Below are 72089 nucleotides of genomic sequence, written 5' to 3' on the forward strand. Positions count from 1 at the left end.
TGTATGGTGAGGATGTGTGACTCCCTTCCCTGCACAGCAGAGTAACCAACTTCCCTGCATGCTAAGAGAAATGTACTTGGTGATCTGTCATCTATTCTAATGTATGCCCAGAATCCCTGCTTGCTTTCACAGTATCTATCCTGCTGCTGCTTTTCCCTGGATGTCATAGACTCACACTAGTCACTAGTAATCCCTCCGTGCCTGCGCCTCTCCCTGGTGTCAGCTATCAGACATCCATGATCTGCCCTTTTGTCCACTGGTGGTGTGAGTGAAGTCGTGGGGGAGAAACACTCACAGACACCGCTGATTTCTGACTACAGCATCAGACATTCCTCCAGCCTCCTGCTTCTCCTCCTCCTCTCTTCAAATCTTCCTTCCTAGTTCCTAAAAGCTTTTCAAACACCCGCGCTGTCAGCTGAAACTGTATCCCTCCGCCTTGCAGCTGCAAAATCCTGTATCCTTACGCCTTTGAGTCAGACAGCTAGTGTAAATATGCAGCAATCGGGACTATTTTGTACAGTAGAAATGCCCGTTCGGGGCACAATGGGGCTGATACCGGCACGTGCTAGAAATAAATTGAGCTAACAACGACACTGATGAGGACAGAACATTTAAGCAGCAGCAGCATGAGGGAAAGGTTTTGTTTTTTTTAAGTCCACTCAGCTCTGGGGGGGCTTTGGGGGAGGCTTACAGTTTGTCAGCTGGGGCTTCAGCCCCGGCAAGCCCCAGTGTAGCACCGCCCCTGTTTGCACCTTGAGTGCATACAGGTGGTGAACAGGGATGCTTTCGGTGGATAAAAGTTCATTTATTTATGGATAAAAGCAGTACAGGCAATTCAGGGACAAGAGCAGGCAGCAAAGAAACAGAATCGTGTAGTGAGGTCTGAGTACCACATTGAGTGGGAAGCGCAACAAGCCAGGGAGGGTCCTAAGTGGATTGGGACCCTCTAGAAGCAAGTGCCCACCCTGAATTGCCTGTACTGCTTTTATCCAGAAATAAACAAACTTTTATTATCCACTGAAAGCATGCCTGTGCATTCCATGTGCACCTTGAGTGCATACAGGTGGTGAAGTGGAGAGATACACCATTAAGAAGAGTATACCTGCGCTGTAAAATGTGGATTTGATTGACAAGCAGCGCTCACGCAGGCGCAGTAAGGACGATCTTGGTCATCCTCTGCACTGGCAGGGTCCCCCGGGCAAGTGGAGATGCTGCATGGGACATGTCAGCTGCAAGGGGCTGGAGGAAGCCCTGGGTAAGTATATCATGGGGCAGCCAATTTTGATTGATTATTCCTTTTAGAGCAGAGGACATTGAGTTCAGGTCTTCTTTAAAGATAAACAGCATAATAACCTTCAAACAAAAACATTTTTGTTACAGCTGACAAATCCTAAAGGGTCTTATTTAAAAGTTTAGAGTAGAGTATATGTTATTTATATTGGAGTAGTTTGTGTGCACTTCCCATGACGCAGAGGATTTGCTGGCTACATACTAAGGGCTCTTTCATACAGGCAGCTGAAGGAATTCACGACTTGAGTGGAGTGACTAATCTTTAGAGATCAGAGAATTCTGATCTTAGTAGAAGCTGGTTTCATGAAAGTATCATCTATTTCTATTCCAGATGGGCACAAGCACTGTTTGGCACATAGTGGGTGCTGCAGTTACCTATGCCCTTAGCAGCCTGTACAACGTTGGACAGGCAATTTGTCTCTACTGGACAACATTTTGCACTAGAGACTGGGCCTTAGGCCTGGGATCCACTACAGGCGCTTTTGAAGATAAAGAAAACAAAAAAAAACAAAAACCTAAAGCGGCCAGAATTAGCCAGATCATGGAAGCGTCACCATGACTCCCTGAGCAATTGTGATGTGGGCCTTCATTCTAGCAATGCTATTGTGCCAAAAATGCTGCAGTCCAACCACCCTCAGAGTTCCACTGAAGTAGCACTTTCCTGATCACTGGCAAAAACGCAATGGTCTTTAAATTACCCCCAGTGGGTCCCAGGCTGTATGGTCATTACTGGTGTGAATCTCATCTGTAAGTAGAATGTCTGCTATACAACAGCCCACAGAGTCCGCTTCTAGCTCATAGCAATACAAGCAACAGAGGGAAGAGTATTGCTTCTTTTTGGAGGGGGGGGGGGGGGGGGGGGGGAGATGATTGGCAACTGTTCTCGTTTTAATTAGGATAGGATACAGACCCTACTCCATTCTGTTTGCTATTAAAGGGGCTCCGAGCAGTGCAGGAACTATGGAAAGATGCATATCATTTTAAAGCTCTTTCTCCTCTTTCCAATGATGTATAAACCGCCACCCTACGCCTTTTAGCTTTCGCTATTTTCGCAATTGAAATTGCCACGGCCGTGATTTCGATCGCGAAAATAGAAAAAACTAAAAGGCGTAGGGCAGCGATTTAGGTGTCGTCAGAAAGAGGAGAAAGCTTTAAAATGATATCCATCTTTCCATAGTTACATTGTATTGCACAGGGCGACTTTTTCTCAAAGTCAGCAGCTGCATTCAGCAGAATGGAGCTGCTGACGTTAGGAAAAAGTCGCCCTGTGTAATACAATATAACTATGGAAAGATGGATCTCATTTCAAAGCTCTCTTTCTCCTCTTTCTGAGGACACCTAAATAGTCACCCTACGCCTTTTATTTTTCTCTATTTTCACGATCTAAATCGCGGCTGCTGCAATTTCAATCGCAAAAATAGCGAAAACTAAGGCGTAGGGTGGCGGTTTATATATCATTGGGAAGAGGAGAAAGAGCTTTAAAATGATATGCATCTTTCCATTGTTTCTGCACTGCTCGGAGTCCCTTTAAGGCATGCAAGCAAGTGAAAAAAATATAACCTTGTTAAACCTTACTGCTAAACAAATAGGCTAAAATGGGTAACACCACAATATAGGCTTCAGTCTAGGGTGACTAAGGACAGCCAATGCAAAAATAAAAAACACAGCCACGCATGTGAGGGGAGAGTCGCAGCTGTGCATGCAGCCACGCATGCTCAGTGTAAATCACACAGTGCCGTCCAGATGGAATATGCAAGTTCCGATTTTGGCTCACAGCTGATTCCATTGAGGACGTTTAAGTACAAATTAATTCCCTATACTGCACACTCTGGTGCCACCTGGAGGCATAAGTTAATTTAAGTCACAGGTGTCGAACTCCAGGTCTGGAGGGCCAGATCCATGCCAGTGTTAAGGATGGACTGGGAAAGAGGAATGTGTTGTACCTGATGGACCACACCTTTCCTGATTCTGACCGATCAATTTGAGCTGTGTCAAAAATGTGCAAGGACCTAGTCCCTCAAAGGACTGGTTTGAAATCCCTGCTTTTTTGCCCCCCCCCCCCCCCAGGCTACTTTTATGGTTCACTTTTTATACAGAGTGGAACATGCAGTCGACCAAATATGTGCACCCAATTTGAAGTTTAAAGAGGGACTGAAAAACAAATACTGCATTGTAAAAATAAGCAATTTTGTAAGTTTGCCCATTGTAAAATCTCTTTCCCCGATTTACACTGAAATTTATCACTGGTGTCATCTCTGGTCCTGCCAGTATGGAACGTTCATTTGAGAGTTCTATGAACAGTGGGAGAGGCTTGTTAGTCAGAAAAAGCCATTATTTTCCACAATGCAACTAGGTCCACAGACACCAAACAGTCAGGGTAATGACATCACCCTGTGGGAGGGGTTTCACCATAAGCCATACAAACAAGGCAAATAAGACAATACAAATCGTTATATCGAGCTTTTCTCCTGGCAGACTCAAAGGGCCACTAGGGCGTGCTCTATAGGCAGTAGCAGTGTTAGGGAGACTTGCCAAAGGTCTCGGACTGAATAGGTGCTGGCTTACTGAACAGGCAGAGCTGAGATTCGAACCCTGGTCTCCTGTGTCAGAGGCAGAGCCCTTAACCATTACACCATCCAGCCACCACCCCGAGCAAGTCAGTTAGAGCGCAGGAGATTTGGGCGTCACCATAGGGCATAAAAGGAATTACGACTAATGGCGCACAGCGAGTAACTTCGGCGCTTTCAGAAGATGGAGCTGAAGCTACTTTTAACACTAATTTGGCCGCCAGCAATAGCTGGAAGCCTAATCACATTCCCTACCATCCACATGGACCTGGAAGGGGGAGTAGTAATGAATGCCGCTGGGACTTGTGCAGGAGCAGAGTAAGCCGCATGTCGGCTGCATCCTGCGCCCAAGTCCCCTACTGCGCCCAAGTCCCCTCCCCCCGATCTTTTCAAGAAGGAAAAATAAAAATAAAAAATAGATTTCTCATGTGAAAAGGTGGTATTAGTTACTGATTGGGATGAAGTTCAATCCTTAAAGTTCCTCTAAGTCTGATTATTATTCCTATGCTGAAAGTCAAGACGATCATCTTTTAGGAATTGTGAAAAGAGCTTTATTTAGATTCTGCACACAGCTCCTGGGTCACTATTTACAAGTGTCAGGGAGGATGCCTTCCATGCAGTGATTGCTACAACTGCAAAGGCAAGAACATACAAAAAACACAAACATACAAAAATAAACACAAATAGACAGTAAAAAGACAGCAGTGGTGGTTCATAGAAATTGAGAACCCAAGATGGGCTCCAAGAGCTTAGTTCTTAATCTGATTGGCTGGAAGATTTGACTTATCCAGATCATCAAAATACGGATGGAGCAGGGCTTTCCTGGCAGATATCCTTTTGGCTGGATCGTAGATGAGCATTTTCTAGGAAAGAAGAAACCCTTGTTAAAATATGGTCATGCAGTGTATCTAAACCTAAGTATTACACTGAAGCCAAATAAAGTGTTCCAGCTTGGAGAGAATCAGAAACAAGTCTTAGGCCTCTTGCACACTGCAAGTGATTCTGATTCCGCTTTTTAATCAGTTTTTACATCCGATTCAGATTCCGATTTGCAGTTTGCTCCCTGCACACTGCAAATCGGAATCTGAATCGGATGTAAACTGAATCGGATGTAAAAACTGATTACAAGCGGAATCTGAATCACTTGCAGTGTGCAAGAGGCCTTATTCTGTAAAAATTTAATGTAAATTACAGGCAATAAAAATCTTTGAGCATTCACGAAGATTTCACACGTGGCAATAGTTTGTCTTGTCATGAAGTGTTTTTGACCATTTACCTCATGCAGCATGTCATTTGACTTTTAAGTCTGTCATTTCATGGACTATTGCAGTGCATGGAAAACAGAAGCCAGATGTGATCAAGATATAAAAAAAAAAAAAAATATGTTAATGGTTTTGAATTGCTATACAATATTGTGGGTTTGTGTAATGCATATTTGAAGTTATGAAAAAGGCTTACACTATTCAGGAAATTAGCAAAATTTTTATTAACCTCTTTTTCACCCTCTCCGTTCTCTCTTAACACCTGTTACTAATTTTCAATTATGGTTGGCCAATTGCCACCTCCATATAGTATGAAGGGTCAATATTTCAATACTATGATCAAATTGTGTAGGTCAGTGGTGCCCACTTCATATCAAGATACATTGTGGGTCGAAACATACATATAAAATTTAAATATAAATCCAACATTTCTCTAGTAAGTTAACATGGTGTTGGAAAAGGAAAGAAAATGGTAAACCAAGAATTGTTGTACTCACCATTTGATACCCATCTTCCAGGGTACCTGGGTGTATGTGCAGAGGCTTTCTGGGTGATCAGAAAGTACTACCCGCAGCTCACACAGCACAAGTGCTGTGTGAGCTGCGGGTAGTTTTGGTCTACTATTCAGCAGAAGCCTGGTTCTCAATTAGTTGCCGTGGCCTAGCAACGGGTGAAGGTCAGTGTTGAGCAAGTTGTTACAATTTGCCCGGCTGGTAGGGTGTGATGTCACGCGGTCCTCCTGAGATGAGGCCAGAGCAGTGGCAAAGCATCTGGGTGAGGAGAGCCGGAGCAAGAATCGGGGATTGTGTCATAGGTTTACACAAAGGTACTCGCGGTCTCTGCAGTAGCACTGATAGAGACCCTCAACCTTAGGTTGCTGCAGGAACCTCACTCCAATAGGAATGAGGCTGATTCCTATTGGAGGGTGGTTCCTGCAGCAATTGAGGAGGGTCTCTAACTATCACAGTACTACTGCAGAGAACGCGATTACGCTATGTAAACCTATGACATAGTATGACAATCCCTGATCCTCAGGACACTCCGTGGGCCACAAAAGTCTGCTTTGTGAGCCAGAAATGGCCCGTGGGCCATAGGTTGGGCACAGCTGGTAGAGGTAAACCCTCAGTACATGGAAGTGGCAAAAAAAAAAAAAAAAAAAAAATTATATATATATATATATATATATATATATATATATATATATATATATATATATATATATATATATATATATATATATATATATATATATATATATATATATATATATATATATATATATATATATATATATATATATATATATATATATATATATATATATATATATATATATATATATATATTATGAAATCGGCTTTACATGCAAAGCGAAATATTTCAAACCTTTGTTATAATTTTGATGATTATGGCTTATAGCTTGTGAAAACCCCAATCATCAAAATCTCAGATCATTAGAATATTGTGTAAATGTTCAATATTCTAGACTCAGTGTTAGACTCTAATCAGCCAATCAATCTAAGTCACCTGCAAAGGGTTATTTCATATATTTCACTTTTAAGTTGAATTACTGAAATAGACCTTTGCATGATATTCAAATTGAGTTTCACCTGTACATTTAGTATAATAAAAAAGTTTCAAACAAAATGTTAAAAATTTAAAAATGTTAATGTTACCAATTCTACAGCAGAAGGCTGAAACATTGCTAGAAAATGTGCTGTTTGCATATATTTTTTTTTTTTTTATTTCATATATAGGTTTCAAGAGTAAAAGCTGCTGGACGATCCAGACTCCTTTATACACAGTTAGCCATTTTTCCCGGCACGAGTCAGGTTCGCCCATATCACCAGGGACAGTATTACAAACCCATGACTAAAAACAAAACACCTGTGCATGAAAGTTCCAGACTACTGCACAGGTGCAATCTGTCTTTAGCCTGTGCAGTGCTGGTACATAAAGAGTAGCAATGCAAACCTAGGCCCAGGAAGTGGTTTTAGCAGAGATCCGCCAGTGAAAACGCTTGGCTAATGTAGTTCAATGGGATAGCGCACACCAGCGGGTTGAGGTTTTTCCAAACCACAAATGTGCCTCCTGCTGCACGTTTGCGGTTTTCAGAAGCGTTTCGTCCTCAATGTAAAGTATAGGAAAAACGCAAACCGCTGTGGAAAACGCTACATCAGAGTGGTTTTCCATGCGCTTGTTACAGAAGCTGTTCAGCAACAACTTTTAATGTAACAGTATTTGTAATCTGCTACACAAAAGCGCTCCCAAAACCGCTAGGCCATGTTTAGAAAACGTCTCTAAACATGCCTAGAATCGCTCTGAAATCAGCTCCAAAAACCGCTAGAGTTTGACGATCTGCTAGCGGTTTTGGTGTGCACTGGGCCCTACTCAAGCATGTCGAATAGGTTCATCAGGTCAAGAAGGGAGGGAGGCATGGGAGGAGCCTCTGTTCAGAATTATCAGCATTTTGGACTATCCCTACCTCAAGCAAAGTGAAACTGCAATCTTTTCTTCACAACATTTCCTCTCAAGTACCCATCAAATTCAAGGTGCCAAGCAGTGGGGGAGGGCGGACAACAGCATTCAGGCTGCTACTGCTATAGGCCTTTTATTAAGCTGGCTGGATACAGTGGCATGTGGGTTTAGGCTTAGTCACACTGCAGCAGATGCACACTGGTGTAGTAAAGCTGCGGTCCGTCTTATGTTTGCACCACATGCAACGCTAATGTTCACTTTACCTGTGATTTCATGCATCGCCACCATTCACTGCAAAGGGAAAAGCTGGTTTAACAGATGCGAGACCAGCAGAAGTATGGGGCTTTCCATTGGTATGCAACAGAATAGGAATCCTCCCTGAGGAAAGAACCAATAGTTTGATGCAAGTCCAGTAGGGAGCCCCATGCTTCTGCCAGGCTCTGATCTGTTTCTACCAGCTTCTCCCCTGCAGTAACCCAGAGCAAAAAGTGCCAGCAGTGGGAAAGAAGACAGTGTGCATGTGCAGTAGACCAACCTAGAGTCTTGTTATATCCGTGCCCTGGCAATTGCAGAAAAATGCTGCAGGTAAGAACTTTGCACTTCGATCCATTAACATTAAGTTTCAGTGTAGACAGCACAGGATCCATTTACTGTCCAATTTTAGCGTTGTCAACAATCTGAAAAATATGCACTGCATGTTTTCCCTTTCAAACTGAACTAAACCTTAGACATTCCACTTGCCAGTTTGACTACCAACTTGAACAGGTAACGTTTATTGCATCCCTTCCGTCTTCCCTGAACAAGGAATGTCAATGCAGAAACTGATCAGTCAGATCCTAGTGATGCTGGGGGATGTGTATGCTGCTAAAATGGCAATGACTGACCAAACTGCTGCAGATAGTGATACTAATACTAGCCAGCTAACAGTGAGACAGTACATAGAGATAAAGGAAAATGGGAAGCAGTCAAGTCTGTGCAATACAGTCGACAGTATAGATTATTTTTTCCTCATGAAAGAGGTTCATTACATCTCTACACGTGTTTAGGAGCTGTCCCAAGAAATCATGAAATTTGTATTTTCTTCAGTTCTTCCAACAAAACTGGAAACTCACATAAAGGTAATGAGACCCATAAATTGGGATGAGGCATCCAAGAACAATGAGTCTAGCCTTTTCCAAGGTATATAGGGGCATACCCTAAAACCGCCATTCTCTACTTACAGAAAGCAAGTCGATGCCATCCTTGTCGATGTTCTTTACATTTGCACACAGGTTCCCTCCCTTCCATTTTGGAAAGGTGTTCTTATAATCTTGTAGGGATTCCACTTCTGGCCACACTTCATTGTTGGGTGTACCCAAGGCTCTGTGGGGAAACTCCATTAGTTTCTTATGTACACATTACACAAGAATTACTGTTACAGATATTTGAACATTGTTAAAATCCCACTTATTCTAAGAACTGTTGATCTTCCAAATCCCGAGCTACTCCGATCATATCAAGCGCGTCAATTCCACCTTTCGGAAATTGTGGCACAGATGCAGCAGTGGAAATAGAAGGGAATGTGTCCCAGTGGGAAAGCACCCTTAAAGAGAATCCATAACCAAGGATTGAACGTCATCCCAATCAGTAGCCGATACCCCTTTTCTATGAGAAATCTTTTCCTTTTCTCAAAATAAATCAGGGGGCTCTGTATGGTTGATATTGTGGTGAAACCCTCCCACAGTGTGATGTCAGCGCACACTGAGCTTTCTTGCAAGTTGGGAAATAAGAGCAGTTTTCCAGGGGCAAATCCAGGATTTTCAAGGGGGGGCGCATTCCTGAAAGCGGCATGTGGGCGTGGAGCCAAATACTAGCAGTTTCTAGGCTAAATTGCACCCAGGGCGAGGGCGTAAAATGTGCCCCAAATGTGGAGACAGGTATAGGTGCCCACAGTATAGGTAGCCAGCCGAGTATAGGTAGCCCATATAGTTGCCCCCAGTATAGGTTAGATAGGTATATGTCCGTCCCCCCCCAGTATAGTTTAGATAGGTATATGTCCCCCCCCCAGTATAGTTTAGATAGGTATATGTCCGTCCCCCCCCCCCAGTATAGTTTAGATAGGTATATGTCCGTCCCCCCCCCCCCCAGTATAGTTTAGATAGGTATATGTCCCCGTCCCCCCCCCCCAGTATAGTTTAGATAGGTATATGTCCCCGTCCCCCCCCCAGTATAGTTTAGATAGGTATATGTCCCCGTCCCCCCCCCCCCCAGTATAGTTTAGATAGGTATATGTCCCCCCCCCCCCCCCCAGTATAGTTTAGATAGGTATATGTCCCCCCCCCCCCCCCCAGTATAGTTTAGATAGGTATATGTCCCCGTCCCCCCCCCCCCAGTATAGTTTAGATAGGTATATGTCCCCCCCCCCCCCCCCAGTATAGTTTAGATAGGTATATGTCCCCCCCCCCCCCAGTATAGTTTAGATAGGTATATGTCCCCCCCCCCCCCCAGTATAGTTTAGATAGGTATATGTCCCCCCCCCCCCCCAGTATAGTTTAGATAGGTATATGTCCCCCCCCCCCCAGTATAGTTTAGATAGGTATATGTCCCCCCCCCCCCCCAGTATAGTTTAGATAGGTATATGTCCCCCCCCAGTATAGGTTAGATAGGTATATGCCCCCCCCAGTATAGGTTAGATAGGTATATGCCCCCCCCCAGTATAGGTTAGATAGGTATATGCCCCCCCCCAGTATAGGTTAGATAGGTATATGTCCCCCCCAGTATAGGTTAGATAGGTATATGTCCCCCCCAGTATAGGTTAGATAGGTATATGTCCCCCCCCAGTATAGGTTAGATAGGTATATGTCCCCCCCAGTATAGGTTAGATAGGTATATGTCCCCCCCAGTATAGGTTAGATAGGTATATGTCCCCCCCAGTATAGGTTAGATAGGTATATGTCCCCCCCAGTATAGTTAGATAGGTATATGTCCCCCCAGTATAGGTTAGATAGGTATATGTCCCCCCCAGTATAGGTTAGATAGGTATATGTCCCCCCCAGTATAGGTTAGATAGGTATATGTCCCCCCCCCAGTATAGGTTAGATAGGTATATGTCCCCCCCCCCAGTATAGATTAGATAGTATATGCCCCTCAGTATAGCTTAGATCGATATATGCCCCAGTATAGGTTAGATAGGTAGGCGGGGGGTTTGAAGCAGGGAGAGAGGAGTTTCCACTTACCTGCCTTCATCCTGCACGCAGCTTTCTATCTTCTGCTTGTCCCGCCGCATCGGTAAGAGCTCCCCCTGTGATGACATGTGGTACGTCACAGGGGGCGCTGTTACCATAGCGACAGACGCCGGGACAGGAAGGACATTGAAGCCGCGCAGGATCCAGGCACCGTAAGTGTAAAGTCTTCTCTCCCCCGCAGCTCTGCCTTACACACCCGCCGCCAGCAGCAACCGAGGCCCCCGCAGCGCCACACACATATCCTAGTTGCGGGGGGGGGGGTGTTCCAGACACCCGGAATACCCCCTTCGGTGCGCCAGTGGTTTCCAACAACAACAACAACAAAAAAAAAACAAGAAAAAAACATCTTCCTCAGAGTGACATCACCTGCCTGTAAAAAAAGCTGTTACTATGTGATAAATGTCAGAATGTAAATCAGGGGAGGAAAGATTTTACAATGGGGAAAAAACACTGACAATCATTTATACATAATTATTGTAAAATTAAACTTTTTTCCATTATGTTATTTTCACTGCAGTTCAAGGGCTGGGACCAACTAGGACAGCTTGGGCAGTGCTTTGGATTGCCTAAGATTCCCAAATTCTTTGCTAATAAGCAATTGCATTTTAACCTCGGGAAGTACACGCAGCTAGCCAAAGTGTTAGCTGCGTATACAAAAAAAAAAAAAAAAAAAAAAAAATCGGCCCAGCAGGGCCTGAGAAATCCTCCTGCACACATAGCCTGACCTGGGGAGGTGGGGAAAAAAAACAAACAAACAAAAAAAAAAAACCCAGAAACACGAAACCCTCAAATTGCTAATAGGAAGCGCTGTCAAGCTCTTCCAATCATCAGGGAATGGAGGTCACAATTACACTAGGAATCATTACACAGCGATGCAGCGATTTTAAAGTACTGCAGCGATTCCTAATGTGTTCCACAACTAACATACAGCAGAAAGCAGACAGCACTTTTTTTTGCAAAATGTAGTGCTAGCACAGTGCCTTGCTTGTAATGTTATAAACAGGCTGTAGGTAAATTTGCCGAGGCAAGGGTCTAATGGGCCCAAAGTTACACAAAGCCAAGTATGGGATTAAACTAATAGTGGCGTTTGGCCACTTCCACCTAAACCTAGGGCTGCATTGCAAGCACTGCACCCCTTTGTAGACTGTTGTACTTCGCACACAAGTCATACAGTCCTGGTGCACCCAGTCTACAAGTTTACAACTACAGTTTTAAATTAAGATGAGAAACAGCCTCTTAATGCGACACTGAAGTGAAAAAAGTTACGATGTAAGGATTTGTATATGTAGTACTGATAACAGAACATTAGTAGCAAAGAAAAAAAATGTAAACTATACCACAAGCAGAGCGTATGACCTCTTCAACTCCCCTGCAGTAAAATCTTATCTAAATCTGTTTCTTTGAATTATACTGTAAGTGCTCCAGGGTAAAAAAAAAAAAAAAAAAAAAAAAAAACCAAAGCTTGGTTGGAGAGGTCAGAGAAACTATTTTGCATAGATAAGTTTTTAAAATCTTCCTGTACTGGAAACAATTTTAGACTCATATCTGTGCTAATGTTCTATTTTTTTATCTGTACTATACATACAATTCATTATCTTATAAGTGTGTCTTCACTTCAGATTCTCTTTAACTGCTTGATGACCACAGGCTTCCTGCTTCCCACACAAATTAGTGATAGGTCATTCGCGAACGAGCCGGCTCTTTGCTGCGAACGACAAGAGCTGGTTCTCAGTTTCGAAAGAGCCGATGCCTCAGCCGCCCCACACAGCTCTGATTTGCTGTGTAATAAAGGGCGCTGAGGCATGCTGGGAGATGTAGTCCTCTTGCAGCTTGTAGGAGTGTATGGGGCGGAGCAGAGCAGTAGCAGGAGGGATTGCCCCAGTCAGAGAAGCAGTCTGGAGTTGTCATGGAGACGGGGCGGGGCTTTTACTCCGATTCTGAGTGGTGTCTAGTGATATTTAATGAAGAGCCGATTCAGAGCCATAAGAGCCGGCTCTTTAATGGGAGCAGATTCAGAAGAGCCGATTCTCTGAGAAGAGCCGGAATTCCCATCACTGACACAAATTAATCTTGCCACTAGAGCTTTATTGGTGGCACCTGATTGCTGTTGCAATATTACATTATGGATTTATCATTCTCTCCCCTCCCCCCCCCCCCTTCCAGTCCTCTGATTACCTCTCATAGGCATCAGCCTATGAGGGAGATCCAATTGTGAGCCACTCAAGGGGACAGCCAAGTCTAGATCACAGTGCTGTACAAGTAAATTATGGCTTTTTATATTAATTTATAAAAAAAAAAAAAGTTACAGCCTGCCAGCTCCGATCACAGCCGGCAGGCTGTTTACAGAGCTCCACAACTCAGCGCAGATGCGAGCGATCCCCGCTAATCTCCACCTCCAAGACTTGACGCTAATCTGCAATCCTGGAGGAGCCACTCTGCAGCCACCAATTGCTAAACTTATTACCAATTTTTTTTTTTTTTTTTAAAGACTGGCAACATGAAAGTTAACATACAAGTCATCCAACTTATAAATTGAATGAGGTCAACACAAATGCAGATACAAATGTACCATACGCTAAGGTTTTTTTCAGGGCCAGCCAATAGTGAAGAATCTCAAATCTGCTTACAAAATCTGCCCCAGAATTAGAGGGGTAGGGTCATCTATTTGGTATCAAGGGTTTTGAAACCCTTACCAGGTCTTATCAGACCAAATCTAGAGCTGTTAAAAAGTTGGCAATGTAGCTGTTCAGGTTAGGCTTGTTGGATTACAAGTTTTCCACTCCTGGAGAACCTTAGCAAACCCTGGACAGTATGACAACAGCAAGACAAAATGCATACCGGAATATTCTGAAGAGTTGGTCAATCTCTGAATCGCCATGGAAGAGGGGCTTCTTTGTTGCAATTTCTGCAAATATAGTACCTATGCTCCATACATCGACTGGTGTAGAATAGCGTACAGAGCCCAACAGGACTTCTGGCGCTCTGTACCATAACGTCACAACCTAAGAGGGAAGAAGAAAATATGTTACTTTATGTAAACACTTCTACAGTAAATGAGATTTATGCTTCCTAGTAATATTTTGGGTGTCCTTCATGACAAGATTACTGAAATCCCAACTATTTGCAAAGATATACTAAAGCTAGGTACAGACCATCGATGCAAGCAGTTCACCCAGCAGACTCCAGTGGTTCAGGATCAGCCACTTCACAGCAAAGGGTAAAACACATTCATCCTAGTGGAGACTAGGTGATTAAAGGGAACCTTAACAGAGTCCTGATGATTTCTTTGGGTGCAGTAGTGGCTGAATCATACACCTGAAACAGGCATGCAGCTAATCCAGTCTGACTTCAGTCAGAGCACCTGATCTGCATGCTTGTTGAGGGGCTGTGGCTAAAAGTATTAGAGACACAGGATCAGCAGGAGAGTCAGGCAACTGGTATGATCTTAAAAAGGAAAAATCCATATCCTTCTCAGTTTAGGTTCCCTTTAAAAAGAGACACTGAAGCGAAAAAAAAAGGATATAATGAATTGTTTGTGTAGTATGGATAATTACTAGAACATTAGCAGCAAAAAAAAAAAAAAAAAAAAAAAAAAAAAAAATTCAGTTAAACAGTTTTTTTTAATAAAATTGCATCATTCTCTAATATTTGCAGTTTACACACTAAGCATTCTAAATGTTTTTTTACATAACAGGCAGTGAACTTTTGACCTGTCCTGAACTGTTCTCTGCAAAAGAAAAAAAAAAAATACAGTTAGGGCCCATTCACACCTGAGCGGGAATCGCACGATTCCCGCTCGCGGCAAACCGCTAGCGGTTCTGCAAGAACCGCTACACATTGTAGCCAGTGGCCGTGTTCTCACTGCCGCGGTTGCGGTTAGCGATAACCGCAACCGCGTTGCATGCAGCGGTTTGCCGGCGACGAGCGTTCCGCGATTTGCGATCGTGATTAGCGTGCATAGCACGCTAATCGCGATCGCTCCAAAACCGCCGCAGTGTCCAGTGATTTTTCCGCGCTAATCGCGGGAAAATCACTCCCGCAGAACGCCGGCGGTAATCGCCGGCGTTCTGCGGTTCTAAGTGTGAATGGGCCCTAAAAGGGGAACTTCAGCCTAAACAAACATACTGTCATTAAGTTACATTATGTTAATTAGAATAGATAGGTAATATAATCTCTTACCCACCCTGTTTTAAAAGAACAGGCAAATGTTTGTGATTCATGGGGGCTGCCATCTTTGTCATGGGGCAGCCATCTTTAGTTGAAAGGAGGTGACAGGGAGCAGGAGACAGTTACAACTGTCCTGTGTTCTGATCACCCCTCCCAGCTGCACGTGCTGGGCTTCAAATGTCAGATTCAAAATGTAAAAAAAAAAAAAAAAAAATTTGCACCAAAACAGCAGAACGAGAACATCAGAAATCCAATCATGCTTTGCACAGCATTAGGGGAAAAAATGCCCGGGCAGTTTTCTGTGCAGCTAAAAATGAGGCTTGTATAAGAGAAAAAAAGTTCTGATGCTGTGAAACAGTTAAAGAAACACCAGGCCTTTCCAGTGCTGCTGAGTCAATTTTTAGTCTGGAGGTTCACTTTAAGATAACAGCCTTCAGAACAGAGCTCTCTGCAGAGCTCAATGGCAATTTGCATAGGTAACTGAATTTTAACTCTTCCTGTACTGCAAACAAATTAGACTTTTCTCTGCTCCTAATGCTTGATTTCTTAGCTGTACTACACATACAAATATATTTTCGCTTCATTGTCTCTTTAAGGACATCACAATTATCCCTCTGCATCACTTACCCCTTACTGTTCCCTGGAGGAGAGTGAAAGCTCAGTAACATACCTATTGAAAGGCATGACAGAGCTGCCACTTATAATACAGCACGGCTCCTAAACTTCATTAACAGATTGTTAGGCCTCTTTTACACTATACAGTATGCTGAAAAACTGAGGAGTTCCATATCAGTGCATTGTGAAAAAGCTTTCAGTTAAAAATGCGTAGTGTGAGACTTGAGCCATAGGAAACCATGGACATTACTTTGAAAACCAGTTGTCTTCAGTTAGACCAGAGCAACTGATAGTGTAAAAAGGATCCAGGTGGTCACACCATACAATTAAAAAGATCCATTTTTACACCAATTTGATAATTACGATCGGTTGTCTTGAAAAATCAAAGCAGCTTTTTTCCTTTGAGAAATCCAATTTCCCATTTTTATTCGATAAATGATCGTGAGTGTTTGATTTTTCTAATTTTTAGCTTAATTGTATGGTGTGTGGTAGATCTTCAATTACTAGAAAGAACAGACCCAAGAAATTTTGAGTTAATTTTTTCTTCATGATTGGGGGGGGGGGGGAAATTTGAACGTGTGTTACATTGGTCAGATTTTTTAAATGGTTAGAAAGATTGATTGCAATTCTTGAATAGAAAAGATAATTGTGTGGTGTGTGGCGACCTTTACAACAAGAGCTGTACAAAAAGACTGGTCAAATGAAACTTATTTTTCTGGTTGTAGAACAAAAATGCCCTAAAAGAAACCCATAAAGAACACAATGTGCAATCCTCTGAAGGTCAAATCTGGGACTCCAGTAGTGTAAGGAGAGAGTGCTAGTGGCCACTTATCACACAGGCCTCTACCATGCTGCACTACCTAGCAGATCAGACCTGAAACAAGGATGTGCAGCTAGTGATAGCTAGAATGTCTGGATTGTTCTACAGAGACTTATTTGTTCAAGGCTTCCGATCTAGATAATAAAAAGGTGAAGGCAGGCTTAGCACATGGAACAACACTTTAAGAATGGTAAAACAAATACACGTGTTCACAAGTCTGTCATACCTCGTGTGTATAAATTCTAACAGGAATTCCAAATGCTCGGGCCAGCCCGAAATCAGCCAACTTTATGACACCTTTGCTGTCTATTAACAGATTCTGAGGTTTCAAGTCTCTGTGCAAAACTCTTCTGGCATGGCAAAACACGATGCCTTGTAGAATCTGATATACATAGCTCTGTTGGGGAAACAAGTGCACACATAAGATACAAAGCACTAGCATCATACACAAAAGCATAGAGTACCAATTAATGAAACTGTTAGATACCTTTACAAGCATTGCATCCAAGTACTGACCACTAGGGATGGAGTCCAAGTACTTCTTCAAATCCATGGAGAGAAATTCAAAGATAAGATATAGTCGAGAATCTTGCATAAGAACATCTAAAAGACTAAGGGGAGAAACAAAAAAATAAATACCAAAGCATACAGTACTATGTAATTTTAAATGCAAAGTTATCATTAAAAGAAACAAGCACTTGCCACATGCAGAAGCGCACCAGATGTGATGGCCAATGTTAATTGGGCTTATTTACATATATAAAATGTAGTCACATGTATGGAGGGGAGGGTCAGGGGGAAACACTGTGTGCAATTCCCATAGCCAGCTGCAGCTAGCTAACTGATAGTGACATGCATTCAAACTGATATTACCACACACAAAAAAGTGGTCCATAGTATTAAGTGTGAGCCTTCCGTAAGGGAGAAAGGAAAGTTGGCAGCAGTTGGGTGGTTTAGTAGAGTGCAGGGATGGGCTTTCAAGTACTACAGTAAGCGAAGTCTGAATTCTAATTAAGGCTAATTAATTCACCTGTGCCTGCAGGATGGGGGGGTTTAACTGCGGTAGTGAGTGGTGGAACACATCCCATAGGTTGCGTATTAAATGGCTGACACATACGTTCATCATACACACATGATTTAACTGACATTCATCTGCAGATCTGAAAATCCATCCTGGTGGATCTGATCTGCAGATGAATGTCTCTCCCAGCCGCACACCTGAGGCAATTAAGCCTCATTTTAATCACCAAGTCGAGTGGCTTCCTACTAGGAAGCCCAAAGCTGATCCAGAGTATGCCTATTCTAACTGCTTGCGTGAGGGAAAGGACAGTGATTTAGAGAAAACCAAGGAACAAGCCATGTCTATAAAGCAGTGGAAGTTCTCATTACCTATGTGGATATACAGAAAGCCTGAGCTGCTGGTGCCTGGAGAACTTGAACCTCACAAATCAATGAATTACTGGCGATCAGACAGTAAACAATCTTCCAATCAGAATGCAGATGCTTACCACACAATGTTGGGGTGCTGTAATTCCTTAAGTAGTGAGATTTCTCTGATAGCTGTGCTTGGAACACCTTCCTCTTCATTTTCTAGCCGGATCTTTTTCATAGCAACAATCTGACCTGTTGCTTTGTGCCGTCCCTTATATACAACCCCATAAGTGCCTGGAAGAAGCACAATGGGCTTAGTAAAAAAAAAAAAAAAAAAAAAAAAAAAACACATTTCAAGTGCAAACAAAGTAAATTTTTTCCAGAGTAAAATGAGCCATGAATTACTTTTCTTCTATGTTGCTGTCTATTACAGTGTTTTCCCCAGGCTCTTTTAGCCGGGTGCTCCACCCGGCTAGATTTGGTGACCACCCGGCTGTCATCTGCTCACCTCCTCCTATGCTGTAAGCAGAGTTGCCCTGCATTTTCATCTTGACCCACCCGGCTACTTTTTCATGCCACCCAGCTGGAAAAAAATTCTGGGGAGAACACTGTATTACAATAGGTAGTAGAAATCAGACTTGTCCAAAACCTGTCTGTCGCTTCTGTCAATCTCTTCATAGGAGATTCTCAGCATGGGTCTTTATTCTTTATAAAGATATTCCCTAAAAAGGATTTAAACAATGATGCTGGCCAGCTTCCCTGCAATTTTTTGGCAGTTGGACAGAGCAACTGCCATTCACTAAGTGCTTTTAAAAATATATAAATCCCTGAGAATCCCCTATGAAGAGATGGACTAGTCCAAAACTTGTTGCTTCTTTCAGATTACTACCTACTGTAAGTGACAGCAACATAGGAGAAAATGTATGGCTCCTTTTACTATGGGAAAACGTACTTATTTGTATATGTTTGCACAAATTTTTAATTTAGTGCCCCTTTAAAATGGTGGTGGGACTGCGTATTCCTGAAAACACAAGGCTGAATGATCTTCATCCCCCATGTCACCTGCAGCATCTACATAGGGCCTGAGCCCACTAATGCAGTTGTGTCCACTTCGAGCATCTTGAAGTGTTAAAAATCAGACAACTGCATTACTGGGCTCAGGCCCTGTTTTGCATTACTTTTTACAGCAATTGTGTCACGAATCTCATTCACTAAATAAGAAGAATCGCAAAACTCAATTGCTGGGAGAATGCTACATGCAGCACGCAGCACATTTGCTATTGGTAATCGCTGCAGTGAGGGTAATCCCATAGGATTACTTGCACAGCAGCTCTTTGCTGAGACAATATAAGTAGGAAGCTCAAGCCTGTCTTCTCTGGCTGCACATGTGATTCCAGTCCTCATTCTAGATTTCTTTTAAAAAAGGGAACCTGAAATGAGAAGTATAAGGAGGCGGACATCTTTACTCCCTTACAAACAATTGCCCAGAGGTCATGCTTTACTTTACAAGCATGTAGCCAGTGGAGTCAGACCAGAGTCACCGCATCTTATTTGTATGCTCATTCTGGGACAGTGACAGTATTAAAAGGCAGAGAAGAGGCATGGTACATTAGAGAATGCAGCAGGGCTGTGAAGTCGGCGCAATTTTGGGTACCTGGATTCGGAGGTTTCATAAACTAAGGAGTCAGAGTATTTTTATACCGACTCCACAGAACTTCAGGTTCCCTTGAAAAGGATACCAGATGGGAGCACATACGCAGAGTGCTCTTGGCCAGTAGAGCAGGCAACCCAGCCAGCGCAGTATTGCCCAACTCCGGCAACCCGGAAGAGGCTGCTGAAGGAGGTAGATTTTAGGTTGGTTTAGATAGACTGCGGAGGAAAGGAAGGGGGGGGGGTTTATCTACACAGGGCTAAGAGTCTCTAAAGGCATCCCTAACGTCTGAGCTGAACATGACATTGGAAATCAGAACTGACTCAGGCCTTCGTTTCTTAATACACTGGTTGATGTGGCCATCAGATAGATCGTCTGATGGAATCCCTCCACACAGATTTTCACTAGATTTCAGCATGAAATTGAGAATCTGTGCACATTGCCTTCTGGGTCCCCAGGTCTCCCCGTCAACTCCACCCCCCAGCCATGCAGATTAAGGGGCGGTGGAGCTTCTATCCCACCATTGCTTTCTCCCAGGTCTGTCTCTTCATTCTCAGGAAGCTGTGTGTTACCATATTAAGCCAACAGAGCACCGTGGCGCCTTACTGAACCATTAGAGGCCTCGTGTTTGACACATGACAGCTCCCCCGGAGTGAAGAGACAAGGAGAAACCCCAGCAGTAGAAAAAGGGACACAGGAGGAAGCAAGCGCCAGCAGACAGGTGAAATTAGCTCCAATGCTGCCTTAAATCAAGCACCACATTGCCGACCCGCTGCCGAACAAGTAAAATCATCCATCAGACAGAAATCGCTTGTTAGGGAATCATGGCATCGATTTCTAGCAGATTCAATCAGCGGGATATTGAGTATCGACAAAAGTAAAGCTACCTTCCCAGTGTCCTCCTGCTACCCCCCCCCCCCCCCCCTTTTCATAAGAGTGGTTCAGCCAAGGTGAGCATGCAGGATTGTCAGTCAAAACACTCACAACTGACAGATCTGTCTGAGAATTGTCTATATATGCAGCTTAAAAGCCACCCATGCCAGAATCACATATTTTGGTACAGCAACTAGGAATGGAGTACAAATTACAAACTTACCCTCGCCAATTTTTTCAATCTTTGCATATTCATCCATGTCTAAATTTGTTTACTTCTGAAACAAAGAATAAAATGCATGTTAGATTGAATAATGAATTCTTATAAAAAACAAAAAAACGTTCCATTAACCCACTTGGGGGGTGGGGAATAAAAAAAGTTTCATGCTACTACCGTGTTTCCCCTAAAGTTAGACCTACCCCGAAAGTAAGGCCTACCTTATGTTTCAACCGTGCTTGAAATATAAGCCCTACTCCGAAATTAAGACCTAGCTGGGGGGGACGCGTTATGTATGGGGCGATGTGTGGTCTCTTACTGTAGCTTCCTTGTGGCTGCGCCCCCCTCCGTTCCTAGTAATTCCTCCGGTGCCATTGTAATTAATCTGTGAGGACGCCCTTTGATCCTCACACAGTACGCTAGTTCGGGCTCTGCGCTGGCGCTCTTCCTGTCATGTGCGCCCGGCTGATGCGTCCCAGGCGCACATTGAATCAATGTGCGCCTGGGATGCATCAGCCGGGCGCACATGACGACAGGGTACAGAGCGCCAGCGCAGAGCCCGACCTAGCGTACTGCGTGATGGTCAAAAGGCGCCCTCACAGATTACAATGCCGCCGCCACCGGAGGAATTACTAGGAACGGAGGGGGACGCAGCCACAAGGGAGGTACGGTAAGAGCCTCCCCATACACAGCGTCTAGCCCCTCCCACCTCCGAAAATAAGCCCTAGCACTAATTTTCTCCCCAAAAAGAATATAAGACTGTCTTATATTCGGGGAAAGACGGTAGGGAGTTCTGCAGCAGCCCAGCACTCACTACCCTGGGACCAAGTGCGGTCGTTTACCCTACATCCTCCAGGTGGCGCTGTAACCCAATAGTGAGATTGCCAGCTGTCATGACAACCGACGGCGATCTCACCAAGGGGAAAATGAACATGAGCATTCCATTGATCATCGTGGACAAACAGGACTCAGGAAAGGAGTGAGATTGACGAGTAGAGGAAAGTATGACAAGCATGTTTATTATGACAGCTGACCTGGGGGATAGGGAGGCTGCCATATTTATTTCCACACAAAAAAAAAAGCATATTTGTATGGCTGTCTTGCCGATCCCCTTCCTCTAATACTTTTAGCCATAATCGCTGAACAAGTATACACAGATCAGGTGTTTGACATTATTAAGATTAGCTGCATGCTTGTTTCTGGCATTATTCAGACACTACTGCAGCCAAATAGATCGGTAGGGCTGCCAGGCAACTGGTAAGGATTAAAAGGACATAAAATGGCAGCCTCCATAGTTTTCTCACTTCAGTTGTCCTTTAAAGAGGAGCTGTTAGGTATAAGGTCTCAGAAAAAATAAACACATATATCAGTAGCTAAATATAGGCTGTACTTACATTACATATGCATTTCACTGTCCACGTTTGGATTTCACAGAAGTTTTATATAGTATTTGCAGAGAATGATGCTCCTGACAGCTTATGGCAGGTTCCATGTTTGTCTGTCTCCTATGAAGCCAAATGTGTCGTCATGTCCTGCCTGCTTCCTGATCACAGAAAAGCTGTACTGAATAACACTAGTTTGCAGTGAATATTAATGAGCCATGTGGCTAGGAACAATAGCGGACTCCTGCAGTGTACTCTGCCAGGAGATTTATCAGTGCTGTGCGCTGGACTGAGTTACATGCTATTGTTACTTGACCCTGTAACTTCTCATTAGCAGCCGAGGGGAGAGCCCCAGAATGCTTTGCAGTATGGTATGCGGCTTGCGTCTGCTTGGGAATAACAGCTTTGCTGATAAGCACACATCAAATGTAAGATTTTTATCTTCACTTATGCCTTTTTGGCTTCCTTCTAAACTGTTTAACACAGGAGAATAGAGGTTTAAATTAGCTTTTGTAGCCTGACAGTTAGGCCACATACAGACATCAGACCATAGTCTTTGGAAAATGAAAGATTACAGACCAATCTTACCACCCTTCCTGTAGTATAAGAGCCATACTCTACACAGTCTTTTCTATGGAGCTGAACTCCACATCAGGAAAAAATCTTGGCAAGATGCTGCACACACAGATGCTGTACAGACACAAAAGATCAGTATCTGCAAAAGATCTGTTCCTGCCAAAAATCCATTCCTGCAAATTGCAATGATAGTCTATGAGATCTGCAGATCATCATACACACATGATTTAACTGACATGCATCTGCAGATCAGATCCACCAGGATGGATTTTCAGATCTGCAGATGAATGTCAGTTAAATCGTGTGTATGATGATCTGCAGATCTCAAAGACTATCATTGCAATTTGCAGGAATGGATTTTTGGCAGGAACAGATCTTTTGTGTCTGTACAGCATCTGTGTGTGCAGCATCTTGCCAAGATTTTTTCCTGATGTGGAGTTCAGCTCCATAGAAAAGACTGTGTAGAGTATGGCTCTTATACTACAGGAAGGGTGGTAAGATTGGTCTGTGATCTTTCAGTTTCCAAAGACTATGGTCTGATGTCTGTATGTACCCTTACTCTTTAAGCTTGACTAAAAATGCTGCATGCTTGTTTCAGGTGTGTGATTTAAACACTACTTATGCACGAAAGATCAGCAGTATGTCAGGCAACTTGCATGACAGCCTCCATATCTCTCAGGTTAGTTGCCCTATAAAGGAGTTGTCAGCCATAAAATGCTGTCCGCTGATACACTTACCCAGGGCTTACTCCAGCCCCTTGTAGCCAACATGTCTCTTGCTGCATCTCCGTTTGCAGCTGCCGGCCCGGGGTCCACACAGCAGAGCTCAGGGGGACTGACAAAAGCACCACAAGGTCACAGAGGCATGTAATTGGGCAGAGAACATTGCCTCTGATCGAAAAATATCCTCGTGAGCTCTTTAAGCCACGTACAACTTTTCCGCACACAGTCAGACGACGTGCTCGACCACGCTATTCCACTTCTTGTATTTTCCACGCACCAACGCAACTGATTTGCAAATTGCGCACGCAAGCAAACGTCAGACTGCACGATATGGCTGCATTCGAAACAAGTACAAGTTGTTCAAACCAGGGCTGTGGAGTTGGGAGTTACAGCAATTTTGGGTACCTGGAGTCAGAGGTTTCATAAACTGAGGAATCAGATGATTTTTGAACCAAATCCACAGCCCTGGTTCAAACTACTTTTACTCACGCAGCCAACTGAAGGATATCCAAACCGACATTTGTGTACTCGAACTGCCTGTCGGATCGCACAAAACCGGTTATCCGTCGCTTGCTACACGCTCAGATGCCCAACAGACCAAGTTTGGATAATAATTGGGCGGAAAAGTGGCTTTCATTTTACCTTTCACATCCGATGCCGCATTTCGGTTCAACGCAGCCGGGAGTGTTAAACCGCTGGGAGCCATTGGTTTCCCGTCGGGTTAGTTACTACTGCTACATCCCGACAACACACCCTAGGCTATTCAAAGTGCGCAATAGAACAGCTCCTGCACGTGGTGTCTAATGTGAAAGAGCCCTAAGCGCTAGGGATCACACCCATAGCCTTACATTAGCAAGGGCATTTCAAATCAAAAAGCTCTCAGAAAAGCGCTCCAGGCCTTATGCTTTATTTCTTACCTACACACCAACAAAAATCCAAACCCAAGATACATACTTAAATAGACCACAGCTGGTGTGCATTAACCAGTACTCTCACCAAGTCTCACACTTCACATGGTTTAGTAAGTACTAGAGTCTTGGGTGGGTTAGCCATCACTAAATGAATGATTACATCCTTTCAGCGCTCATATGACGAAACCCCAGGGCGGAAAAGCCACCATGTTTCAGTAAGAATGGCTTCCCTCACCACACTAGGACAAACTTACATGGATTGTCTGGCGCCAGTTACATGAGTCAGCACAAGCATTCTCTGGACTGTTGAGAGCTGGTTAACACGGATTAAATTCACTGAAAATGTCACCACTGCATCTGCACATTTTAAACACACAAATGCATTGCAGTGCTAAGCTTTCTAGCACTCCCATCTAAGCACAATTTCACTATACAAACATCCCATTTCCTTTCCCATCTAGCACCTCAGCAGCTACAAAGGACAAAAGCACAACTGCTACATTTAAAACACGCAGACCAATCAGAAAGCCATCATGAACTTTAACATTTAACTTAATAGACTGTTCAGCATGGGTTGGGGGAGGCATGCACAAACTTAAAAGGAACCGAGCACCAAATAAAAAAAAAAAAAGTCTACTTTTAAATGAACCTGCCCATAAAAGGCAGGAGATTTGGGAGCGCCACTACTTACCTAGGGGGTGCTGCTCTTCTGGTCTGCCCCCCCCCCCCCATCTTCATGCTAGCTGCACTGACTAATTTGCATGTTCCAGGAGTTGCGCCACATACCAGAAGATGGGAGGGGGGGGGGGGGGAATACAAACTGCAGTAGGTGCAACCAATGTGAAGTGAAGATGGCAACAGAGCGACCAGTTCAGATGGCAACAGAGCGACCAGAGCGCAGCAGTGCCAGCTTATAATCTCCCTTGTGGAAAGATTAACAAAATAAAAACGTAATCAGCGTTTGGATCCCTATAACCAAGAAAAGCCTGCTCTGTAAAAATATTAGATTCTGACTATAGTTACCCACAGACATTCAACTTCAGTCTGCAGATGACAGGCCAACAGTCCACTGAAAGTTTAGAGACGGATCAGTAAATAGAGAAATACAGCCACATCAATGAGGCACCAAGTCTAAAAGGTGCATACAGTTGACAGTCAAAAATATTGTACTGACATTTTCAGCAGTCAGTCTGATGGCAGTAGGCTTATCCCATCTTATAAATCCTTTAAAACCAAAGCAACAAGCAATCTGGCATGACAGCATTTGTCAGCTGATAGCTTTGTCCCTGGAAGTGAGAATTGTTAATGAGATGCAAATCATTGTGTTGACACTGAATTAGGCAGATGTATGCAGTGTGATAATGAACCAGTCAAATCCCACCTCCATGTCATTTGTTTGGACCATCTTCAAGCAGCACATAGCTGTATATTTGAAAACCTGCTCTTTCAATTTGCTGACAAATATCAGCTGATCAACTCTTCAGCTTACCAGGAACAGCTTGGTAAATGCTACATTTCATACAGTCGCATTGAAAAACAATAGACCCAAATTTGCATACGCCAAACCAAAACCATTAAATACATTATAGGGCTTACACCTTTATTTCAGAAGTTTACTAATTATGCTATTGCAAGGCTCACATGCTCACACACACACACACCCTGGAATGACATTAATAGCTGTACATGCCAAAAAAAATTAAAAAAAATTTGGGACTAACAATGTATGTTTTATTAAACATTAAAGGAGCACTACAATGAAAAACTAAAATTTAAACTATGTGCAAACATACAAATAAGAAGTACATTTTTCCAGAGTAAAATGAGCCATAAGTTAATTTTCTCCTATAATGCTGTCACTTACAGTAGGCAGTAGAAATCTGACAGAAGTGACAGGTTTTGGACTAATCCATCTCTTCATAGGAGATTCTCAGCAAGGCTTTTATTCCTTATAAAGATATTCCCGAAAAAGGATTGAGGGCCCATTCACACTTGAGCTTTTGACAGCGATTTTGGAAAAACGCTCAAACGCTAGCGCTTTGCAAAGCGCTAGGGTAATAAAAGTCTATGGGCCCATTCTCATTTGGGCGATTTGCGCTAATCGCCACAAACAAAGTCACCCAAAAACGCTACAAGCAAACACGTAGCCTGCACCATTTTCAGGCAATTTCCCGGCAATCGTGTTTTTGTGCTATAAAAGCGCAAAACGATCGCTAAAATTTCACCAGGTGTGAATGGTGCTTTTTTTGGCACTAATCACCAAACACCAGAGCAAAACGCTAGCAAAATCGCTAGCGTTTTGCGATCAGCAAGTGTGAATGGGCCCTCAAACAATGCTGGCCAGCTTCCTACACAGTTTTTTGGCAGTTGGACAGAGCAACTGCCATGCACCAAGTGCTTCTGAAAGTAAATATATCCCTGTGACTCCCCTATAAAGAGATGGACTAGTCCAAAACCTGTCACTTCTGTCAGATTTCAACTACCTACTGTAAGTGACTGCAACATAGGAGAAAATTAGTTTATGGCTCATTTTACTCTGGGGGGGGGGGGTACTTCTCATTTGTATGGGTTTGCACATATTTAACATTTTACAATTTTTCACTAGTGCCCCTTTCTATGGCCACCAATTTTACTGTACAATCAACCAACCAGTTTGATCATGTTATCAAACCAAGGGAGAATCCATAAGTTAAGCTGGCCATACACTAGGCCGATTTCCCACCGATCAACAGCAGATTAGATCACTGGGATCGAATCTGCTGTCAAATAGTTAACGCTAAATCTCGATATATTTTGTCCCAAAATAGATCGACCCCTCTGTGCGGGAAATTACCATCGATCGCCCGCGGGTAGGGAGCGCATCGCTAGCAGCGTTCGAGTGCCCGACACAATACATTACCTGCACCGCCGGCGAGACTCCTCTGGTCTCCACTGCTCCGTCTCCAACAGGCTTCACTTCCTGTCCCGGCAGGAAGTTTAAACAGTAGAGGGCACTCTACCACAGATTGAACTGTTTCAGGCTGAAAATCGATTCACAATCTGTTTGCAGTAAAAGGTAGCCATACGATCCCGCTCTGATCAGATTCGATCAGAGAGGGGATCTGTTGGTCGAATCTGATGGGAAAAAAATCAACCAGTGTATGGCTACCTTTACATTCTGCCTGATCTGTGAAAGTTAGCCAATATGTCAAATTTATCAACTTCAATTGAGCAGGATGGATCAGTCAATCATACAAGAATCAGCTAATCATATGATTTTTATCAAAATCACCAAAGGAGCATGGAGGCACATCATCTGATTGCGAAGGAGAATCAGAGGATTTTGCTTGTAGTGTGTGGGCCTCAATGACTTTCAAATAGTAGTTGATCACTCAGTCCATCTCTAAAAAGGTGGCCACTACCAATCATGCATTCATATGATGGTCAGAAACAATCATCCTGGGCCACTAACAAGAAAATGTCCTAACCAACCCAAGCATTAATTCATTCTTTTTAGATTGGTGCCATCAGTCTGATTGGTTGATAGTGGCCCCAAAAGTTATTTTCTAATCACACCAGATGATCATAAACAACCATTCAGCAAGTTGGGTAGATAATGGCCACTTTCACTCAATGCAAAATTGTATGGCCTCCTATACTCTGAGTAGACAAAACGTCACGTACCCCTCCCCCTACATGTATTAAAAGTGCATAAGTCATGAAATACATGAACTATGTATTGAGAATGCAGATTACATAGAAACACACTTTCCAGATCAGACTTCAAGAGATCTGACTGCTCACTTTAGACTGTAACTACAGAGCCCAGCTACATCCTGCCTTCCTGTTACCACAACACTGATCAAACAACATGTCTCCCTCGCATGCCCCACACCTCCCATGAAAGAGCCTCCAGCAGCAGCACGCCGATCCCCCGAGCCACAGCTCTGCCGCTGGACTACCCAGCCCTACCAGCCAGCCTGTGCGACCCCCACCCCGGCCCGCTGAGCCACCGTACAGCCCGACCTTACCAGAGCGCACAGCTTCTCCCAATGCTCTGCAACTCCCACACTCATGCGATTTCAAACCAGCCGCGCAAAGCCTGTCGGGCTTGCCCAATCATCAAGTCAGTGGACGTTCAAAACAGCCAACCAGCTCGAGGCAGCGATGACGGCGCGAAACGTGCAGTGAAGGGCGGCGAGAGGAAAAAACTTCGGGAGGGGATGTTGGGTTAGAGCTGTAGGTTCTCTGAAAAATAAATTGAGAGGGTTGTAGGCGGGCGGGCAGCTTTTTTTTTTTTTGCATGCTATTGCTAGGGGAAGCTGAGAAACGAACATCTAAATAAATGATAAAGAATAATTAAAGCGTAACTTTCCTTCCTAATTCCAAACTAGTTTTATTTGTAGTTTTAAACAGAAGGTCCAATGCCGTTTCTGGGTATTTTAATGTCCTGGTCAGGTCAGGATATAGAGGTCCAAATGCAAGAAACATTTTCTCCTAGGTGATAATTTCACACTTTTTGTCAATAAAATAGTTATTAAACATCCAGCAAGCAAGAAAATGCTCAGAATAATTCTGACAATTTGCTTTTCACCTACTTTTTGGTACTTTTTCAGTTGCAGAGGGCAGAAAAGTTCTTTAAAGGGGAACTGAAGAGAGAGGTATATGGAGGCTGTCATGTTTATTTCCTTTTAATCAATACCAGTTGCCTGGCAGCCCTGCTGGTCTATTTCTCTGCAGTAGCATCTGATTAAAACCAGAAACAAGCATGCAGCTAGTCTTGTCAGATCAGACTTATAAGTCTGAACCACTGAAACACCTAATCTGCTGCATGCTTGTTCAGGGGTTATGGCTAATAGTATTAGAGGCAGAGGATCAGCAGGGCTGCCAGGCAACTGGTATTGCTTAAAAGGAAATAAACATGACAGCCTCCATATACCTCTCTCTTCAGTTCCCCTTTAACCCTCCTGGCGGTTTGCTAAAAAATCGCCAGGGGGCAGCAAATCTTTTTTTTAATTTTTTTTTTTTCATGTAGCGAGACAAAGTCTCGCTACATGATAGCCGCTGCTCAGCGGCATCCCCCAGCCCCTCCGATCGCCGCCGGCGATCGGCGATCAGGAGATCCCGTTCAAAGAACGGGATCTCCTGGAGGGCTTCCCCTGTCGCCATGGCGACGGGGCGGGATGACGTCACCGACGTCGTGACGTCAAAGGGGATTCCTATCCACCCCATAGAGCTGCCTGGCACTGATTGGCCAGGCAGCGCACAGGGTCTGGTGGGGGGGCGGCTGCGGCGCGACGGATAGCGGCGGATCGGCGGGTAGCGGCGGCGATCGGGCACTGCACGCAGCTAGCAAAGTGCTAGCTGCGTGCAGCAAAAAAAAAATTATGCAAATCGGCCCAGCGGGGCCTGAGCGGTGCCTTCCGGCGGCATAGCCCGAGCTCAGCTCGGGCTTACCGCCAGGAAGGTTAAAGAGAATCTGTAACGTCAAAACGTCCCCTGGGGGGTACTCACCTCGGGTGGGGGAAGCCTCAGGATCCTAATGAGGCTTCCCACGCCGTCCTCCGTCCCTCAGGGGTCTCGCTGCAGCCCTCCGTACAGCGGTGACGTCAATATTTACCTTCCCGCCTCCTGCGCAGGCGCTCTGACGGCTGTCGGCTCAGAAGTAGGCAGAAATACCCAATCGCCGTCGGGTCTGCTCTACTGCGCAGGCGCAAGTTTCCGGCGCCTGCGCAGTAGAGCGGACCCGACTGAGATCGAGTATTTCCGTCTATTTCAGAGCCGAAAGCAGCCACAGCGCCCCCGCTGGAGCCTGCAAAGGTAAATATTGAATTGACAGTCGGGTCTGTCGGTGGCTGTTCGGAGGGCTGCAGCGAAACCCCTGTGGGACAGAGGACGGTGGGACAGAGGACGGCGTGGGAAGCCTCATTAGGATCCCGAGGCTTCCCCCACCCGAGGTGAGTACCCCCCAGGGGATATTTTTGATGTTACAGTGTCTCTTTAGAGAGAATCTGTAACATAAAAAGTTCCCTTGGCGGTACTCACCTCGGTAGGGGGAAGCCTCTGAATCCTATCGAGGCTTCCCCCATCCTCCTCCGTCCCACAGTGACAGCAATCGAGCTCCCCGAACGGCGGGGATGTAAATAAATATTTACCTTCCTGGCTCCAGCGCAGGCGCAGTAGCGGCATTTGGCTCCGAATTTAGGCGGAAATACCTGATCGCGGTCAGGTCCGCTCCACTGCGAAGGCGCAAGACGCCTGCGCAGTAAAGCGGACCCGACTGAGACCGACTATTTCTGCTTATTTTCAAGCGGAGAGCCTCTACAGCGCCCCCGCTGGAACCAGAAAAGGTAAACATTGCACAGCCTGACAAATTGTCGGCTCTGCATTCCGTGGGCTGCAGCGAGACCGCCGTGGGAAACAGGAGGAGGGGGGAAGCCTCGATAGGATACAGAGGCTTCCCCCCTCCCCCCCCCCCCCCCCCGTGAACTTTTTTAAATTACAGAGCCTCTTTTAAAAAAAGAAGATGATAAATTATCTCCCAGGAGGAAACTAAGGAGAAACATTGGATTGGGTGCAAAATGTCATCTCCTAGATGCCTAGCTTTTTGAACAGAACCGTTTCTGGGTAATATGGTGCCTATGGCAAACACTGAAATTGCGCCCCTCCTCTTTTTTTCAGAAATACCTATATTATATTACAATTAAGTAGCCATGTGCCTCAAAATTATAGAAATACAGTGGGATGCGAAAGTTTGGGCAACCTTTGTTAATTGTCATGATTTTCATGTAAAAATCGTTGGTTGTTGTGATAAAAAATGTCGGTTAAATATATCATATAGGAGACACACACAGTGATATTTGAGAAGTGAAATTAAGTTTATTGGATTTACAGAAAGTGCGCAATAATTGGTTAAACAAAATTAGGCAGGTGCATACATTTGGCCACCACAAAAAAGAAATGAAATCAATATTAAAGGGGAACTGAAGAGAGAGGTATATGGAGGCTGCCATGTTTATTTCCTTTTAAGCAATACCAGTTGCCTGGCAACCCTGCTGATCCTCTGCCTCTAATACTATTAGCCATAGCCCCTGAACAAGCATGCAGCAGATCAGGTGTTTCAGACTTTAACCACTTCCGGATACCGGGTGGTTTTGCTGATCGGTGCTGCGTGGGCTCTCCAGCCCGCAGCACCGATCAGCTAGCAGCCAGGCCGATCAGACTTCCCCCCTTTTTTCCCCACTAGGGGGATGTCCTGCTGGGGGGGTCTGATCGCCGCCGGCTGCTTGCGCTTGCGGGGGGGCTCTCTTCAAAGCCCCCCTCCGCAGCGCTTCCTGGCCGCCTTCCCCTTCCCTCCCTCTACCTCCCCCTGTGAGCGGCGCAGGAAGGAATTCTGTCCTGCGCCGGATAGGATAGGCTTCAGCCTATCAGGTGCCGGCGGTCCCCGGCCAATCAGAGGGCGGGGATCGCCGATCTCCGCCACGGCGCTGCTGCGCAGCAGCGCCGTATACATGTAAACACCGGGGAAGATCTTCCCCCTGTGTTTACATTTACCCTGCGAGCCACGATCGGAGGCTCTCAGGGTGTTCACGGAGACACCCTCCGTGAACTGACATGGAACGGCCGCTCATACGAGCGGCCGTTTCCATGCAATCCACTTCAGGATTCAGGGGCGTAGTTAAGCGTAATCCTGAAGTAGTTAAAGTCAGATCTGACAAGACTAGCTGCATGCTTGTTTCTGGTGTTATTCAGATACTACTGTAGAGAAATAGACCAGCAGGGCTGCCAGGCAACTGGTATTGATTAAAGGGAAATAAATATGGCAGCCTCCGTATACCTCTTACTTCAGTTCCCCTTTAAGCATATCCTCCTTTTGCAGAAATTACAGCCTTTAAACGCTTCCTGTAGGTTCCAATGAGAGTCTGGATTCTGGTTGAAGGTATTTTGGACCATTCCTCTTTACTAAACATCTCTAGTTCATTCAGGTTTGATGGGTTCCAAGCATGGACAGCTCTTTTTAACTCACACCACAGGCTTTCAATTATATTCAGGTCTGGGGAATGAGAAGGCCATTTCAGAATGTTGTACTTGTTCCTTGACACGAATGGCTTGGTGGAATTTGAGCAGTGTTTAGGGTCGTTGTCTAGTTGAAAGATCCAGCCCCGGCGCAGCTTCAGCTTTGTCACTGATTCCTGGACATTGGTCTCCAGAATCTGCTGATACTAAGTGGAATCCAAGCGTCCTCAACTTTGACAAGATTCCCAGTCCCTGCACTGGCCACATAGCCCCACAGCATGATGGAACCACCACCATATTTTACTGTAGGTAGCAGGTGTTTTTGCTTGGAATGCTGTGTTCTTTTTCCTCAATGCATAACGCCCCTTGTTATGCCCAAATAACTCAATTTTAGTTTCATCAGTCCACAGCACGTTATTCCAAAATGAAGCTGGCTTGTCCAAATGTGCTTTAGCATACCTCAAGCAGCTCTGTTTGTGCTGTAGGCGGAGAAAAGGCTTCCTCTGCATCACTCTAGCATACAGCATCTCCTTGTGTAAAATGCGCCAAATGGTTGAACGATGCACAGTGACTCCATCTGCAGCAAGATGATGTAGATCTATGTTGCTGGTCTGTGGGTTGACTCTGACTGTTCTTACCAGGGGTGCTCATCTGGACTCTCGAATGCGAATCTACCCGAAAATTCGGGTAGAATTTCAGGGTTGCCGAAGCCGAATATTCCGCGCTATGCCGAATGCAAATGCGAAGGTTCCTGAATAGGCGCACTTGAATTCGACCGGATGACGCGGTGATCACGAGGTTCGGTTTTGGTATCCGGGGATGACGTCATTGGGCCAATCAGAAGTCCTTCAGCCAAGGCCCTGGCAACCCTAGCAACCAATCTGAGGAGGGGAGCCTGGCCCTCCCCTCCTCTATATAAGGCGGCGGCCATGTTGCGGATCACGTCCTTGCTGTGTGACTGAGTGGTACTGCGAGTATCTCCAGTGCTGCTGCGTGTCTCTGAGCAAGTGCTTCTTGTGCTAAACCTAGCGTTTTTCTTCCTAATCATCTCCTAAACACTTATATTGTACTCATTGTTAGATAGTAATTTGATTGTTTTTAGTCAGCTAGTGTATACTGTATACTGTGCTAGGCTAGTGTTAGTCTGTTTGCAGGCTAAGCCTGCTAGCCTAGATAGCCTTAGCCTACTACTAGCTTAGGTAGGTTAGGGATTATAGTTAGTTGTGTACTAGTACTGATGTAAGAGTGAACAGAGGCGCCAGCAGGATAAAAGGTTCTAAAAGGCTTAAAATCCCTCAGGAGGTGGTGGTGGACTCGCCTTCCCGAAGCAGACAAGATACCGTCAGTTTTATGACAACAGGTTTATGAATATACTCCAAAACAAACAGTGCAACGCGTTTCACGGGTATGTTCCCGCTTCCTCAGGCAATAAACAGATAGGAGCACACAGTATAGTCTCAAGGTCACAAATAGCGCCTCTGACACAGGCGCTATTCCTGACCTTGAGACTATACTGTGTACTCCTATCTGTTTATTGCCTGAGGAAGCGGGAACATACCCGTGAAACGCGTTGCACTGTTTGTTTTGGAGTATATTCATAAACCTGTTGTCATAAAACTGACGGTATCTTGTCTGTTTCGGGCAGGCGAGTCCACCACCACCTCCTGAAGGATTTTAAGCCTTTTAGAACCTTTTATCCTGCTGGCGCCTCTGTTCACTCTTACATTATCAATATCCACCCCTGGTGGAGGGGTGTTGTCCCTTATTTCCTTATCTACAGAGAGCAACTTTTAATCCTGAGTAAGGACAGGTCTAATCTCCTCACCTGCCTATACAGTGGTTACCTAGGAGGTAACCCACTTTTGTGAGTATATACATTATATACTTTTCATTTCCAACCCCTTGTTTTGCATACTACATTATATTGGTCTCTCGGTATTTCTTTTGTCTTCATCGTGTACTAGTACTAGTTTAGTTAATTTGTACTGCTGTAGCCTGTTAGTTTATAAGCTTCAGTACTGTGGTAGTAGTTACTGACTGTGTACAGGCCAGCATCCGTTGTGATCTGTGACAGTCATCTGCATGACCCTATTGATTGATTGCGTCCGACCGTGTGTGACCGACTTTAATTGTCACTCACTGTCTTCCACACGACTTAGTTATTGTGTAGTACACTAGGGATTTATAGTTAGTTGCATACTACTACTACCACTACTACTACTACTACTACTACTCATTCAGTTAATTTCTACTGTTAGTCTGTGAGTTTATTAGTTTCTGTAACAGTTACTTCACAGGCCAGCATCTGTTGTGATCTGTGACAGTCATCTGCCCGACCCTATTAATTGATTGCGTCTGACCGTGTGTGACCAACTTTAATTGTCACTCACTGTCTGCCACACGACTTAGTTATTGTGTAGTACACTAGCGATTTATAGTTAGTTGCGTACTACTACTGTCTACCACTACTACTATTACTCCAATTTCTACTGTTAGTCTGTGAGTTTATTAGCTTCAGTTCTGTGTAATAATAGTTAGTTACTTCACAGGCCAGCATCCGTTGTGATCTGTGACAGTCATCTGCCTGACCCTATTGATTGATTGCATCCACCGTGTGTGACCGACTTTAATTGTCACTGTCTGTCTGCCACACAACTTAGTTATTGTGTAGTACACTAGCGATTTATAGTTAGTTGCGCACTACTACTACCACTACTACCACTACTACTACTACTACTAATCGTTCAGTTAATTTCTACTGTTAGTCTGTGAGTTTATTAGCTTCTATACTGTGTAATAATAATAGTTACTTCACAGGCCAGCATCCGTTGTCATCTGCCCGACCCTATGGATTGATTGCGTCTGACCGTGTGTGACCAACTTTAATTGTCACTGTCTGTCACACGAGTTAGTTAGTGACTACTGTAGACTACACTACTGTTAGTAGTACTACTACTATTTAAATAAAAAAAAAAAAAACTTTCATTTTTTGTTGTCACTCAGTCACCACCAACTCAGAGTCTTTATTAAAGTTTACACCCTTTTATACGCATTTTTTTTTTAAATTGTATTTCTATAATTGTACAATGACTGGCAGAGGTAGAGGGTGAGGCACCACCTGGAGAGGCAGTGGCATTGCAGCAGCCACTGCCAGCAGCAGCAGGTCTGCGACTGGTCCGCCACCAGCCACTGACCGCAGAGTTGTAGAGGAGGGAGCAGAGGCACAACAGCAGCGTGTTGCGCCCATTTTTGAGACAGGTCACGCCCCCGGCCCATTGTGGAGAGTCAGGTGCAGGCTGTGGTGGACATGATGGCGGAGCAGCAAGCCACCGTTTCCAGCCAGACCTCCAGCACCGGCCAGACCAGTGCCACCACCACCAGCACTCCGGTCCGCACCAGGCCTCCACCACCGCTTGAGGTCATCACGACCCCAGTGACCAGCCTGCCCTCAGTGAGCTCTTTCTTCAGCCCAGGGACTGCAAGCGTTTACAGGGATGTTTTGGAGCAGTTTGAGGTGGACATGACGGGGACATGCAAGGAGGAGGAGGAGTTTGAGGTGGAGGAGTTTGTTGTTGGCGCTGAGGAGGAGGGGCGTGATGCAGGGGATGTTGGGGTAGAGGAGTTGGTTGAGGCGGGCTCAGAGGAAATGTTTGGGGATGATGATGATGTGCTGCTGTATCCTTCCTATGTGCCACCAGTACCACCAGCACAGTTGGTTGAAGGCAGCTCGTCATTGGAGGAGGAGGCGTCTCTGGTGCAGAGGCGCGGCAGCAGCAATGTGGCCAGCACAGGGCGTGGAAGGCAGGAGCCACAGCCTGCTGCTTCTGCCGCTACCACCACCCGCAGCTAACCTCCAAGCAAACAGAAAAAAACACAACCCTCCAAGGGCAAAAAAAATCCCCAGCCCTCAAGCTCAAAGGGCAAGCTGAAATCCCAGTCTGGCAGTTCTTCACTACATGCGAAGACGACAAGACCCGTGCAATTTGCCACAGTTGCGGTGTCAGTCTGAGCAGAGGTCGCGATCTCAACAAGTTGAGTACCTCGTGCCTGCAGACCCACTTAGAGAGCAAACATTTTGATGAGTACAATGAGTTTCTGAAGGTGAAGGACAGTGGCGCAGGCAGTGGTCAGAGTCAGACAGCCACTGCACAGACTTCAGCAGCAGCATCCCACCCTCCTGCCCATCCAGCAGCAGCAGGAGCACAGCAGCAACTCACTGTTCCCCCCCCCCCCCCCCTTCCCCGGGCAGCCAGTCCTCAGTGGCCTCAACAGCTCCCTCCACAGTGACCTCCTCATCCTCCTGTGCAGGCAAACGCCACCAGACCCTTCTCAGCGAGTCCTTTCCCGGGTGTGACCAAGGTGCTGCCTCCCACCAACAGGCACATCCGGTTGCTGAATGGGTTGCTTGCCCGGGCCATGTGCTCCAAGCTCCTGCCATATTCCTTTGTGCAGGAGGGGAGTGACATGAGAGTGCTGCTGCAGTTTGGGATCCCGGAGTGGCAAGGCCCCAGCCGCCACTACATCTCCCGCACGGCGATCCCAGCACTGCACCGCTTTGCCATGGCGAACGTGGGCCGCGCGCTCGATCACTCAGTGAGTGCCCAGACCCACGTCACCATGGATTCATGGAGCAGCCGTTTCGGGACAGACCGCTACCTGTCCTTCACGGCCCACTGGGTCAGCCTGGTGGAATGCGCCAGCGAGGAAGCAGCAGGTCCATCCTCGGGGCGCATCAGCGGCAGCAGCAGCACCAGTCACCCACTATGTGGTGCCACCACGCGGGGTCAGGGGAGAAGCATCAGTTCCCACCGCCAAGTGACCCCGCCTCAACAACAGCGCTGCTGGAGATGAAAAGCCTGGGGAAGAACAGCTTGACGGCAGCCAACGTGCTCTGCTACCTGAGGGAGCAGGAGAAGACGTGGCTGACCCCCAGAGGCCTTCGAGTCGGATTGGTGGTGTCCGACAATGCCACCAACCTGCTGGCTGCCATCAGCAGGGGAGACTTGACCCACGTCCCCTGCTTGGCCTCAACCTCGTAGTGCAGAAGTTCATGCGCACCTACCAGGGGATGGAGGAGCTGTTGGAAGCGGCGCGGAAAATTGTGTGCAAACCTGGCAGAGATCCAGCAGCACGAGGACCTGCCACCACTCCGCCTCATCATCGTTGTGCCAACTCGCTGGAACTCCACCCTGGCGATGTTGGAGCGGCTGGTTGAGCAGAGGAGTGCTGTCAACTGCCACATCATCGAGGGCACTCTCGCCGGCACCACCAAGCTACAGCTCCTCTCCAACGCACAGTGGGGGAAGATGCAGCAGGTCTGCTTGGTGTTGGCTCCCTTCCTGCAGGGAACCAACCTGGTCAGCAAACAATGGGCATCCCTCTGCCAGTGGGTGCCCTTTATTTGTCTGCTGGACAGGGCACTTGGCGATTTGGTGGATTTGGGAGAGGAAGCCCGGAAGCAGCTGGAACAGCAGCCACCTGCACAGTCCACTGCTGCGCAGGTATTTGAGTCCTTGGAGGAGGATGAGGAGGAGTTGGAGGTGCTAGGCGTTGCTGCTGAGGGGGAACAGCGGAGCGCAGCAGCAGTGGTACAAGGATGGATAGAAGAGGAAGAGGCTCAAGGGCCAGAGGAGGAGGAGGACACTGACCCTGAAGTCTCTGCTGGACGGATAATCCTGTTCCCCATGGCAGCGCATATGCTGAGCTGCCTGCACACAGATCAAGCAGATGCAAGCGAGGGAGGACACCTGCATAAACATGATCCTGGACCCACGGCTAAAGGGGGAGGTGGGCTCAGTTTCTGCCTGCTGGAGACTGTGAGCAGCGAACAAGGGAGTTGCAGGAGATCCTTGTTCGGCGATTGGAGGAAGCCTTCCCCCAGCCTTCCACCCCCTCTGTCCCTGTCCAACCAGCACAGCAGCCGGCGCCTGCGGCCAGCAGCAGCGTCAAGCGCCCAGGAGACCTGCTGTCATTGACGAAGGCGCTCTACATGGCGGTAGAGCAGCCGAGAGAGGAGGTGCGTGCAGCAGCCACCTCCTCCCAAAGTCACAGCCAGCGCATGACCCGGATGGTGGCCGACTACATGGGGTCCTTCAGTGGGCTTGACACCGGCAGCGAGGAGCCTGTGGACCCCATGGAGTACTGGGTGGAGGGCTTGCACATCTGGAGTGAGCTGGCGCAGTACGCCCTGTAAGTTCTGTCTTGACCCCCTTCCAGCGTGCTGCCTGAGAGGCGTTTCAGTGCGGCCGGTGGCATGGTCACCGAGAAGCGCTCTCGTCTGTCCACAGAGGGCATGGACAGACTGACATTTTTGAAGATCAACCAGGCCTGGATTGAAGGCACGTTCCAGGCACCTGTTGTCGGCGAGAGGAGGACATGAGGTGCCTGGGAATTATTGTATTACATCAACCTTCAGTCCCTGGGTCCTGATAATTTGGCCTGGTTTTTCTTTAGTTGCTGTGGTACTAACGCTAGGTACCATGGCCCGTGACATGCCTGCTGCTGCCACACGCCACTCCTCCTCCTGCTGCTGCTGTATTTATTTATTTATTTTATTTATAAAGTGCCAAGTGCTGCGCTGATTTTCATCCTTCTGCTGTCTGTGTTCCCACCGCCAGGTTCCACAGAATACATTGCCAGCTGCCAAACGTCACTCCTCCTCCTCCTGCTGCTGCTGTATTTAACCTCCTGCTGTCTGTAGTCCCATCACCAGGGTCCACAGAATTATGCGCTGCTGCCATGTGCTACTAGCTATTACGCCACAAATTTAGCTATGCTGGTGTTGAAGAACATTTTTTACAACAGTAGAGTTCTGTAAGGGAAAAACATTAAGCTGGGTACAAGAGGAAGAATATGAACACAAAACAAAAAAAAGATGGTGGTGAAGAAGAAGAAGAAGAACCAGGTGAAGAAGAAGAATCAAGTGAAGAAGAAGTAGAAGAAGAACCAGGTGAAGAAGAAGAACCAGGTGAAGAAGAAGAACCAGGTGAAGAAGAAGAAGAACCAGGTGAAGAAGAAGATGAAGAAGGACCAGGTGAAGAAGAAGAAGAAAAACCAGGTGAAGAAGAAGAACCAGGTGAAGAAGAAGAAGAACCAGGTGAAGAAGAAGAAGAACCAGTTGAAGATGAAAAAGAAGAAGAACCAGGTGGTGAAGAAGAAGAAGACGAAGAAGATGAAGAACTAGATGATGATGATGATGAAGGAGAAGAAGAACCAGATGATTGAAGAAGAAAAAGAAGAACCAGATGATGAAGAAGAAGAACCAGATGATGATGAAGAAGAACCTGATGATGATGAAGCAGAAGACGAAGAAGAACCAGGAGAAGAAGAAGATGAAAAACCAATTGAAGATGAACTAGAAGAAGAAGAACCAGGTGAAGAAGAAGAAGAACTTGAAGAATCACATGCAAGTGAAGAAGAAGATGATGAAGATGATAGTAATGATTGTTGACGAGAAAGAAGATGCTAGAACAGAAAAAGAAGATGGTGAAGAAAAAGATGGAAAGAACAAAAAGAAGGAAAAAAAAATATTTTTTTTAATTACACCTATTTAAATGTGATTTCCCTTTAAAAAAAAAAAAAAAAAAGGCCATACGAATTCGAACACGAATTTTTCCCGCATTTAGTTGGCGATCACGAATCGAATTCAAATCAAATTCGGTGAACGCGATCGAATTTGAATCCAAATTTGCCCCGGACCCGAATTTGAATGTACTCGAATCGAATTTGGGTACATTCGAGCATGCCTGGTTCTTACCATCTGTTGCTTCTCTTTATCCAAGATTTTTGTTGGTCTGCCACTTTGAGCCTTAACTTGAACTGAGCCTGTGGTCTTCCATTTCCTTAATATGTTACTAACTGTGGAAACAGACAGCTGGAATCTCTGAGACAGCTCGCACTTCTCAAATATCACTGTGTGTGTCTCCTATATTTAAAAGACATTTTTTATTGTAACAACCAACGATTTATACAGGAAAATCATGACGATTAACAAGGTTGCCCAAAGTTTCGCATCCCACTGTACATAGTCACATACTTCCAGGTAAAAGAGTCAAATAATTCCAAGCCTCCAGATAAAGGAATAAAGTAGTCCCATGCCTCCAGATAATTCAACCAGTAGTCACATGCCGCCGAATAAAAATATTAATTAGTAACAAGAATCCAGACCATACAGAGGCGTATCTAGAGGGGTGCAGGCATGACTCGTGCCATGGGTGCCACAGCATCATGGGCGCCATTCCTGCTCCTGTACTACGCCACCATGCTTGACCCTGTGCTGTGCCGCTATTCCTGCTCCTGTGCTGCACCCCCATGCCTGCCCCTGTTCCTCCCCATCACTCAGACGTCAGAGAAGATTAATTTTGTTATCTGGGGAACATGGCTACTTAATTTATGTATGTAGGGCGCACTTGGCTCAGTGTTAGAAAAGAGCACAGTGAGGGAATAAGAAGAGATATTTCCAAAAAAGTAACTTCAGCAATATCCAAGCCCAAAACACAGGCAACCATAACACATGTACGAGAGAGAGGAGGCTGTTTTTAGGAGGAAGGGCCCATTCACACTATAAGTGCTTTTCTGAGCGCTTTGTGATTGATTAGCGCTTTTTAAAAATCAATCTCATTCACGTTTATTAAAATCGCGGTAAAAATCGCGTTATTTAATTTTAATGAAAGTGAATGGGAGCGATTTTTAAAAAGCACTATTGAATCACAAACCACTCAAGAAAGCGCTTATAGTGTGAATGGGCCCGAAAGGGGGTTCTGACCAGGAGTGGAGGGGGCACAATGTCAGTGTTTGCCTGCCATAGGCTCTATATTACCCAGATACGCCCCTGAGACCAGAAAAAAAATTGAGTAGTCACACAACTCCAGATAAAATTTAAGCAGCCAGTGGCTCAAGACGAGTGCTGCAATAACAGCGCAGGAGATTTGGGCGTAGCCGGTGCCAATATAGACCGTAATAGGAATTAGGCACACAGTGACTGAGTAACTTCGGCGCCGCTATAGCTACTTTTAAAACACTGTAATTCGTCCGCCAGCAATATGTGGAAGCCAAATTACATAATTCCCTACCATCCATGTCGACCTGGAGGGGGAATAGTAATTAACGCCGCCGGGACTTGTGCAGGAGCAGGATAAGCAGTATATCGGCTGCATACTGCGCCCAGGTCTCCCAGTGGCGATTTCATAGGCACACGCCTCAACTCAAAATAACAACAACAACGGAACATTTGTAAAGCGATTTTATCCTGCAGGACCCAAAATGCAAGATAAACAAATTGAAAAGCCAGGTGCGTCAAGATAAAGTAATTAGTAACCAAGTACGCCCTAGTGATTGCCCAGCTTTATGTAGCAAGAGGTGTTCCCAGTAGTCCCCTTCCCCCCACCCCAGTTTAGGCAGTGGGATGTGTCCCAGTTTAAAGTGAAGCTAAACCATAGTAAAGAAAAAGAGTTTCAGGCTGTGACAGGTGCCTCCTATGAACATAGCCCCCCAGTTTCGGTAGTGACAGGTGCCACCACTGTAAGTAGCCCCTTCCACACAGTTTAGGTAGTGATGGGTACCCCCAGTTTAGGTAGTGACAGCCCTCCCAGTTTAGCTAGTGATGGACCCCCAGTTTAGGTATTGACAGGGACCCCCAGTTTAGGTAGTGACATGGATCCCCCCAGTTTAGTGACAGTGTCCCCTCCAGTTTAGGTAGTGACAGCACTCCAGTTTAGGTAGTGACAGGTAGTGACCCATGAGGGTCATGTGATCGGGAGCCAGCAAATGGCAGCAGGGAGTGTTCTGCTGTGAAGCAGCATCTAGAAACAGGAAAAAAATTACACATACTCACTGCACTGCATGATGGGTGGAGGTGGCAGGGACGTTTTTCTCAGCAAAAGCGGAACGTTTTTAACTAATTAGCTGCACTTGCGGTTGGGGTGAGGGAGGAGGAGGGGCCCCCAAAGCCTCTAGGCCACCCTGCAATGGCAGGGGTCGCAGGGGTGATTGCTACGCCTCTGACCCCCCCCCCCCCCCAGTTTAAGTAGTGACAGAGACTCTCCCACCAGTGTAAGTAGTGACAGGGACCACCAGCCAGTTTAGGTAGTGACAGGACCCCCCCCCCTCCTAGTTTAAGTAGTGACAGGGACCCACCCAGCTTAAGTAGAGACAGGGACTCCCAGCTTAGAGGCAGGGAGCCCCCCCCCCCCCCCAGTTTAGGTAGTGACAGGGACCCCCTCCCCCATTTTAAGTATTGACAGGGACCCCTCTATTCAGGTGCAGACAGGTGCCCCGCCTTCCCCCCTACTTACAGATCTTTCAGACCTCAGATCAGCACCGCCCGCCTGCTGTGTCTCATCTCCGCCGGTCCCTGCACGGTGCAGAGGACAACCTCGAGGTCGTCCTTACTGCGCCTGCGTGAAGCGCCGCTGCAAGGAGCTGGAGAAAGCCCCAGGTAAGTAAATCAGCTTTTTTATAATTTGCCTGATGATTCCTTTAAGGTGGCCAGCCACAATACAAATTTTTAAATATCTTTTCAATCCAAGAATTGCAATCAATATTTCGGACTGATAGTAACATTTTAGAAATCTGACCAACGTACCACACACATGTTTAATTTTTCCTCAATTATGATAAAGATGATTATAAACTCAGAAAAAATGTGTGGGTCTGTACATCAAGAAATTGGCATTATACCCTACACCAGTGGTTCCCAACCCATGTGCCGCGACACATACATGTGTCGCGGCAGCTTTGGGTATGTGTCGCGGCTCTCGGAGGGGAGCAGCGCAGTGGAGGGAGAAGAACTGTGGGCAGCGGCGGAGAAGGGGGCCATCTCCCCCCCTTCTCTCACCTTAGGGTGCTCTGCCTTCCTCACTCTCCCCTCAGATACTAACTGTGGCGGGCTGGCGGCACTTGGCAGTGGGCGGGACTTACCTTCCGTGTCGCTCCATGCGCCAGCCGGAAGTTCTGGCTCTGCAGCCGCTGCTCTGGTCTGGATCAGGCCAGAGTAGTGGCAAATCATCCCGCGCCGGCGACGAGACCAGACGGGACAGAGACACGGAAGGTAAGTTCCGCCCCTCTGCCAGCCACCGCACTTCGTTCCGGAGGAGAGAGCGAGAGCACCCTGAGGTGCCGCTCTCCTTCCCTCGCTCTCTCCTCCTGGGGGGGGCACCTGGCTACATATACTGGGCACATATATCCCTGGCTACATATACCCCTGACTACATATACCGGGGACATATACACCTGCCTACATATACTGTGGACATATACACCTGCCTACATATACTGGGGACATATACCCCTGGCTACATATACTGGGGACATATACCTCTGGCTACATATACTGGGGACATATACACCTGCCTACATATACTGGGGACATATACACCTGCCTACATATACTGGGGACATATACACCTGCCTACATATACTGGGGACATATACACCTGCCTACATATACTGGGGACATATACCCCTGCCTACATATACTGGGGACATATACCCCTGCCTACATATACTGGGGACATATACCCCTGCCTACATATACTGGGGACATATACCCCTGCCTACATATACTGGGCACATATACCCCTGGCTACATATACTGGGGACATATACCCCTGGCTACATATACTGGGGACATATACCTCTGGCTACATATACTGGGGACATATACCCCTGGCTATATATACTGGGGACATATACCTCTGGCTACATATACTGGGGACATATACCGGGGACATATACACCTGCCTACATATACTGGGGACATATACACCTGCCTACATATACTGGGGACATATACCCCTGCCTACATATACTGGGGACATATACCCCTGCCTACATATACTGGGGACATATGCCCCTGCCTACATATACTGGGGACATATACCCCAGCCTACATATCCTGGGCACATATACCCCTGCCTACATATCCTGGGCACATATACCCCTGGCTACATATACTGGGCACATATATCCCTGGCTACATATACTGGGCACATATATCCCTGGCTACATATACTGGGGACAACTGGCTGTTTGTCATTATGTGCATTTACTGGTGAAAAGCTGTCTCTTATTTGCATTTACTGGTGAAAAGCTGTCTCTTATGTGAATTTACTGGTGAAAAGCTGTCTCTTATGTGCATTTACTGGTGAAAAGCTGTCTATTATGTGAATTTACTGGTGAAAAGCTGTCTCTTATTATGTGCATTTACTGATGAAAAGAGGTCTTTTATTATGTGCATTTACTGGGGAAACGCTGTCTCTCATTACGTGCATTTACTGGTGAAAGGCTGTCTGTCATTACCTGCATTTACTGGTGAAACGCTGTCTCTTATGTGCATTTAGTGGGGAAACGCTGTCTCTCATTACATGCATTTAGTCTACGTGTCACGGAGATCTGAACGTTTGGTTTGATGTGTCACGACTCCAAAAAGGTTGGGAACCACTGCCCTACACCATTCAATTTTCATGTAAATTGATCAGAAACATCCAACACTACAGATCTTATTATATCTAATAAGAATTGGAAATTCGATCAGATTTCTCAAATGCATAAAAAAACAACTTTCAATTTGTTTGTACAACCGATCGTATTTATCAAGTAGGAGTAAAATTAGATCTTTTATTTGTATGGTGTGTGGCCACCTTTAGGCCTCTTTTCCATTGGCAGTTGATAGGCAGTGAAATGCCTCTCAAACTCTCACAATTGCTTGCTGCTGCCTGATAACTGCCCACTGCTGCCTGGCAACTGCTTACTGCTGCCTAGCAACTGCTTGCTGAGCACACAATTCAACTGCACATGGAAAAAAGGCCTTACCCTACAACTACTTTTCAGCAAGGCTTGGTGTACAGAGGCGCCAGAGTAGAATAAAAACGTTTAAAAACCGTCTAAAAGAGGGGGATGTTCAGGTGGACTTACCTACCTCAAAAATATAAAACTCAATTGAGTCACAATATATCAATACAAAAATATTTTATTGAACTCCACTTAGTGCAACGCGTTTCGCAGGTGTGGTCCTGCTTCATCAGGCAAACAGGAGTATAACTATAAAACAAACAGAGTTCATCTACTACTATAATTAATGAGACTTAATATAAAATATATATAAAAAAACCTTGCAGATGTTGACTTGGCTGGGATTCAAACCAGGGACCCAGCACTTGCAAGGCGAGAGTGCTAACCACTACACCACCATGCTGCCTTGATGTCCATGTATGTGTTCCTGCCTCATGACCACTTCCAGGTGCACCCAAATTGGCACGCCTTGCTGACATGGCAGATTTTGATTGGTGCATTAGGATCAATTAGTGCAGTCACACTCCCTATATAAGCAGAGCCCCCTCGCACATCTACACAGAGGCGCTCACTTCTGTATCTAGACCCATTGAGGTAAGTCACTCTTGCTGAGGTGCTGAATTTTATTATATCAGTTTAGACTGCTAGTAATTCTTCTTGCAAGTAAGCTCTAGGGCTATAAAATAGTACTATGTTATACTTACTAAACGGACTATCCTTTAATCTAGAAGCTGATGAACTTTAGCATATCAATTGACAACTATGGATATTTATTAACTTTTATGTACACTTTGGATTCTTTTGCATATTTTATGATCAATTAGATGCAATTTTTAGACAGAGCGAGTTTTCACTACACTGCGACCAAAAATGTTACAATTTTATCATGTCTTCTCATGTTTTTAAACTGCGCCTTTATTTTAAGCTATTTCTATGGGTCATTATGTTTGTAATATTTCTGTTTGTTTTATAGTTATACTCCTGTTTGCCTGATGAAGCAGGACCACGTTGCACTAAGTGGAGTTCAATAAAATATTTTTGTATTGATATATTGTGACTCAATTGAGTTTTATATTTTTGAGGGAGGTAAGTCCACCTGAACATCCCCCTCTTTTAGATGGTTTTTAAACGTTTTTATTCTACTCTGGCGCCTCTGTACACCAAGCCTTGCTGAAATCTTGAGTCCACCCTCGGTGGAGGGGTGCTACCCCGTTTCCTATCTACAGAGAGCGACATCTTAAAAACCTGAGTGGGGTCAGGTTCTAATACTCCCCACCTGCACTTGAAGTGGTTGCCTATGGGTAACCCATGTTTGTGAGTATATCTAAATATTTTGCTTTTAACCACAACCAACTTAACAATACTACACCATATTGGGCTCTTGATTTCTCTTTGTTCTTCCAAGCTTACCCTACAACTAGGCTGGTCTCAGACAGACAGACAGACATAATTTACTCTGGCAACATACAATATCTGCTCTCCAGCTGACTGGAATGACTGTAAGACGCACAACTTTATCCAGCCCCTCTCTCTAGCCCAGCATCCCCACCACACAGTCCAACACCAGCAGAAATATATATTACTGGTTGCTTGAGAGTCAATGATAAAGTTAGAATTTTCTGTAAAAACGATCGTAAATAGAAGAATAAATGATAGTACAGTATGATTTTTCGATCAACTTTTAGCCCTTTTAAAGCACTCCCGAGGTGAAAAAGGAACGCAATCTTTACTCACCTGAGGCTCCTTCCAGCCTATAGAAGTCTTCTGGGTAGCTTGCTGCAGCTTCAGTGCTCCCCGTAGACCTGTTGGCCGTCCGCAAAGCTCGCCAACCCGTTAGTGGGTCCACCCTTTTGCGCATGCATGGGCGTGCGCGGACGGCCATGTAAACACGCTCATGTCATCAAGCGCAGTACGCACCCAGAGACGGGATACCGGGGAGCACCGGAGCTGCAGAAGACTTCTAGGGGCTGGAAGTAGCCCTAGGTCACCTCGAATGTCCTTTAAAGCGGTAGTAAACTCTATACATGATGGACAGGGACGCGTGATTAGAGGGGAGCAGCTCCTGCAATTTCAGGGAGGGCCCAGAGCTGAGGAGGGCTGCAACAACTAACCAATCCTTCCTCCGATACAGGGGACTATACTTCAGATCAGGTGTTTTTGTGGCTACACTTGTTATGGGTGTGAAGATCATGATGGTCACACTTGTTTTATGACCCTTGTGAGATGGGCCCCAAGGCCGTGGAGGGCACCAAGGGGAGGCAAGGGAAGGGTGTGAATGTTGGGAGGGGGGGGGGGGCTTCAAGGTTTTGCAGGTGGACCCAATGAATTGTAGCTAGGCCACTGATGATTGATGGATAAAAAGAAAACAATATTTGGCACCTTCACAATAAGTGCACTGTACCTGTAACACCTTTTCCTGTGGCTGAAGCCCGGCATCATGGCAAATATCTCTCTATTCTTTATATTCATCCTGGGTGAACGTCCATCTTGAGCTCACTTCTGCAAGAAAAGCACAATCTCTAAAAACACTCCAAAATTGCACCCAAAATTACTCTTTCTCGGCTTTGAAAATAAGAGAGTACAGGTTCAAACAGGTACATTCTCCTGACTGTGTAAAAATGTATATACATTTTAATCAACATAGAATTCATGTTTTAATATTGGACAGAGTTTAATTGCGCTTAAATAGCAATCAAAAGATGTAATTTAGCAATTTTTCTCACTTCTATGATCCTTTTTACTTCTATGTATGTTTATTTTTCAAGTTGAATGTACTTTTTAATTTTTGTTAATTTTTGCCAGTATCAACACCTTAGCGACCGGCAAAGTCCTTACACACTTGCCATACAGATCACTGTAAATTGCCCCCCCCCCCCCTTAACACCAGCCCCCTCCCCCCCCGACGTATGAAAATGAGAAAAAATGGACAAACCAGCAGGGACTGAGTTAGCAACATGCTTTGCGAGTCGTGGCAAACGTGAAAGTGGCCAAACAGGCACAATTTAAAGGATTGTAGCTATTAAACAAGTTATATAGTCAGAGCATATACTGTAATATTTACATGAGCAACAAATGCAATATATTGCACAACCTGTCATAGTACTATATTCTGAAATGTTTCTGTGGAACCTCTGTATTAGTGCTCTCTCATTACAGAGCAACCCCCCCCCCCCCTCCAATTAAAGTGGACCTGAACTCTTGCACAGGAAGGAAAACATAGAGAAATGCACCCTGTATGTATTCAGAGAGTTTAGCCTCTCTAATTCCCTCTCATCTGTGACTAATCACTAGTTGTAATTTGATCTCTCCCCATGTCACATGACTGCGGATAGCAGATATGACAGATACGCTCATTTCAAAGCACGGGATGTTAATAATATGTCTGCTTCCATGAATCAGAAAGTAGAAACACTGCTGATACAAACCCTAAAATAAATCTGCACTAACAAAGAAATGATTTTCTTTAAAGGTTATTATGCTGATGTGTGTCTTTTAAAGCAGAGAGGAAGTTCTGAGTTCAGGTCCGCTTAAATGCCTCCTTCATTATAGCACAAAGAAGGACAAACAGGGGGGCAGAGGTGGCACGGGGGGCTGAAAACGTGTAAGGGACCCCAATATTTCTGATGGTGGCACTGCTGGTAATATTAACATCACCCACAGAAAAATCAGTGTGGGACAACTGAAGTGCATTTTCAGTTTTGGCCACAAGATGGTGATATTTTAATTACAGCAATTACAGTGATTGTTGAAGGCTGGATGGGCTAGTGCAGGGGAATTATTACCATATTCTACTGACTCCATGATAAGTTTGATACTTTGAAAATAGTATATTTTAATTATGTCTTCTGCAACTAGTTTTATTATTAACGTGAGAAGGTAAATCTTTACTAATTCATTTATGTAGCATGTGGAACCATTTTACTATTTCAGTGGCAGTGCCATGGTAATACTTCAGGAATATTGCAGTTCTTTCTTATATTCCCTTTAAAGTGAACCTTAAGCCAGACAAAAAATGAGTTTTACTCACCTGGGGCTTCTACCAGCCCCCTGCAGCAGTCCTGTGCCCTCGCAGCCACTCACTAATCCTCTGGCCCCCCACTGCCAGCTAGTTTCTTTTATGCCGACAAGCCCGTCAGGACTGGCCACGCGTAGCTTTTTCCGCATTCTCGACTGCAATTAGCGATGTTGCGGGCCGCAAAGTGTACAAAAATACGCGTTGCCACATATCTATGCATTTGTAATGCGGCAACGCGTATTTTTGTACGCGTTGTGGCCCGCAATAGCGCTAATTACAGTCCTGACGGGCCTGTCAGCAAAAACGAAAGTAGCTGGCAGCGGGGGACCAGAGGATTAGTGAGTGGCTGTGAGGGCACAGGACTGCTGCAGGGGGCTGGTAGAAGCCCCAGGTGAGTAAAACTCATTTTTTTTTCTGGCTTAAGTGTCCCTTTAAAGTCTCAGAATCCACCACACCCTATGCTATTAGGTATGTTGGGATATTGATTCCCAAAATCCTAATTCAAATTATTCAGCATCAGCATAATACTTAGGCTTTGTTCACAGCCTTTATTCACAGAGTGATTTATACTATGATTTTTGATGCGCTTTTTCCTGCAATTTGTGCTTAGAAAAGCACTTTTCTAAGCACTATCGCTCATCGATAATTTTTTTTCGCTTCCTGACATCAGTGAAGTGAACTCTTTAACCCAGAAATGAATAAATACAACATATTTATTCATAAAAGCACTTGGGAAATCACTATACAAAGCGCTTTTTCAAGCGCTTTGCTATTTCCCTATTCCTTCCATTGAGCCAAAGCGATCAGAAAATGGTACATTAGCGCGTTTCGATTTCAATGAAATTGAAACGCTTACATGTGAACACTGTCAGAGGAAATCATTACACAAGAGCTTTGAGGGCGATTTGCAAATTCGCCAGGGCTTAAAAAAAAAAAATTAGCAAATGCTGACAGTGTGAATAAGCCCTAAGTCTGTATAACCAGGCCACTAACCCATTTTCTCTTATAGATGTTATTCCCATTTGGTACTCTGTGCAAGGATTCCCAGCAGTGGCATAGCAATAGAGGATGCAGAAGTTGCGATCATACCGGGGACCCTTTACTAGAGGGGCCCACTAGCAGCCCTCCTCAATCCATCTTATTGGCGTTTCTTTGGTGCTATGTTGGTAATGAACACTTCTATGTGTGCATAGAATAGTGATTATGATTATATGATTATAATTAACAAACTGTTTCCTTAGGCCTGGAACCCACTAGAAAGCGCAAAGCACAATAGCTAACGATTTGTGATAGCATTTTGCAAGCAATTTTGGGAGCGATTTCCCTACTCCTATACAATTCATTACAATGGAAACATTCCCAAAATGCTGCATGTCCTGCGATTGCGATTTGCATAATTGCAATCGCTGTTATGGAATCTATCCCATACATTTACATTGGCAGAGCGCTTAGGGAAATCACTAGCGATTGAAAGCACTCCCTAAACACTGAAAAAAAAAAGCTTCAGTGGGTTCAAGGCCTTACTATGATCGCACCTATCATACACTTCAGCTGTCCTTGGTAGGTATTGAGACTCCATATCAATACAATGCTTGGGGCCCCATGTAAAACTCGCACTGGGGCCTCAAGCTCCTTAGTTACACTTGACTCCCAGCACTTCCCCTGCTACTTCCTGGCTGATATCCTCATGGGTGAGCAATAGGGGTCTCTGCTGCAGAATACATAGACAGCGCCCATCGATGTCCCGCACATCTGCCTTTAGTGGGTGTCCCTGAACAGGAAGCAGTTGTCCTCCAGCACATATCTCATAGCCCTCACAATTAACTTGTCACTTGAGTATCAGAGGAGCTACCATCCAAGAAGAACTCCCAAGCTGCCAATCCAACCTCATGGGTGTCAGGCCTGTAGGAATATCCACTCACGAATCAGCTCCAATGACCCAATCTACCGCCACACACTTGACCCCATGTGGCGCGCCCCTGCTTGAATGAGAGGTAAAGAGACAACACCTACCCAACTTCGGTTACACCCAGGACTTTAGTGTGCAAGGTATTGGAGCTGAATGCAGGATGAGCATATGGAAAACTGTATACTTACCTGGGTAGTTTTCCTTTCCTAGTGTTTGTCCATGTCAGTATACTACTGGGCAAAGCCCCGCCTCCCTTTGCCCTAATAGGACAATAAATTTATAAAAGATCTCCCCCATCCCATGCCATCATTCCATGTTACTAGCACGAGCCGACAGCATAGGGTGGGGTTTTATACTGACATGGACAAACACTAGGAAAGGAAAACTACCCAGGTAAGTATACAGTTTTCCATATTCCCTAGTGTTTGCCATGTCAGTATACTACTGGGCAATAGAGTTGGGCCGAACGGTTCGCCGGCGAACGTGGTTCGCGCGAACTTAGGTGGTTCGCGTGCGGGTGCCGCACGCGAACGTTTTGCGGAAGTTCGGTTCGCCCCATAATGCACCTGAGGGTCAACTTTGACCCTCTACATCACAGTCAGCAGGCCCAGTGTAGCCAATTAGGCTACACTAGCCCCTGGAGCCCCACCCCCCCTTATATAAGGCAGGCAGCGGCGGCCATTACGGCCACTCGTGTGCCTGCATTAGAGAGAGTAGGGCGAGCTGCTGTCTGTCTCTAGGGAAAGATTAGTTAGGCTTAGCTTTTCCTGGCTGCATACCTGTTCTGTTCAGTGAGCCCTCAGCCCACTGCATACCTGTACTGTGATCCTGCCACTGCATACCTGTTCAGTGATCCTGCCAGTGCATACCTGTTCAGTGATCCTGCCACTGCATACCTGTTCAGTGATCCTGCCAGTGCATACCTGTTCAGTGATCCTGCCACTGCATACCTGTTCAGTGATCCTGCCACTGCATACCTGTTCAGTGATCCTGCCACTGCATACCTGTTCAGTGATCCTGCCACTGTATACCTGTTCTGTGAACCCGCCACTGTATACCTGTTCTGTTCAGTGGACCCGCCACTGTATACCTGTTTAGTGAACACGCCACTGCATACCTGTTGTGTTCAGTGAACCTGCCACTGCATACCTGTTCTGTGAACCCGCCACTGTATACCTGTTCTGTTCAGTGGACCCGCCACTGTATACCTGTTCTGTGAACCCGCCACTGTATACCTGTTCTGTTCAGTGGACCCGCCACTGTATACCTGTTCTGTGACATCGCCACTGTATACCTGTTCTGTGAACCCGCCACTGTATACCTGTTCTGTTCAGTGGACCCGCCACTGTATACCTGTTCAGTGATCCTGCCACTGTATACCTGTTCTGTGAACCCGCCACTGTATACCTGTTCTGTTCAGTGGACCCGCCACTGTATACCTGTTTAGTGAACACGCCACTGCATACCTGTTGTGTTCAGTGAACCTGCCACTGCATACCTGTTCTGTCAACCCGCCACTGTATACCTGTTCTGTTCAGTGGACCCGCCACTGTATACCTGTTCTGTGAACCCGCCACTGTATACCTGTTCTGTTCAGTGGACCCGCCACTGTATACCTGTTTAGTGAACACGCCACTGCATACCTGTTCTGTGAACCCGCCACTGTATACCTGTTCTGTTCAGTGGACCCGCCACTGCATACCTGTTCTGTGAACCCGCCACTGTATACCTGTTCTGTTCAGTGGACCCGCCACTGTATACCTGTTCTGTGAACCCGCCACTGTATACCTGTTCTGTTTAGTGGACCCGCCACTGTATACCTGTTCAGTGAACCCGCCACTGCATACCTGTTCTGTGAACCCGCCACTGTATACCTGTTCTGTTCAGTGGACCCGCCACTGTATACCTGTTCTGTGAACCCGCCACTGTATACCTGTTCTGTTCAGTGGACCCGCCACTGTATACCTGTTCAGTGAACCCGCCACTGCATACCTGTTCTGTGAACCCGCCACTGTATACCTGTTCTGTTCAGTGGACCCGCCACTGTATACCTGTTCAGTGAACCCGCCACTGCATACCTGTTCTGTGAACCCGCCACTGTATACCTGTTCTGTTCAGTGGACCCGCCACTGTATACCTGTTTAGTGAACACGCCACTGCATACCTGTTGTGTTCAGTGAACCTGCCACTGCATACCTGTTCTGTGAACCCGCCACTGTATACCTGTTCTGTTCAGTGGACCCGCCACTGTATACCTGTTCAGTGAACCCGCCACTGCATACCTGTTCTGTTAACCCGCCACTGTATACCTGTTCTGTTCAGTGAACCCGCCACTGTATACCTGTACTGTTCAGTGAACCCACCGCATCAGTGCGCATACCTGTGCAGTTAAGTGAACCCACCTACCTACGTGAGTGCACGCAGTGTGATATACCACTCCGTGCATACCCGATATGGACAAAACAGGTAGAGGAAGAGGTAGTGCCAGAGGCAGAGGAAGGCCACCCGGCAGGTCTGCGCGAGGTCGTGTAAATGTAATTTCGTGTGGACCTGGCCCACAGTACAGTGCTCGGAAGAAGGCACGTCCCATCACCTCCCAAGATTGTCAGGACGTGGTTGAGTATTTAGCGACACAGAACACCTCATCTTGCTCAGCCACCAGCGCTACTACTAGCACCACTTCCGCTGCATTTGACACTTCGCAAGAATTATTTAGTGGTGGTGAAATCACTGATGCACAGCCATTGTTGTTACAGCCAGATGAATTTTCGCCAGCTCATATGTCTGCGTTACGCGGCAACACTATGGATGTAACGTGTAAGGAGGATGAAGGACCTACACGTTTGGATTTTTCTGAGGCAAGCGAAGCTGGGCAGGATGATTACGATGATGACGATGATAGGGATCCTCTGTATGTTCCCAATAGAGGAGATGAAGAGGGGGACAGTTCAGAGGGGGATAAAAGAGAGAGAAACCGAGAGCCCAATATGGTGTAGTATGTTAGGAACAATTGAGGAATTATGATAAGTAAGTAATATACTCACAAACGTGGGTTACCTCTCAGGTAACCACTGTATAGGCAGGTGGGGAGATTAGACCTGACCCCACTCAGGATTAAGAAGTCGCTCTCTGAAGGAAGAAAAACAGGGTCTGTCACCCTTCCACCCAGGGTGGTAATCTTAACTGAACGATGTACAGAGGCGCCAATAGGATAAAAGATATATAAAAAGTTTAAAACATTCGGGTGGCGGCGGTGGACCAGCCACTCAAAAATGGACTTGATGCGTCAGTAAAGGAACATATAATTTATTCGCATACTCCAATGAACAATATCGCAACGCGTTTCACGGGCACAATCCCGCTTCATCAGGCATTCAACAGTAGGAGTACAACACTTGAGCAGGTCCAGTATACGCTTGGCACCTCTGTGCACCAGAGGTGCCAAGCGTATACTGGACCTGCTCAAGTGTTGTACTCCTACTGTTGAATGCCTGATGAAGCGGGATTGTGCCCGTGAAACGCGTTGCGATATTGTTCATTGGAGTATGCGAATAAATTATATGTTCCTTTACTGACGCATCAAGTCCATTTTTGAGTGGCTGGTCCACCGCCGCCACCCGAATGTTTTAAACTTTTTATATATCTTTTATCCTATTGGCGCCTCTGTACATCGTTCAGTTCAGAGGGGGAGTCAGAGAGTAGTAGGAGGAGAGAAGTTGCTGAAAGAAGCTGGGGCAGCTCTTCATCAGAAACAGCTGGTGGCAGTGTCCGGCACCATGTATCGCCACCTATGTACAGCCAGCCAACTTGCCCTTCAGCATCAGCTGCTGAGGTCCCCATAGTGCCCACATCCCAGGGTGGCTCAGCGGTGTGGAAATTTTTTTTTGTGTGTGCCTCAGATCGGACCAAAGCCATCTGTTCGCTCTGCCAACAAAAATTGAGCCGTGGAAAGGCCAACACTCACGTAGGGACAAGTGCCTTACGAAGGCACCTGCAGAAAAGGCACAAACAGCAATGGGATGGCCACCTGAGCAAAAGCAGCAGCAGCACACAAAAGAAAAGTCACCCTCCTTCTCCTCTTCCTCCTTCAGGTGCATCATCTGCTTATGCCGCTTTCTCCCTTGCACCTTCACAGGCACCCTCCTCCACTCCGCCTCTGCCCTTGAGCGGTTCCTGCGCCTCTGCCCACAGCAGCAGTCAGGTGTCCGTGAAGGAAATGTTTGAGCGGAAGAAGCCACTTTTGGCCAGTCACCCCCTTGCCCGGCGTCTGACAGCTGGCGTGGCGGAACTGTTAGCTCGCCAGCTGTTACCATACCGGCTGGTGGACTCTGAGGCCTTCCGTAAATTTGTGGCCATCGGAACACCGCAGTGGAAGATGCCAGGCCGCACTTATTTTTCGAGAAAGGCCATACCCCAACTGCACCGTGAAGTTGAGAGGCAAGTGGTGTCATCTCTTGCGAAGAGCGTTGGGTCAAGGGTACACCTGATCACGGATGCCTGGTCTGCCAAGCACGGGCAGGGCCGCTACATTACCTACACAGCCCATTGGGTGAACCTGGTGGTGAACGATGGCAAGCAGGGCGCAGCGGACCAAATTGTGACACCTCCACGGCTTGCAGGCAGGCCTCCTGCCACCTCCTCTCCTCCTGCTACATGCTCTTCGCTGTCCTCCTCCTCCTTGGCTGAGTGGCAGTTCTCCTCTCCAGCTACACAGCCCCAGTTCCGCAGGGCCTATGCTGCATGCCAGGTACGACGGTGTCACGCCATCTTAGACATGGCTTGTCTCAAAGCGGAGAGTCACACTGGAGCAGCTCTCCTGGCTGCTCTTAAGAAACAGGTGGATGAGTGGCTGACCCCGCACCACCTGGAGATAGGCAACGTGGTGTGCGACAACGGCAGCAATCTGCTTGCCGCTTTGCATATGGGGAAGCTGACACACATACCCTGCATGGCACATGTCATGAATCTAGTGGTTCAAAGATTTGTGGCAAAGTACCCTGGCTTAGCGGATGTCCTGAAGCAGGCCAGGAAGTTCTGTGGGCATTTGAGGCGGTCTTACACAGCCATGGCACGATTTGCAGAAATTCAGCGGAAAAACAACATGCCGGTGAGACGCCTCATTTGCGATAGCCCCACTCGCTGGAATTCGACCCTGCTCATGTTCTCCCGCCTGCTAGAACAGAAGAAAGCCGTCACCCAGTACCTCTACAACTGGAGTAGAACGAAACAGTCTGGGAAGATGGGGATGTTCTGGCCCGACAACTGGACACTGATGAAAAATGCATGCAGGCTCATGCGGCCGTTTGAGGAGGTGACCAACCTGGTGAGCCGCAGTGAGGGCACCATCAGCGACTTAATTCCCTACGCTTACTTCTTGGAGCGTGCTGTGCGTAGAGTGGCGGATGAAGCTGCGAATGAGCGTGACCAGGAACCGTTACGGCAGGAACAGGCATGGGACCAATTTTCATCAGACCCAGCTGTTTCCTCAACACCTGCGGCAGCACAGAGGGGGGAGGAGGAGGAAGAAGAGAGGTCGTGTGCAGAAGACGAGTCAGACTCAGAGGATGATGAGCAAGGTGTTTCTTTGGGGGAGGAGGAGGAGGAGGAGGAGGGGACGGCGGCAGGAGAACAACCGCAGCAGGCGTCGCAGGGGGCTTGTGCTGCTCAACCTTCCCGTGGTATTGTTCGCGGCTGGGGGGAGGAGGTTGACTTACGTGACGTCACTGAGGAAGAGCAAGAGGAGATGGAGGGTACTGGATCCGACTTTGTGCAGATGTCGTCTTTTATGCTGTCCTGCCTGTTGAGGGACCCCCGTATAAAAAACCTCAAGGGGAATGAGCTGTACTGGGTGGCCACACTACTAGACCCTCGGTACAGGCACAAAGTGGCGGACCTGTTACCAACTCACCGGAAGGTGGAAAGGATGCAGCACATGCAGAACCAGCTGTCAACTATGCTTTACAATGCCTTTAAGGGTGATGTGACAGCACAACGCCAGCAAGGTACCACTGCCACTAATCCTCCTCCCGTGTCCACGCAGTCAAAGACAGGACGCTCCAGCGATCTCATGGTGATGTCGGACATGCGGACGTTCTTTAGTCCAACGCCTCGCCGTAGCCCTTCCGGATCCACCCTCCACCAACGCCTCGACCGGCAGGTAGCCGACTACCTGGCCTTAAGTGTGGATGTAGACACTGCTGTGAACAGCGATGAGGAACCCTTGAACTACTGGGTGCGCAGGCTTGACCTGTGGCCAGAGCTGTCCCAATTTGCCATCCAACTTCTCTCCTGCCCTGCCGCAAGCGTCCTCTCAGAAAGGACCTTCAGCGCAGCTGGAGGCATTGTCACAGAGAAGAGAAGTCGCCTAAGTCACAAAAGTGTTAAGTACCTCACCTTTATCAAAATGAATGAGGCATGGATCCCGGAGGGCTGCTGCCCGCCCCAAGACTAAGTCAGTCCCCGCACACACAGCATCTCTGCCTGCACGCCGTGTGACTGGCTGCCTGGCCTGCCCCAAGAAGACTAAGTCGCTCCCAGTCCCTCCACACAGCATGTCTGCCTGCAGGCCGCTTCACTACCTTCTCCGCCACCACCAACAGGGTCCGGGACTCCAGGCGGATTGCTGAATTTTTTAGGCCGCTGCTAGCAGCGGCCGCTGTAATAATTTTTCGGGTGCGTGTACATGACTGCCTAATTTTTCTGGCTGCACTGCGGGCAGCTGCAACAACAAAAGAAAAGGCATGTACATGCGCCCATTCCCCTTCGTGATCATTACCTTGCCGTGGTGAAGGGGCTTGCGTATCACAATGAAGCAATGACCGGCGCCTAGATGAGTGTCTCGGGGGGCACACAAAAGATAATAAGGTCGTTGCTTCATTGTGGTCAGACCAAATTTGATCAGCTGGACAGTCACTGTTCTGTCATTCAGCTACATCAGCCAGGCCGACCATATGGGCTGTAAAGCCACCAAAACCTGCACTCTCGCCATGGTGCGCACCAGTCCAGCAAGGCCGTCACTACACAAACAGCTGTTTGCGGTGCGTTACACGGTGAGTTTGGTGCCCTCCGGTCTCCCTCCGCCGCTAAGTTTCGATTTTGGACGACTGCCAGTCGTCCTCGGGCCTCTTCCGCATTCCTCGTCGTAAACTGCAGTAAAGCGCGTCCGCATGACGCGTTTGGCGTCATGCGATGACGCGTTTGGCGTCATGCGGACGCACTTTACTGCAGTTTACGACGAGGAATGCGGAAGAGGCCCGAGGACGACTGGCAGTCGTCCGAAATCGAAACCTAGCGGCGGAGGGAGACCGGAGGGCACCGAAGGACCGGCGCGGGCACAGGACGGCTGCAGGAGGCTTGGGAAAGCCCCCAGGTAAGTGAATTTATTTTCCCACGGCAGTTAAGGTTCCCTTTAAGTATATCACGCCTGAGTACCCCCTGGAACCATCAGAAGTACCCCCTGGGGTACGCGTACCGCACGTTGAGAAACTAGGAACTAGACAACTCAAGGGTGGGTATGCTGCACACAAATTTAATACAAGTTTATCAGTACTATATACAGGCATTATACTGCATCATTCACAGCAGAAGAAATAATTTTCTTTCCAAACTGCATAGTTAAAAGAGCAGCAGGTTCAACACAATAATGTTTCAAAAAGGTGTGATCCGTAGACCAATTAGCTGCCCTGCACACCGTCATTAATGGCACTTTATTCAGTGCCGCCCACGAGGAAGATATACTTCTTGTTGAGTGGGCATTAACGTCCTGCGGGGGCTCCAAGTCATTGACTTATAGGCCGCCTGAATTAGTTTAACAATCCAACAAGCCAACGTTCTTGTGGATGCCATCTTCTCTTTTCTATATCCTGATGGGATAACAAAAAGTCTGTCTGAGTCTCTTATATCCTCCGTTGCCCGTAGATATGCTTTAATTGTAGATGGAATATCTAACGAATGAGGCCTGGATGGATCCTCCTGTGATTTAACAACAACAAAAAATGAGTCTAAATTAAATGTACAACACCATAATAAGTGTCCCATCAGATACAAATAAACTGTATAGAACCGAAAAGAAAAGATCATCTGTATGGGCCATAATATAAACTCCATGAAATGCAAGAGCTTCATAAGCATGATCTTTATTGAAAACACTACAACACAAGGAATAAAAACATTTAAAATTTGGGTAACAGACACTGGGGGACTCTGATACAATGGTCAAGTGATTTGATACATGACAAAAAATCTAGGAAACACTGGACAGGAATAACCAATGCATAATCAATACTGGCACTAGTGTTCCTAAATGAAAATGGCAATTGGAACAACACAATAAAAATAACAATGAACTATACAGCAACAATAATTAAAGAATACATAGACCTCTCGCAAGATAAACTAAAAATAAGTCAATCAGTCACAGATAAATACTGCCACCGAGAAGCTGTAAGTCAAAAACGTGCGCAGATAGAATGATATGAAGAATAACCTACCAGTGCTAGTATCAGATAAGTGTCCCCAAGTGCACCCCTCCACGCGTATCGCGGCAACGCCGCTTTCTCAAGAGGTACCGATGCCGTCTGTAGTGCGCATTGATATAGTGTGCACATATTAAGTCTCCGGGGTAAAGGTCACTTCCGGGTTTACGCATGCGTGGCCACGCATGTACGCAATGACGCCGCTCGTCTCAATACAGAGCGGGCGGCGCGCTTGCGCATAATAAAGAGTAGTCGGAGACTAGTGGTTATATCATGTAGAAGCGCTAATACGCAAATAGAAAACAAAAATATATCAAAGTACAAGTATAATAATACGTTGGTAATTTCAGAGCAAGCTTGACAATATCCACAAGAGCAAATATACATATGAATATAGAAAAAATATATAATAATAATAATAAATGCATCAATATACAAAAGTGCTCCATCTAGTGGTCATGGTTTATAGTGTTAATTAAAAATGTGAAAAAATATATATATCCAAGGATAAAATGCACAAATATACACTTTGGTGACAGGTGAAAAACATTATAAAGTGCAAGTATGCATAATAAAGTGCTGCTGAAGGATCTTCCCATGTGTTCCAAATCCATCCATATCGCGGATTCCTTCATGTGTTAGTGTAGCAATGCTGATGCTTAATAAAGAAACTACAAGTAAATATAAAATAAATATATTAGTGTACAACATTTTTATTTGTGTACGACCTTCTAGTGGAAAAGGGAAAGGAACACCATAAAACAGTGAATCCCATCATACGTGAAGATGTCACATTAAACATATCCTGAAGAAGAACTGTACCTACTCAGTCCCCCTCTGGAGAAGTGCTAAAAAGACAATACTGGTCCACTCACCAAAGACCAGACATATGTCACACCAATAGCGAAGTAAAGTGCAATAGTGCAGACAGTGCATGACAACCAATTATAAAACTGGTACTACTTACCATATGCTAGGGACCATCAAAGAGTGTGTAGGTGTATTCCAGGTGGAGTCCAGAGAATTATTTTTTCTCTCAAAAATCTAAATAAAAAAATATATAATAAACATACAACAGTACATAAATAAAACATCCCAGGATCTCAGACACGTACTATAGTGTCATGAACCACATGAATTGAATAACAAGAGAGGGAAAAGGCCAGTGCAGGGAACGCACCCTCACCATATCATATAATCACAATAACAAACCATCAACTTGGAATCAAATCACAATAAGGAGAGACTCTTCTCCAAATAAGTGAAACATACTCTCATTGTGGTAAAAAACAGCCAAAAGAGAACTCTTCGTTAAGTCCATGAGGACTCAGGGTACCCATATCGTGAATCCATCTTAATTCACATCTAAGTAGTCTGGTGACAGAATCACCACCCCTTATTCCCTGTTTAACATGCTGTAGGCCTGAAAATTTCCAACCTTTAAGGGAAGAGTTGTGGCTAAGAAGGGCATGTAGAGCAACCGGCGTAAGACGTTTTCCATCGTCATAATCTCTTTTAGCAAGTTTTATTGTTGATATATGTTTTTGTAGCCGTAGTTTTAATGGATTTTTCGTCTGACCAATGTACTGCTTAAAGCAAGCTGTTTTTTACCACAATGAGAGTATGTTTCACTTATTTGGAGAAGAGTCTCTCCTTATTGTGATTTGATTCCAAGTTGATGGTTTGTTATTGTGATTATATGATATGGTGTGGGTGCGTTCCCTGCACTGGCCTTTTCCCTCTCTTGTTATTCAATTCATGTGGTTCATGACACTATAGTACGTGTCTGAGATCCTGGGATGTTTTATTTATGTACTGTTGTATGTTTATTATATATTTTTTTATTTAGATTTTTGAGAGAAAAAATAATTCTCTGGACTCCACCTGGAATACACCTACACACTCTTTGATGGTCCCTAGCATATGGTAAGTAGTACCAGTTTTATAATTGATTGTCATGCACTGTCTGCACTATTGCACTTTACTTCGCTATTGGTGTGACATATGTCTGGTCTTTGGTGAGTGGACCAGTATTGTCTTTTTAGCACTTCTCCAGAGGGGGACTGAGTAGGTACAGTTCTTCTTCAGGATATGTTTAATGTGACATCTTCACGTATGATGGGATTCACTGTTTTATGGTGTTCCTTTCCCTTTTCCACTAGAAGGTCGTACACAAATAAAAATGTTGTACACTAATATATTTATTTTATATTTACTTGTAGTTTCTTTATTAAGCATCAGCATTGCTACACTAACACATGAAGGAATCCGCGATATGGATGGATTTGGAACACATGGGAAGATCCTTAAGCAGCACTTTATTATGCATACTTGCACTTTATAATGTTTTTCACCTGTCACCAAAGTGTATATTTGTGCATTTTATCCTTGGATATATATATTTTTTCACATTTTTAATTAACACTATAAACCATGACCACTAGATGGAGCACTTTTGTATATTGATGCATTTATTATTATTATTACATATTTTTTCTATATTCATATGTATATTTGCTCTTGTGGATATTGTCAAGCTTGCTCTGAAATTACCAACGTATTATTATACTTGTACTTTGATATATTTTTGTTTTCTATTTGCGTATTAGCGCTTCTACATGATATAACCACTAGTCTCCGACTACTCTTTATTATGCGCAAGCGCGCCGCCCGCTCTGTATTGAGACGAGCGGCGTCATTGCGTACATGCGTGGCCACGCATGCGTAAACCCGGAAGTGACCTTTACCCCGGAGACTTAATATGTGCACACTATATCAATGCGCACTACAGACGGCATCGGTACCTCTTGAGAAAGCGGCGTTGCCGCGATACGCGTGGAGGGGTGCACTTGGGGACACTTATCTGATACTAGCACTGGTAGGTTATTCTTCATATCATTCTATCTGCGCACATTTTTGACTTACAGCTTCTCGGTGGCAGTATTTATCTGTGACTGATTGACTTATTTTTAGTTTATCTTGCGAGAGGTCTATGTATTCTTTAATTATTGTTGCTGTATAGTTCATGTTTATTTTTATTGTGTTGTTCCAATTGCCATTTTCATTTAGGAACACTAGTGCCAGTATTGATTATGCATTGGTTATTCCTGTCCAGTGTTTCCTAGATTTTTTGTCATGTATCAAATCACTTGACCATTGTATCAGAGGCCCCCAGTGTCTGTTACCCAAATTTTAAATGTTTTTATTCCTTGTGTTGTAGTGTTTTCAATAAAGATCATGCTTATGAAGCTCTTGCATTTCATGGAGTTTATATTATGGCCCATACAGATGATCTTTTCTTTTCGGTTCTATACAGTTTATTTGTATCTGATGGGACACTTATTATGGTGTTGTACATTTAATTTAGACTCATTTTTTGTTGTTGTTAGCGTTTGTTCAGGAATCTCTTTGATTTCTTTCAGAGTCTTTGTTTACAAGATGGATTTTGACATTCTCAAATCATTGGAGCAAGCTTGGGAGTTGCAGGTTAAATCGATCTATGACAAAAGCACATTGGAGACAGGTGGAACTGGAGCCACAGGAGAGGTTAGGGAACTATGCAGGGAACTTAGAGTCACTTACACCATGTATATCAAAACCTGGTGGAACATCAGAAGCTTAGAGAACTATGACTTGGAGGGTATTTATCCTAGAGGTCTACGGGTGCAAATATTCCCGGCCTGGCAACTTAATGATGAAAAGAAAAAACTATGGGAATCAGGTCTGGGACGCTGCTCCAAGATTATTGTCAATATGTTGTTGGATTACGATCGTGAACTATTATTGGAACTTAAAACTAAAATTGAAAACATTAAGGGCAGATTAAAAGAGATTCAACCTGAAAATACTGTTGAAACATTTCTACTCGAGGTCAAAAAAGACCTAATTAAGATTGAACAAGAAATTACTGCCAATAAAAAGAAAAAATTAGAGAGAGACAGGTTGGACTATGGTCTCCAACGTGCTTATTCTTGGAGACACTATGGTAACACCAAAGGGCAGGGAGCCAGAAGACGTTACCCTAGGAAACGTAACCCTATTAAACCTCAAGAGAAGGGGGCTACAGCTGGAGTACAAAACGGTAGTCAGGTTGGTTACACTTCAGATTCAAGTGAATTGAATGACTCAGAATTGGACAGCATTAGTAAATCCATAGATCGCAGACTGGCGGAACTAAGAACCACACATTCACAAGATAGGAGAAACAGAGGCTCCAGAGACCCCCAGGATGATGATGAGACCTCATTGAAGGTGATTAATTTATCCAAAATAGAATTAACGAGTGATGAGATTGGTGTTTTGGGGAAAGGTTTTTCCTTTTCCCCTACTAACTCTATCAATGTTTTTGAAACTATCAAGGATGTATTTCTCTTTTGCAGGAGGCTTACACTCAAAAAAATGTACGGCCGCAAACGCGTGCAACAACAGGAGCTGGTAGAAATGGGCCTAGAGGTCCAAGATTTACAAACTTTTGAAGATCTGTTGAGCCTTCTACAGGATAATGAGGATGGGAGTTCCAAAGGTGAGAGTACTCAATTTAGACCTGCATCCAAGTTCATACCCACTTTCAGTCCTGAGATTAGAATATTTTTTAACCTCATTTGTAAGGATTTACAACAAATTAACAACAGAGGTATGATTAAAACAAACAATTTAAACACCAAGGAAAGAGCAGCTTTGAAACAGCTCAAGCTAAGAACAGATATCATCATTCGTGAGGCCGATAAAGGGGGTAATATAGTGGTATGGCCCATAGAGATGTATTTGGAAGAAGCCCACAGACAATTGAATAACAAAAATTTTTACCATGTTTTGTCACAGGACCCCACTAAGGTATTTCAATCAGAACTTAGGGAAATTATAAGATATGCTAGGATGAATGCAATCATTACAGAAAAGGAAGAAAAGTTTTTATGGGTGGAGAAACCAATAGTTGCCACTTTCTATCTACTCCCCAAAGTTCATAAACATCGGGAAAAAACCCCTGGTAGACCGATCATTTCAGGGATAGGGAGCCTTTCAGAGAAATGTGGTAAATTTATTGATTATTACTTACAGCCACTTGTGGAAACCTTGGAATCTTACATTAAAGATACAGGTGACATACTTAATCAAATTGATGGACTGACATTGGCTGATGATATGCTCCTTGTCACGTGTGATGTGGAAAGCCTATATACTAACATCAATCATGAAGAGGGTATCCATGCTGTTGGTTATTTCTTGGGGATGGGGAACATCAACCCTGAGAAACGAGAGTTCTTATTGCAACTTTTGAGATTTGTATTGACACATAATTTTTTTACTTTCGACTCGCGCTTCTACCTACAGGTGAGGGGGGTGGCGATGGGGGCTCGTTGTGCCCCCTCGGTCGCCAACCTCTTCCTGGGGTGGTGGGAGCGTGAGTTTGTTTGGGCACCAGACATGGAATTTTTTCATCCACACATTATAGGTTGGTTCCGTTTTATTGACGACCTTCTGATTATCTGGCAGGGGTCGCGCAGTCAGTGTACTGAATTTTTGGAAAAACTTAATCAGAACAAATCCAATATTTATCTGACCTATAAAATATCGGATTCAGCAGTCGATTTTTTGGATTTAAGAATCTCTAGAGGTGTTGATGGCAGGTTGGTGACCTCCACCTACAGGAAATCCACAGTAGTTAACAGCATTTTACAATATGGTTCACACCACACTAATAGGACCAAGAACAACATACCGTTTGGTCAGCTGATTAGACTTAAGCATAATTGCTCAACAGACACTGCATTTGAACTAGAAGCAGCACAATTAAAGACGAGATTGCAGATGAGGGGTTATCCACGCAAAATTATTGAGAAAGCAATTAGGAGAGCAAGGGCTATTCCAAGAACACAGTTATTGGTCCCAAAGAAAAGGCTCAAACAGGACATTATTCGTCTGATTACTCCTTATAATAACAATTGGAGTGAACTGTACAATATTGTACAGAAACAATGGGGGATCATCAAAAGTGACCATGATTTATGTCCATTTCTAACAGATCGGGCCAGCATCACCGCTAAAAGAGCACCCACATTACGAACGATGCTCTCGAAGAGCCACTTCCAAAGACCAGGGAGAACGCTAAGCGTCAAAGGAAGTTACCCGTGTGGTAGCTGCTCAGTCTGCAGTTTTATGATTCCTACAAAGGAAGTGGTAAGTTCTGTCAATCAGAGAAGATACACAATTTATGACTTTATTAATTGCAAAACTGCATCGGTCATCTGGCCTTTTCCCTCTCTTGTTATTCAATTCATGTGGTTCATGACACTATAGTACGTGTCTGAGATCCTGGGATGTTTTATTTATGTACTGTTGTATGTTTATTATATATTTTTTTATTTAGATTTTTGAGAGAAAAAATAATTCTCTGGACTCCACCTGGAATACACCTACACACTCTTTGATGGTCCCTAGCATATGGTAAGTAGTACCAGTTTTATAATTGATTGTCATGCACTGTCTGCACTATTGCACTTTACTTCGCTATTGGTGTGACATATGTCTGGTCTTTGGTGAGTGGACCAGTATTGTCTTTTTAGCACTTCTCCAGAGGGGGACTGAGTAGGTACAGTTCTTCTTCAGGATATGTTTAATGTGACATCTTCACGTATGATGGGATTCACTGTTTTATGGTGTTCCTTTCCCTTTTCCACTAGAAGGTCGTACACAAATAAAAATGTTGTACACTAATATATTTATTTTATATTTACTTGTAGTTTCTTTATTAAGCATCAGCATTGCTACACTAACACATGAAGGAATCCGCGATATGGATGGATTTGGAACACATGGGAAGATCCTTCAGCAGCACTTTATTATGCATACTTGCACTTTATAATGTTTTTCACCTGTCACCAAAGTGTATATTTGTGCATTTTATCCTTGGATATATATATTTTTTCACATTTTTAATTAACACTATAAACCATGACCACTAGATGGAGCACTTTTGTATATTGATGCATTTATTATTATTATTATATATTTTTTCTATATTCATATGTATATTTGCTCTTGTGGATATTGTCAAGCTTGCTCTGAAATTACCAACGTATTATTATACTTGTACTTTGATATATTTTTGTTTTCTATTTGCGTATTAGCGCTTCTACATGATATAACCACTAGTCTCCGACTACTCTTTATTATGCGCAAGCGCGCCGCCCGCTCTGTATTGAGACGAGCGGCGTCATTGCGTACATGCGTGGCCACGCATGCGTAAACCCGGAAGTGACCTTTACCCCGGAGACTTAATATGTGCACACTATATCAATGCGCACTACAGACGGCATCGGTACCTCTTGAGAAAGCGGCGTTGCCGCGATACGCGTGGAGGGGTGCACTTGGGGACACTTATCTGATACTAGCACTGGTAGGTTATTCTTCATATCATTCTATCTGCGCACGTTTTTGACTTACAGCTTCTCGGTGGCAGTATTTATCTGTGACTGATTGACTTATTTTTAGTTTATCTTGCGAGAGGTCTATGTATTCTTTAATTATTGTTGCTGTATAGTTCATTGTTATTTTTATTGTGTTGTTCCAATTGCCATTTTCATTTAGGAACACTAGTGCCAGTATTGATTATGCATTGGTTATTCCTGTCCAGTGTTTCCTAGATTTTTTGTCATGTATCAAATCACTTGACCATTGTATCAGAGTCCCCCAGTGTCTGTTACCCAAATTTTAAATGTTTTTTCCTTGTGTTGTAGTGTTTTCAATAAAGATCATGCTTATGAAGCTCTTGCATTTCATGGAGTTTATATTATGGCCCATACAGATGATCTTTCCTCCTGTGATTTAAATGACGGGAGAGTCCATTCCTGATTCAGATGAAGCGATGAAGTACATTTTGGAAGAAAAGACTGAACTGGGTATAACACTACCCTATCCTGATAGAACTCTAGATATGGCTCTTTATGAGACAAAGCTTGTAACTCCGAGATTCTCCTTCCGGACGTTATTGCTATTAAAAATACTGTTTTCCATGAAAGGTCTTGTAGTGTAACTGTCTCATTTTGAAATTGTTCAGATGATAGAAAGTCTAGAACCATAGTCAGATCTCATTTAGGGAATCTAGGTTTAAACGGAGGCCTTAGTTTTATTGCTGCCTTAAAGAATTGTTTCACCAACGGATGAGATGACCAAGATACTCCTGAAAAAGATGAAATAGCTGACACATGTCTGCGTAACGTTGAATAAGATAAGTTAAGATCCAGTCCTTTCTGTAAGAATGCCAGGAGATCACATGGCTTTATATTTAATGGCGAGAACTCCCGACTTTTTGCAAATTCAGTAAACGCCTTCCAAACTCGATTATAAGACATGACCGTTGTAGGTTGCTTAGCCCTAAGTAACGTCTCTACTACTTCAACCGAACATCCCGAGTTCAACAGCCTAGCCCTTTCAAAAGCCAGGCCATCAGGTGTAACTGCTTCAGATTGCCATGCTTCATGGCCCCCTGTGAGAGGAGATCCTCTACCAACGGTAACAGCAACGGCTTCTCCTGAGCCATCTGAAGAAGAAGCGGGAACCATGGTCTTGCTGGCCAGTGTGGCAGGATCGCTATCACAACAATTTTGTGAAAGCTCAACTTCTGCAGAAACTTGAATATTAGTAGTGTTGGTGGGAATGCGTATGCCATTCTGAACCACCAATGTTGAGTCAACGCATCCACTCCCAACGCTTGGTGATCCGGGAACCTCGAAAAGTAAAGTGGAGTCTTGTTGTTCTTTCGTGATGCAAATAAGTCCACTTGAGGCATACCCCACCTGGTCACTAACTGGCAAAACACCCCCGGATTCAATGACCACTCGTTGTTGTCCAGGTAATGTCGTGAAAGGAAGTCTGCTTGCTGATTCTGTGGCCCCGGAATGTATACCGCTGAGATTTCCTTGAAGTGATCCTGTGCTAACTTCATTATTGGGGAGACTTCTCTCATTAATGACCTGCTGTGCGTGCCCCCGTTTCCTCACATAAGAAACTGCCGACACATTGTCCATTTTGAGCAACAGTGACTGACCCCTGAGTGTTGGCAGAAAATAACGAATAGCCTGGTGGGCTGCCCTGAGCTCCAGCACATTCGAGACTACTTGCTGATTTGACACATTCCAGGACCCCTGTGCTGACTGACCGTTTAACACCGCTCCCCAGCCCATCATGCTGGCATCTGTAGACATCACTTTCCACTGTGGAGGAAATAGATTCCGTGATTTGGATAGATTGTGGCCGCTTATCCACCAATACAAGGAACTCTTCACTTGTTCCGGAATGCATATCCATTGCTTCAAGTCCTTCTTGTCCCACTGCCCGAGAAAACTCAACTGAAAGGTCCTTAAATTCCAATGAGCCCATGGCACCATCTGAATAGTTGATGACATCAGCACCAATAATCTCTGACACTCTCTTGCTTGTGCAAAGTCTTTTAGTACAAATTTTTGAACTGTATTCTGAATCTTTATTACTTTTCCTTGCGGCAGTGAGATTGTCTGTTGAACTGTATCTATTACTGCTCCCAGAAACAACATCTTCTGAGCAGGAATCAAGAGACTTTTCTCGCGATTCAGAATCCAACCGAATTTCTCCAACGATTCTATTAGTATCAACTGATGCTGCAGTAGTAGTTGTTTCGATGCGGCTAGGAGAATGATATCGTCCAGATAATGAAGGACACGTATTCCCTGAAGACGCAGTACTGAAATTACAGCAAGAAGTACTTTGGAAAACGTTCGCGGCGATGTCGCGAGACCGAAAGGAAGACAAACAAATTGTAGGTGAAACTGACCCACCGCAAACCGAAGAAATCTCTGGTACTTCTGCGCCACCGGAACATGAAAATACGCGTCCTTTAGATCTATGGACGACATCCAATCTCCCGGCCGCATCGACATAATGATAGAGGACAGCGTTTCCATTTTGAATTTTGGAATGTAAATATACTTGTTTAATTTCTTTAAATCTAGCACTGGTCTCAGGTCCCCTGACTTCTTCTTTATTAGAAAGATTGGAGAGTAGAAGCCTGTACCTTTTTCTGAAGGCGGAACTTGACAAACCGCTTTTTGACATATCAGTTTGGACACATATTCTTCTAAGACCCTTCTTTTGTCTTTTGACCTTGGAATTTTTGTTATTACCAACTTGTCCCTTGGTGTACCACTTTTGAAAGACCATTCGTGACCTAACGACACTGTTGTTTTTACCCAAGCATTGTCTATAATTCCCGTCCAGATGTCCCTGAATTGTTGTAGTCTGGCTCCCACCGGAACAACTTGGATGGGCCTCATCTCAAAAAGACTTATTCGTTGTAGATGTAGCATTAGGCCCTTTAGATCTGTTCGATCTCTGAAAAGACTGATTTGGTCGCCAGTTTCTTCTAAACTCCCTGCCAGGTTTATACGATTTGGCCTCAGAAAATTTATTATAGACTTGCCTTTTGTACTGTGGGAATCTTCCTCCAGCTTGCTTCCTGAATTTCCGATCCTGTGGTAAGAGACCGGACTTTCCGCCCGTCACTCTTGAGATGGCTGCGTCCATCTTTGGACCAAATAAATTCTTCCCATCAAATGGGATTTTTGACCAGGATTGCTTCGAAGTCAGGTCTGCTGCCCATGGCTTCAACCATAAACACCTCCTAGCCATAATTGAATAAAGCATGGACCGGCTTGAAGTTCTAACCAAATCAATACTTGCAGCCCCCACAAAATCTGCCGTTAGGGATAATTCCTGAAAGGCAAATGACAGTTCTTCTACCGTTTCCTTCCTCTTCATTGTTTTCTGCAAATCCTCAATCCACACTTTTAATGCTTTCGCTACTGAAGTCAATGTTATAGCAATCCTGGCAGACTCCCCTGCTGACAAATAACATCTTTTCAGATCCTGGTCTATCTGGCGGTCTAGTACATCTCTAAACAGTGTAGAATCTTCCATTGGAAGCGTAACATTCCTTACCAGTTTCATTAGAGAGGCATCAACCAATGGGCTTGCTTGCACTAAATTCTCACTTTCTTCAGCAAGGGGATATAACTTCTGAAATCTGTTTTTAAAAGAAGGCTTTTTCACTGTTTTCTCCCATTCATTAAGAATAAGCTCCCTAATCTCCTCCATCAAAGGGAATACTATTTTCTCTTTACTTAATTCTTTATAATATCTTTTCTTTTTATTCTTAGGTGAAGACACCTCCTCTTCCCATTCAATTGCCTGCTTGACTCGTGTCACAAATGGAGGAACTAATGAAAATTCAAAACCTAGACCCTCATCATCAGAGTCTGAACCTGAGTCTGACAGCGAATCTGCAGAAGAAGTACGCTCGGGCTGAGGTGCCTTATTAGTCACTGACATCTCTGAGACTGCATCTTTCACAACCTGTTTGATGAGCGATGATACATCTCTCCCCTCTCTCGCTATATCTGCATAACATAAATCACACACTTTTTTATCAGGCAGAGAAGGCCTTCCACAAATCCAGCAACTATCCGCTGGAGGACCAGATGGAACCTGAGTCTCTACCCCCGAGGGGCCTGCCCGGACCTCTAGAACTGATTTTTCACTTGAAGATGACCTCTTGTCCTGAGGATGGCTAGTTTTTGACTTCTCTTTGGAACTACTTTGAAGTGTTGATTCAACTTCTTCTTTGGACACATGTTTTTGTGATCTTGATCTCTCTCTTGACTCGTCTCGTCGAGAATTTCCTAGAGACTTGGAGTCTTCTTTATGCCTAACAAAAAATGACGATAAGAATCGTCAGTATTTTGATCGAAAGAATTCAGCTCACAAAACAAATACTTACCACCCTTACCTATTTGATCTCGAACTAGATTCAAGCTTTTGGTACTCTCCGCTACGTTTCCCCATTGCAGCAGCTGAAAGAAATTAACGTACTATAAGGACTTGCCCCATGAAGTTTCCCCTTTCCAAAAACACCAGCATTTGGGATTACAGCATCTGTGAGATGACTAGCGGATAAGTAGAATACCACTATCTACTCCCCATATATATACTGCTATACCTAAATATATCCACACATATAATCCTATCCACATGTATATACAATACATTACATGTCCATCATTATGTAGATATATACATCTATACATATACATACATAAATTTATAATATATATATTTACATACCCACACATAATGGACCTGTCTACATAGTCCCAACTGCATAGTTGAGCATCACAGCTCTATACACACTCATTATTCTCCAGGCAGATCATATATATATATATACAAATATGCTCTCCTCAAAAGAAGCCGAAAACCTGAAGAACCTAACAACAGAACAACCACTGTTACCTGCCAGCTACAGACTCCATATCACACAAAAGCTGACTCCATAAACCCCACGGAGGGGGCTCATACTACCACAGCTATCACCTTTCCGCACATGATAAAACAGTATCATACCTGTCCTGAGTCCGACCAAGATTACACCTCTCCTGGGGTACCGAGAGCTCTCAACACCACCTCCGATGCCGCCGCTGTGGACAGACCACTCTCCGTTGTTTAAATACTCCATAAACGGAGGCACTTGCCGAACCAACCGCCCATATCCAAAATGGCCGCCGACTCACTTCCGCCAGAACTGTGATAATACAGGGGAAATCTCGCGCGCGCGAGAATACCCCTATGCGCACTCCAACTGTCCAGGAATCCCGGCTGCAAGCCGTCCCTCCCAGCCAGCTATCTGAGTGTGCGGATGAGAAAAAAACGACCAAATGTCGCGAAAGACAGCAGGCAACGAGCACATCAGTTT

General features: G+C 45.1%; 1 protein-coding gene across 5 annotated transcripts; it reads right to left on the reverse strand.

The window, feature by feature from the left end:
• Positions 1-4385: 4385 nt before the first annotated feature.
• Positions 4386-47409, reverse strand: CDK1 (cyclin dependent kinase 1). 5 transcript variants are annotated; one of them, XM_068258490.1, is made up of 8 exons: positions 47312-47409; positions 20542-20596; positions 17932-18088; positions 16911-17034; positions 16650-16820; positions 13660-13823; positions 8818-8959; positions 4386-4720 (listed from the first exon to the last, which is right to left on the reverse strand). In XM_068258490.1, exons 2-8 carry the CDS (start codon positions 20576-20578, stop codon positions 4607-4609), a joined length of 909 nt encoding a protein of 302 aa, XP_068114591.1. In that variant the 5' UTR covers positions 20579-20596; positions 47312-47409; the 3' UTR covers positions 4386-4606. The 5 variants fall into 5 exon arrangements, with proteins under 5 accessions (XP_068114591.1, XP_068114589.1, XP_068114592.1 ...); XM_068258488.1 differs by lacking the exon at positions 47312-47409 and adding an exon at positions 28137-28245; XM_068258491.1 differs by lacking the exon at positions 47312-47409 and adding an exon at positions 28001-28051.
• Between the last annotated feature and the right edge of the window lie 24680 nt (positions 47410-72089).

Source organism: Hyperolius riggenbachi, chromosome 10 (genome assembly GCF_040937935.1).
Source record: "Hyperolius riggenbachi isolate aHypRig1 chromosome 10, aHypRig1.pri, whole genome shotgun sequence".
Classification (NCBI taxonomy): domain Eukaryota; kingdom Metazoa; phylum Chordata; class Amphibia; order Anura; family Hyperoliidae; genus Hyperolius; species Hyperolius riggenbachi.

Excerpts from the sequence above, each read along its gene's own strand:
- CDK1 (XM_068258490.1), bottom strand. The coding sequence starts at position 20,578 with ATGGATGAATATGCAAAGATTGAAAAAATTGGCGAGG. Across the intron at positions 18,089-20,541 it reads GATTGAAAAAATTGGCGAGG|GCACTTATGGGGTTGTATAT; the intron begins GTAAGTTTGTAA and ends TGCTTCTTCCAG. Across the intron at positions 16,821-16,910 it reads TGGATGCAATGCTTGTAAAG|AGCTATGTATATCAGATTCT; the intron begins GTATCTAACAGT and ends TTTCCCCAACAG.